Source organism: Stegodyphus dumicola, chromosome 3 (genome assembly GCF_044657685.1).
Source record: "Stegodyphus dumicola isolate Sdum_Otavi_A_Nest chromosome 3, ASM4465768v1".
Classification (NCBI taxonomy): Eukaryota; Metazoa; Arthropoda; class Arachnida; order Araneae; family Eresidae; genus Stegodyphus; species Stegodyphus dumicola.
Genome location: NC_140770.1, coordinates 170,523,592 through 170,595,680, shown reverse-complemented (window position 1 = coordinate 170,595,680; position 72,089 = coordinate 170,523,592). Strand labels below are relative to the sequence as shown.

Below are 72,089 nucleotides of genomic sequence, written 5' to 3'. Positions count from 1 at the left end.
AAGACAATATCACAATACCGGAGAGAACAGAAATTTTACTTCCTGAATCCATAGCCGAAAACAGAAATTTCCGCTACGACATCAATATCCGCTGATCGAGACCCATGGAGTGACAAAGAAGTCAGGAAAGACCAGCTGGAAGATGGCAACGTTAAACCTATAAATGAATTGAGGGAGTCTTCAAACAGAAAACTTACCTGGCAGGACATTTCGATCTATAGTCCGACGACAAAACAATACTGGGCTCTTTGGGATTCGTTTCACATTCGAAACGGCGTCTTATACAGGAAACTTCAATCGGATGATGGAAAGACTTTCCGATGGCAACTGATACTTCCAAGATCCCGGATTCCTGATGTTCTTAAAGAACTACATAGCAGTCCTACAGGAGATCCCTTTGGAATAATGAAGACCTTGCAGAGAGTTCGTGAGCGCTTTTACTGGAATAATGCAAAAGATGACGTGCATCTTGCGATGCCTGTGCAAGTCGGAGAGGACCGAGGAAACACAGTTGAGGCAAGTTGCAACGTTACAACGAAGGTGCGCCTTTTTAACGTATCACCTTTGACATCTTAAGACCTCCGCCACGAACAGCTTATACATATTCATTAATACATATTCATTGTCATTGATTACTTCACCAAGTGGCTTGAAGCGTATCCTCTTCCTGATCAAGAGGCTGTCGCAGTAGCTGAGATGATGATACAGCGCTGGATTTCCAGGTTCGGAGTGCCTCTTCAGTTACATTCCGATCAGAGAAAGAATTTTACTCTGCAAACTACTCGGCATTGACAAAACCCAAACAACACCCTTACATGCCCAGTTGGACGGCATGGTAGAGAGGTATTTTCGAACCATCCTTAATAACCTCTCATTAGTGGTTTTCAGAAACCAACAGGATTGGGACAAGAAATTACCACTGTTTTTACTGGCTTACCGAAATTCTGTCCGGCTATTCTCCATCACAGATACTCTTCGGTCATGAACTTCGTCTGCCTTGTGATCTTTTGTTTGGTCGCCCTCCGGATGCGCCTTCATCGCCTGAGGAATACATTCAAGATCTCCAGGCCCCGTTTGAAGTGATGCAGAACTTTGCATGAGAGCGTGTCAACTTGTCGACGGAGAAGATGAAGACCGGATACGATATAAAAGCTACTGGACATCGATTTCACGAAGGAGACAAGGTATGGTTGTGGAGTTCGACTCGACGGAAGGGACTCGGTACTAAATTACAGTCACCTTGGGATGGTTCATACACAGTCCTGAACAGGCTGAATGATGTCGTGATTCGGATCCGTAAGTCATTGAACTCTAAATATAAAGTCGTTCATCACGACAGGTTAGGTCATTACTATGGCCATAGAACGTAACGTAAATAATTGTAAATAGTATAAGACCATGGTCCTTTTTGTTTTTTGATTTTACTTTTATTTAGTAGTTGATTTGTTTGTGTTTATTATTGCATTTATGCCATAGTTGTAAGTTTGGCTTCCAGGGATTGTACTGCCTGGGACGTGCAGTCCTTGGGAAGGGGGCAGTGTTAAGGATTTGGTATTTAAATAGCTAATGTTAGTAGAATTACAAATTAAATTGTTTTATTCCCCGTGCAGTGCAGTGCGTAACGAATATTAAAGGAAAGCTAAGGATATACAAGAGCAAGTGCATTTAACATTTAATAAATAAATATCTCTTTTCGATTTCGAGAAAATGCCAGAAAATTCTCGGGTATTTACGAAGCTTATATAAGCGGCATGAAAACCTCTCAATTCGTTATTCAGCTAGTTGTTGTTTTAAGAGTTTGTTTAGAAAACTGCTCTTGTTGACTGTAGCGAATTCGCGGATTAGCTTTCTCTAGCTGTTTTGAATTCAGTTCTGTTGAACGTTTGAGTAGTTAAAAGATAACTACTGTGAGGTATTGTAATTCTGTATGAATATCTGAGGAAATTTAGACATTTTGTTTTATTTGTTGTGATAATAATAAATTTTGTTCATTCTTCATCGGACTTATGCATTCAATTCATAACGAACCCGTACGCACGCAACAATATAAACTATAATAAAGACCGGCTACGTGTAGTTAAAACTTCGTGACGGAAAGCATGGAAAAGTTAAATGTAGGAAAATGTAGACATTCAGACTAAGCAATACTAACAGAAAGGTTTCTTTATTAATTTTCTGATATTGATATTAAATAGGATATATTTTCTAAATTTGTTTGCTAAAATAAAATATCTTCAGTTTTCAGTTTGTTTTATATGCGTTGACTGAATTAAAATTCTTAGGGTGATGAAATTACACTCTGATACTCTGATACGTGATAAGCAATTCAGAAATAAAAATACAAATGCACACAATTTTAGCATTTTTGAATGCTAAAATTGCTTGATTAATTGTTCTTAATAAATTTAGTACCTGTATGAAACAAACGTGTAAAGAAATAACTTTCATAATGGGTATGTTAGCATTTGTATATTTAAAATTAGCAAAGTAAAAACCTTGTCTTTGGACTAGATTTTAGTCAACACTCTATCGATATGGAGAGCGAACAGGTACAGGTCCCTCTTCATCAGCACCAAAAGAAATTTGCAACGAAAGAAGAGAAATGGTGTAACACCAGGGTGCCTGGGTTAACGAGAACCCTACTCCTTGTAGAACGGCTAGGTAGTTGCGAATTATACCAAAAAATAACTAGAGCATAAATCGAACAAGTGAAAAACAGTATTTCAAAATTCTCACATTCATTTGAACAGGTGATTGCAACTTGCAATAATGAAGAGTCGTGTTTATGATCGTAACAATGAGATGGCCTGCTAGGATGCACAGAATTAATACACAGAGTCCTAACTAAGTTGACTGTTGATTCATCAGGGCCAGTCACGTTGGTGGTCACCTACCCAAGTAATGACCCCGAGAGGAACCGCTTGAAAATGGGGTTGCACTGAAACTAAAGTCCATATCCCAACACTGGCATTACAGCAGGTGGTGCAATTTTAATCCTCTTCTACTAGTTTCAGCATCGCTAGAGCTGCCTGGAATCCAGCTATCATCTCCTCGGCTGTATTTTTGGCTGCCCTAATCTTCTCAATATGTGTGAAGACTGTGCTAAGGAAGCTCCTAATTTTCGGATCCTGCAACCAGTTGATTGCAGCGGTCATCTCTTCAGGTGGCGGCTGTATATTCCTTTTGGCTCTAGAGCTATAAGTCTGTCTTGCTTCAGTCACTTTAACATCAGGCTTTGCAAGTTGCGGGAACTCTTCAGGGGTGAGTAGTTTCATCTGCTGCTTCTGCGGGTTGTGTTTCAGTGTGGGCTGTTTTTTCTCAAATCTCTTCCTGTACTCAGGACAACCACGATACGAACTCACATGTGATTTTCCACAAAACAGGCAGGTAGGTTTATCTTCTTCTTTTAGCGTACACTGATTTTTAGCGTACACTGATTACTGCTATGTACTAATCCAGATAAGTGCTGTAAATGTGACTTCCACCACATTTACAGCACTTCTCTGGATTAGTACATAGATGTTGGGAATGCCCAAACAGTTGACATCGAAAACGTTGAAGCGGGTTGCTTCCTGGGAGAGAACTTTTCCACTTTGATGTTCACACTGAACATATTATCCAGTTGATGAATGGCGTATCCTGTAACATTTTTCTTCAGGTCTACTTGCAACGAAAGGAAAGCTACGGTTGATTTTATACCCAAAGTAAGTAAAGCGAAGGAGAAGGTAGTGCCATCTGTCGGCAGAATTAGTAACAAAAATTGAAAATTTAAATTAGTCGAATTTTGAAAGCGTTAAGAATTATTAGAGAGAAATTAAAGTCATTAACTAATAAGGTAAATATTTTTGAATGTGAAAAATTTCAAGGAAATATTATTCATTAACTGAAGAAGCTTTTTGGATAGTTCTTGCATGCCCAATATTAAATCTGTGATTAAATTTAGAACTATGCTTGGCTACGTAAGATTTACTTATTTCTATTTTTCAAATATAAGATTCGTGTTCCTTGATTCGATATTTTAACGATGTTTTAATTTGGTGGACATATCTCAAACTATACTGACACGATATGCTGTAAAGAATTAAAGTCAGAAATGGAATCTTTAAGAATCGAAACATGTATTTAATTGACAGGGGAGAAAATGATTTGAAAATTCAATTTCTGGAGAATCCGTGAAATTTTCTAACTGGTAGAAGGATGAAATGAAAGCAGGATAAAGTTAATGCTATTTCTATTAGCGGAATGTCTTCTTTCATGGCAAGGTGAAAAACCTTTTTAAGATTTAATCAACGACCACAGGAGAAAATACCTGATGGATTCAATGCACTTTTCTATCTTGATTTGGGTATTGTAATTACAATCTATAATTTAATTATAAAGAAACCTTTAAACATCAGGTTGTATAAAGAAGCAATGATGAATTTATTATTGATTTTATTATAAATTCTGAATTTTTTATGCTACTTAATTTTTTATGCTTATCAATATGTTTTGATTCTTCTAAAGGAAGTCTTACAGCTTTTGCATGCTGACAACTAAACACGCCTCTACAATGTCTACCATGCTGTAGATCTTCAAAAAATAAAAAAATATAAAATCAGACTTAGCACGAATAAAATATCAATGATCATGAAGAAATTACTTTTGGAAATATTGTATATATTTTAATATTAATATTTCTTGTATATATATAATCTTGTATATATTATCCTGTATATATCTTTTATCAGCAGGCTGATAATGGAGATCCTAAAACATACGTATATTTCTTGATAATCAGGTTGATTATGATGATTTTAAAACGTATGTATTTCTTAATCAACAGGCTGATTACGAAGATTTCTTGATCAATGAATTGATTACGCAGATCTTAAAAAAGAGCATATTTCTTGGTAAGTAAATTGATCACAGAGATATTAAGAACTATTGTGTATATTTCTTGGTTGAAGAGTTGATTATGGAGATCTTAAAACATGTGTGTATTTCTTAGGCATCAGTTTAATTATGGAGATCATAAAACACCCCGTGTATTTCTTCGTTAGCAGGTTGATTACAGAGATCATAAGAGGTGTAATATTTCTTTATCAGTAGCTTGATTATAGAGATCTTATAACATTTATATTCCTTAGTTAGTAGAATGATTAAAGAGCTCTTAAGATCAAGCATGCAATTCTACATTAGCTGGTTTATACCGGAGATCTTAACACGTCTAAGTTTCTTGATCACAGAATTGATAATGTAGATCTTGAAAAAGAGCATAATTCTTGATCAGTAAGTTGATCATAGAGATCTTAAGAAACCTCATGTTCATTTCTTGGTCGACCTGTTCATTTTATAGATCATATGACATTTCTTGGTCAGCAGCTTAATTATGGAGATCATAAAACACGTATGTACTTTTGATAAGAAGGTTGATTATGGAGACTTTAAGACGTGAACTATTCTTGATTAGCAGTTTGATAATAGAGTTCTTATAACATGTATATTTCTTACTTAGCAGATTGAAGAGCTATTAAGATCAAGCGTATATTTCTTACTTAGCAGATTGAAGAGCTATTAAGATCAAGCGTATATTTCTTGATTAGCAGGTTAATAGCCGGAGTTCATAAAACGTGTATATATTTCTTGATCAGAAACTTGATTATGGAGATTTTATAACATGCATATTTCTTAGTCAGCAAATTGATTAAAGATCTCATAAGATCATGAGTATGTTTTTTGCGTTTCTAGGATGACCAGCAGGATGATAAGAGAGACTTTAAAACTTGTGTATTTTTCGTGATCAGCAAGTTGATTATAAAGATCTTAAAACGTGGATATTTGTTAATCGGCAAATTGATTAAGGAGCTTTAAAGATCATGCGTATGTATCTTGATCAGTAGAATGGTAAGAGAGACCTTGAAACCTGTGAATATTTCTCGATAAGCAAGTTGATTGTGGAGAGCCTAAAACGTGGGTATTTGTTATTCTGCAAATTGATTAAGGGGCTTTTAAAACCATGCGTATGTTTCTTGATCAGCAGGATGAGAAGAGAAACTTTAAAACATGTATATATTCCTTGATCAGCAAGTTGATTATGGATATCTTAAAACGTGTATGTTTCCTAGTCGGCAGATTGATTAAGGATCATGCGTATATTTTTTGATCGGCAGAATGATAGAAGAGACCTTAAAACCCGTATACGTTTCTTGATCAACAATTTGATTATGGAGATCTTAATTTATTATTGGTAGATTAATTAAGGATCTCTTAAGACCATACGTATGTTTCTTGACCAGCAAGATGATAAGAGAGATTTTTAATACATGCATATTTCTTGATCAGTAAGTTAATTGTTGAAGTCTTTTCAGCAAGTTGATTACAGATGATTAAAATACATGAATTATATCAGATGTATAAGAGATACGTCTATTTCTTATTACCAAGTTAATTTTGTACAATTCAAGCATATATTCTTGATTAGCAGGTTAATTATATTATATTCTCATATTTCATAAGGGAATAGAGTAGGAGAAGAAAGCATTAAATGTGGGAGCAAAATATAAGTAGGCAGCAAAAAATATTTAACTGAGTGCTCGAGTGCAAAGAGCAAAATCTTTTGTAACATAAAACTATGTCTTATTAAATAGTTTTATAGATTTTTTGTAGTGTCGCAACTGCTTCATCTATCTCAGTGAAAAGAAAAATTGCAGTCTTGTCTATCCCTTTTAATTGCAGAATATTAAATAATTAAAATAAATTTAAATTTAGAATATCTATTTATACTTGAGTTTACAGTTATTTAACTAACAAATTTATCTCCGGCTTCTTGCGTGAGAGACAAACAACAGCGCTCCAAAAGGTTTACAAACCAAATTTAAAATTTAGCTCCTAGCAACTGGGCTGTGCTACATTGAAACTACTTAATTAAAACTTAATAAAAGGCAAACTGAACTCGTAGCAGAATATATAGGCATTCGCGCAAACCTCAAATAGCGTCTTTGCTTTTCCAACAGACCATTATGGAGGAACGTACATCTACATTAAAAAGAACGTGTTGATTAAAATAAATATTTCAGTGCTGTTATTATATATTACTAATGTTAAGGTATTGTAATAGTGTAGTCATAGCTGTAAATATTGCTATAAAATTTCCAACCATTCAATGAGTACAAAACTTCTCTTCATAATTCACACTGAGGTTTTTCTTAAAAATATGGAAGAAGGATAGCTACAATAATTTATACTTCCATATACGAAGTAAAGGAAGTATTGTCACCGCGAAAATTTTTGGGTATCATATTTAAAAAAAAATATTTATTTTGACCGCTATGCAATTTAACCATGTTTTTGAGTGATATATATATAATAGAAGAGGACAGAATAAATGACTCTTTTTCCCAAATCCGGCTACAGAAAAAAAAAAAAAAAAAAAAAAAAAAAAAAAAAAAATTAAAATGGATTCAGACATCTACACGTACGTATGTACGTATATATCTCGCATAAGTCTAAAACGAGTAGCCTCAGAATGTTGAAATTTTGTATATGTGGTTGTTATAATATGTAGATGTGTACCTCCCTTTTCGGTTGTAATCGGCTGCACCAAAAGTATATATATATATGTAGCCACTCTATTACTCGACTCCGTGAGGTAAGTGTCTTTTATTTCTTCTTATATGCTGGTAAATTGTGCATTTTTTCCTTTAAAAATGATTGACTTATGTTGTTCTTATCTTCCGGTTAAGTTTTTTATGATTTTAGTTAATGTGCATGCAATAGAATTATCAACAATTTAAAAGTTGTTTAAGTGCATCTAAGCCTAAATTTTTTACCACTAGCAGCCATATTTGTTTGCATTGGAAACTTAGAAGAATAGTGAATTAAGTCAGTTTCTGCACCTTTAGTGTCTTTTGGGGACCAAAAGTAAATTTTCAGTTTTGTGCACCGAAAAATCTGCCTTCTTACCCGCTGGCCAAATTGAATGTTTTTGCGTAGAAGCTCTAATTGTAAATTTTTTCATTGTTTTAACTGTATTTAGTGTTTTATATTTTTCAATATTCAAAAACGTTATTTTGAGGTTTTATGTATTTTTGCTTTGCCGCGAAGTGAGAACGGAATTAATTGAATAAAAATATATCTCTAATGAAATTCGTAGAAATAAGTTTAAATGAAATGCAGCAAAAAATGTGTATAATTTAATATTCCATACGAGGAAGTCACGTGGTGTACACATTAGCTTTTTATTAGTGAATTTAAGGCTTTTAAATTTAAGATATTTAAAATATGAAGGGGGAAAACAATGCGCTATTGAGATTAAAATATTTTTCTTTCCTTGAAATGTAATGCACGGAGAAAGAAACAAAATTCAAGAGCTAATCCACACTGCTTTACGTTAGGGAAACATTAGAAGATTATATTTTATTTTAGTTGTCATTCTCGTGATAAAAAACAAATTTAATAGTGAGATAAATTCTGCAAGAGAAGAGGAAGAATAACCTTCTTTCTTTACATTAGCTACATTTCTTTACATAAGTCCCGTGATTTGAAATATCATACACCTTGTTTGCTTACAAGAGGTATACATAAGTCCCGTGATCTCGGGGTTCATCGGAATGTATCTCATTCCGGCAAATTTTCGCAGAGTTTGGGCATTATCAAGCAACTTGTAAATCTTGTAAAGCATCCTTGTATTTTTAAGTTTTGGAGTCCATGACGCTTGTACGCTTTTGTTAACAAGATTAACAAGTTAATAAACTTCTGCGGTTAAAAAGAATTATCTCAAGAAATGAAATATGTATTTTGAGATCTTAATTTCCAGAAATATGTCATTAATCACCATCAAGCTTAGTATCCCATCGCTTCCCCCCGGGGAGGGTCGATGTAGAGAACTGTGCGAAGTTACTGGCAGTGATATGATCATAGGCAGTCTCGGCCACGAGGATATACAAATTACGAACTTAGTGGTTCTAATGGCCTCGGAAAGATGACTCATTGGTCGGCCCGGGGGTCTGGCACTTCCTAGAGCTCAGGGCTCTAGTAGCCCGTGGTGGCGTTCCGGGTACTGCCTGAGCTACTTTAGGTGGTGGAGCCCCGGGTAGGTACGCTGGATAATGGTCCTTGGGCAAAGGACAGCCCGTGTGACTGGCAGGTAGCAAATCATTGACAGCGTTCAATGTCGTATAAGCAATGCGGCTGTCTTTCCAAGATAAGATGGCAGGGTTTGAACTCCTGTGCTTGGTTCGGCGGGGCGAAGGAACTCATAGTGTCATTCAGTTGATTGAATGAGGAATGCCCAGAGTTATCCCACTGCGTTGCTGGCAAATCACTCTGGTTTCAGCAAAAGGTATAGGTGAGAGGACATAGTCCGATTCTATGTGTAATATTTTAGTAAACTGATAGCAATTATGACTAAGTCGGAAAGTTTTGATGAGTTAGGAAGGATGCTGAACTCCGGTCGCAGAACCGCTGTAGAGATCAGCTGTGGAGGGGTAGTAGTGACGTCAAGAGTGGGAAGTTTCTAATAGGCTGAAAGTAAAGAGTTAACAAATAATACCTCTGGATTTTAAGAAGAGGGATAAATGAACTTATTCCGGAGTCATACTTACTTTAGAACAAAATATAAATAGTGAAACTAAATAATAACGAAGAATAAGGTAAAAGAGCAAAATAGCAATGAGCACAAAATAAACGAGTTGAAATTGTCAGCGACTTATATAAGCAATTGATTAAATTAGGTGGCAAAAAATTAAATGTATACAAAAATATTTTTCTAAGTGAAGGAGCACTGATCTAAGGGTGGTTTAAAAGATATGCACTAAAGTAGCTAATGCGTTAGCGGTATAAGTTTTGGTTTATTTTCAAACCGTCCATTGCATTTCCTATGTAGTAATATATTTTCTTTAATCTAAATACATCACAAGAAAAAAAATTCCAATCAATGCTATTTAAATATAGTTAATTCTGTTACAATGTCCAGAAAAGGGGAAGGTTCGAATACCAAGGAAGGTACACTTTTTTTTAACATTCGACTAAAATGTGATATATGATAATTCGTCACCGTTGGATCTCGTCGACTGTGTCTCATGCCTCTCCCTAACTGTCTTTTAAATGGAGAGGAATGTAAGGAATCATTGCACCCTCCCATACCTTGTTTCATGATGTTATGATTGTGACATCCAATTTGGAAAAGGAAAGACTGGAGGTTAAAATCCTGTCAAAAGTATAATTAAGTGTTCATACTTCTTGGCTCAGTTATCAATAAAATTTATTACGTATTTTCAACAAAATCCTACATATTTCTCTCTTCTCAGGTAGAATGTGCTTAGCACAGCTCAGGGTCGAGAAAATAATACATAGTTCGATGTACAAAGTATTCAGTTACAGGATTTTCTTCAGAAGTAGTTTTACAGATAATGTATGTGATGAAAGGTAAACCAGCAGTCATTCTTAGTACAGTTAGTGCAGGTATGGAAATGACTTGTTTGAGATAAAATTCTGCAGACCAGCTGAAGATTTCCAGGCAGGGAGTGAAAACGTTGAGAAAACAATTTTTATCTTCTCCACCAGTCTCCGCCTCCTCCTCCTCCTCCAGTCCTAAAAGGAATAAAATAAGAATGTAATTGTGGTTTATTGTAATTAGCAAATTGTCAGTATGGTGACGGATAGAATATTCATATTCTCGTATCCTTTCGGAGTCTTAAAAACGATTAGACATTCTAAAACCCGAAACTTCACTTTTCATAGCTATTCAAAATTTTTGAACCATAACCTAAAAAACTACTAATTATTTTAACACAAAACTTGGAACATTAACACACAGTAGAAGCGTTTATTGAAAAATAATGCAACTGTTTTAATTTAAAGGGAACTGAATCATTAATATCACTTCCTGGCGTCCTTCAATTACACACATGGTTACCATTTCTTAGTGGGTGTCGTCCTAGAGATTTTATAACTTCATATAACTATTATAACTTCAGAGATATTGAAACTAATTACAAGTATGCCCTACTTCCTTGCACGAAGGAGGTATTGTAATCACGAAAAATTCCGGGTATCATATTTCAACGAAAACATCCGTTTTGACTGCTCACAAATGCAATTTAACTATATTTTGGCGTACGTACGTATATATCTCGCATAACTCAAAAACGAGTAACCTCAGAGCTTTGAAATTTTGTATATAGGACTGCTATAATATGCGGTTGTGCATCCCCCTTTTCAGTTAAAATCGGCCACACCAAGAGTATATATATATATATATATATATATATATAATGTTGTATGAACTTAAATCCATTTAGTGCGAATACAAGTTATTATTACTTGCGCAATTGCTGCAAAGTTAGTTAATAATAATTTATTTCCTAAACCGTATTGATTAATTGATTATATTATCTCCTAAGTTTAATTAAAGTAGAATTATTTTAAAAGTGTGCATCCATACTGGTAAGTTATATTTTGAAAGATGTTTTGAAGTAATTTGAAAGCAAAATGTTAATAATGTTTTAACGGGGACTGGAGTTAAATCATCACGAAGAATAATATTACAATTGTAAAAGTAAAAATTAAAACATGTAATTATTGTCATTGATCGGAAATTAGTTGACTTTTCAAGGGGAACAAACCAACTCCCGTTCAATGATCAATAATTGATAGAAATACGTAAATATGAAAGTGTTTCGTCTTTACTCGAGTTATAAATTAAAGCCAAACCGGCAATTCTAGTCAGGCCAAATATTTCCGCGAATAGTTGTTACTCAAAGAACTGATTCTCATGAAGCATTTTAGTCAATTCAATTTGGAGTAAAAATCAATTACTGTAGAGAAATCTTGTACTCGAGTTTTACAAGATTTCTCTACAGTAATTGATTTTTACTCCAAATTGAATTGACTAAAATGCTTCATGAGAATCAGTTCTTTGAGTAACAACTATTCGCGGAAATATTTGGCCTGACTAGAATTGCCGGTTTGGCTTTAATTTATAACTCGAGTAAAGACGAAACACTTTCATATTTACGTATTTCTATCAATTATTGATCATTGAACGGGAGTTGGTTTGTTCCCCTTGAAAAGTCAACTAATTTCCGATCAATGACAATAATTACATGTTTTAATTTTTACTTTTACAATTGTAATATTATTCTTCGTGATGATTTAACTCCAGTCCCCGTTAAAACATTATTAACATTTTGCTTTCAAATTACTTCAAAACATCATTCAAAATAAAACTTACCAGTATGGATGCACACTTTTAAAATAATTCTACTTTAATTAAACTTAGGAGATAATATAATCAATTAATCAATACGGTTTAGGAAATAAATTATTATATATATATATATATATATATATATATATATGTATGTATGTATGTATGTATATATACTCGGCTCAGTGAGCTCATTTTTTAAAATTCTTATATGTTGATAAATTGCGCATTTTTTTTTTTACTTGAAAATAATTGAATTATGTTATTCTTATCTTTCGGTTAGGGCTTTTATGCCTTTAGTTAATCTGCATGCAGTAGTTGCAGAATTATCAACAATTCAAAAGTTGTTTAAGTGCGGCTAAGACTAATTTTTTATTATCATAGCATCCATATTTGTTTACATTTGAAACTTACCAGAATAGTGAATTCAGTTTCTGCACATCAGCGTCTTTTTGCCGAGTGGGACCAAAATTAGACTTTCATTTTTGTGCAACGAAAAAGCTGCCATGTTGTCTGCTGGCTGAATTGCTTATTTTTAAGTAGAAATTCCAGTTTTAATTGTCAAAATTGTTTTTTTTTTCATTGTTTTAACTGCATTTGGTACTTTATTTTGTAGGGTTTATATTTCTTTTAACTAACTTTTATTTTAAGTTTAAACTATCTTTCCTGTCAAGTCTTACTTTCCCCTGGAATTGCCAATGCCAGAGTATGTAAATTTTAGTAGAACGCGCAAGGATTCAAATTGTCAGCGGAAGTAATCTGAGTTAAATAGAAGGGAAACGAGTTCGAAAGTGTGCTTTCTTGCTTCACGAGCGTGGAGGTGCCTAGTTAGAAATTGAAGAACCACGCGTTTCGGCCTGTGTGCTTACCTCGGCAGATTGTTAATCTTTCAACGTAACATTCAGAAGTTTGCTGAATTATCAGGGGTATTTTAGAACGCGGTGAGGTTAGTTACGTTCAGAGAGCTCGTAGTTAGTCACTTGTTACTATTCTTTTTTTTTGTAGTTTCTTATTTTTATTTTACCGCCGGGTCGGCGTAGTTTGTGAGCGTCAAGAGCACGCATTTGTAATTTCTAAAGTTGAATAAAAAGGGATTTAAACTCTTCTCAAGACTTTGTCTACTTTACAGTTCTTAGCAGTCACCACTATTGTTGCGTGCAGGTTGGAAGCGCGCAACATTAGAATTTTTTTCTCTATATTTTTCAAATTTCAATGAAGATATTTTGAGGTTTTATGTATTCTTCCCTTGCCTGGAACTGAGAACAGAATTAATTGAATGAGAAGTATATCTCTAATGAAATTCGAGAAAATAAGTTTATATGAAATGCAGCAAAAAGTGCGTATAATTTAATATTCTGTGTAACGAAGTCATGTGGTGTACATGTCAGATTTTTTTTAACGTTTCGTGCGTTACCTTTATTTATTAAATATCATGTTCTTCGCACTTAAACGACATAAAATTAAATTCAAACGCAATATCACAAAATATTTAAAATAGCATATCTTAAGAATTTCCGATACACAGTCCTGCGCGCTGAAGATAAAAATGTTTTTTTCGTACACTGTTGCCATAGCTCGCCTTGAAATTATTGAGTTTGCTAATTAAAAATTAGTTAAAGTTTTACAAAATCAGAAACAGATAATAAAACGGATTCGAAATTCAAAATTCGGTCTTCCAGGTTCCCATGTTCGGTTGGAGGACTAGGTGATTAAACATTTGATGGCTCTAGGTAGCGCCGTTTTTTCATAATGCAAGAAACATTCTTGCATTCATGCAGATTCTTCATTATTTAGTTTCTTTAAATATATTACATGGCGATAATATTTGGTGGCAACAGTTTGGAAAGTGAATCAAAGCAGAAAGTGAAACGAAGCAGAATGCCGTTTTCAGACCAATAGCCCTTTCAGTCTAACTCCTCTTTGGACTAATAATAATGCCACATTTTATATATTTCACAGAATTCAATATTTTTAAACTAAAATTATTAATTATTACATTAAATTATTAATAAATATAATAGTAATTAATATTATACTCCTTCTGTCCCATAGTAATAGTAGTAGCAAGTGAATATTTAAACAGGAATTATTTTAGAATCAGCTACGTTGTAGCGTAAATTGTGGAGACTTCAATCGAAATTAATGTTTCGTGACATCTGTCATTTGTTTTGACACATCTTTCACTTTTTAGGCTCACATAATTATCACAAATTATAACTAGTTTTCTAATTTCTTTCGTTGATCGAAATCAGTTGTTTTATTTCAGCTGAATGCCAAATCATTGTAAAAGTAAGACCCCCCCCCCAAAAAAAAAAAAGAGAGAGAGAGAGTTTTCAAGCAAAATTCGTTTTGCAATTGTCCAGTTCTTGATGCACCAAAATAAAACGAAAAGTTGCAGAGAGGTGCATTAGCTGCAAAACAATTTAAGTGTAACGGAATGACCATATAAAGAATTTAGAAACATGCTTCCAAAAATAATTGTCGAGGTGAATCTGATGCTGACGTTGATTCTTTGAAAAAACGAAACTGTGGACGTATATGCAGAGATAATGAAGAAAAACTAAAAAAAACTTAGTCATACTCTTCTTGCAGAAGAGGCATCACAAAGAAGCAGTAAGTATCGTCTTTGATAATATTTCTCCCGAAATACTGGATAATACGTTTCTGAAACTTCAACATGCACATGAACATGTTATTCTGAAAGCAATGAAGAACGATGGCCTCAATAATTTTAACCTCACCCATACAGGGAAAGCAAGCTTCACAGCCAATGCAATAACGAAATTGTTGAAAAATTCAAAAACTATCTGAGCACTCAAAATAAAATTTAGGAGTAGTATTGTTAATTTATTGATTAATTTGCTTTTTATAATAAATGTTGCCTTCTATATTCATTTCCTTTTGTTACTTTTTATGGACTAAATTTAATTCATTAATTGCTACTATTCCTGTGCGACAAAAGAAATATATTTTTAATTCATACTATTAGCTACTATGGCAAGCAACCTCTTCTTTGTCACAATTTTCTCTCGGAAGACATTTCTTCAGTTATAATTCATAAATTATGTTGTTTCGTTTCCGTTAAAACTGGATTCTGTGAAAAGCGATAGATCACCAATAGTTTAAGATAACTCTGGTGTTAACGTTTAGATTGAATGTCAGTTTAAATGATTTTCGCATCGTACAGTACTTTGCACTGGAAATATAATGCCCTATTTTTCATTTATATATACTGCATGTACATGGTACTGTGCATTATACTACACTGCACATGATACTGTACATTATACTACACTGCACATGATAATGTACATTATACATTATACTACACTACACATGATACTGTACATTATACTACACTGCACATGATAATGTACATAATTGTTTTTCTGCTGTCCAGATCAAAAGCATTTTTCAACATGTTCTAACGGTTTATCTTTATTTGGTAATTTATTCCCACCGTTTGCAGTGCTAAACGATTCAATAGCCTCTTTGTCTTGCACAATCGTAAACACCGCCTTTGTCGCCATACAATATGTAATAACCAGGATGACTCTGCTATCTTCATACTTTTCAAAAATTTGTTTTTTTCATCTCCATGGAAATCCTAATAATTTTCATCGCTGTTTGGCGCTTTTCAATAACTTCTCTAAAACTCATTATTAATGAGTTTACGTAATACGCGAAAGCACATAATATCATTCGGAATTTCAGAGTTATAGAGCGGTTTATTTGCTGTATAGAAGCAACAGGTGACCTGAAACTCATGGGCAGCCGTACCATTGTCTCGAAAGAAATAAACAACTGCAGTACGCAAAATCGTGGCTCATCGAACTCAAGTTGTATTAAAAACAAATATATTGTATACCAAGCAATGCGTCCAAACAGGGTTTGTATCAAGTTGGACATATTTCAAAGCAAGCTTATACCGAGGTACCACTATATTTTAAATGGATAAGTTAAAAAGCAGTTTAAAATTTTTAAAATAACTCAAGTATTTATTTTGCTTGGCGATGATTACAATATATCTTTACGAGAGTTAAACTGTTAGTTTATAGAGTAATGTGTTCTTTGGTAGCATGCGATTAAACTTGCATTAAACTCCTAAACAGACTTGGAGCGAATTATCGCTTGGTCTGAACTAACCACAGAATTTTGAAAAGGTTTAAACAACACCTTTTTTCAAACAGAACTGGAATATAAATGTAGATCTCGTGCTTACAAACCAACCACAACTCGTTGCAGTGAACAGTCAAAAACAGCACTTAAAGTGACAGTCATATTCAAATTAAAACTTAGCAGTCAAAGAGAATATGATTGATTTAACTCGAAGTTGGCTCATAACTTCTCACTGGCGTAACAATTTAAATGTCGGCAGCAATAACGTAGCCTAATAAAGAGACCCTGAGAAACAGAAACACACTCTGTCTTATAATAGAAAAACTTCAGTTTAAATACCCTCAAACCTGATTCGCATTCCGGCAAGTAAACGGAAAGAAGAAGTGATAGTGAAGCTCAAATTATAAATAATTGGTTACATTATAAGGTATTTCTCCCACCTTCTTAGCGTCCCTTCATGGTGTAGCGGTTCTGCACGCTGGGCAGGTATTCCAGAGGTCCGTGGTTCGATTCCCTGCGAAGGCATTTGCTCATTTCCATCTTGCCTGCTTCCAAAAATACCTAATGTCTCTACACTGGCGCCCGAACTAAAAAGGCTGTTGGCTGATGGTTCTCCACACCCAAGATTTGGCAACTGGGTTCCCTAAAAATCCCAGTCCCCCTTTAAAAGGGGAGTACATAAGGTATTTATCCCACCTTCCTAGCGTTCCTTCGTGGTGTGGTGATCTGCACGCTGGGCCGGTATTCCAGAAGTTCGTGGTTCGGTGTTTGCTCATTTTTCCTCTTGCCTGCTTCAAAAAATACTTAATGTCTCTATAAAATAATAACCTTACAAGTCGTTTGAGAAGACATAAATATGTTTTCTTACCATATTCCAGAATTATCTAATCTTTAGAAATTAAGTGAAAATTTTATACTTACGGCATTTCCCAGCCTCCACCGCCTCCACCCTTCATAGCTCCTTTTCCTCCACTATCACCGTCTCCATCGTTGCCAGACTGTTCCTTCTTCTTGAAAATTGGAATGGGCAATGGAAATGGAATAATGGCAGTCATGCCTTTTGATTTGATGCCGAAAGTAATGCCCTTGCTTTCCCAACCACCTCCATCGTCCCAACCCATCATTTGAGCCATCTTCTTGTATATGTTGGCTTGTCCCGCCATGACAAGAACAGACAGGATTAGAATTATACTTGTTGAGACGGATTGCGAATTTCTTCTGACAGACATGTTGAGTGGGACTGTTCACGTCCCTGCAATAGATAAAAATACGTACATTAAAAACAGCTGATATTTTTTACGTTATATGAATTATATTAAGGATTCAGAGACAAACTGATAATTTGTTTATTATTACAATTATCCGAGATGACAATTATCCGAGATGACAATTATCCGAGATGGCCAAGTGGCATACTAGCGTAACAGCGATATAGCAACGGAATGTGCGCTGGTTAGCGAAAACACGCTCTGAATAAACTCAGAGATTCATCCGTTTAAATACTCACTTCACTTAAATTAAAAATTACATCCTGGCGAGGAAATGCGAGGGGAAGTTGAGGAGTTCAGGAAAGGTATCAAACTTAAGCTAATTTGTTATGCAAAGTAAGCGAAACTCTACAATCTTTGCCTTTTATTTTAAATCTACATAGGTAAGCCGAAAAGTGCCAGCTCCCAGTAAATAGCTATTTCGATCACACATCAATATCGTTTCTGATTCGTCTTTTCATTTTCAATTTGAATGGCTCGAGGAATCCTTTTTTTCTAATTGAATCTTTCCAATACTATTTAATAAATTAAAATAAAAATTTTGTGTTTTTGAACAAGCAGTTCTTCTAGAAGGCTAACACATCAAGCTCCTTCTGGGCATTAACGAATGCAGCCTCTTTGATCCCACATTTTCAGAAAATCCACTATGGGCTTAAACACCATTTAAACACAATTCCATGCCAATAGCATAGATCTTAGTATAACAATTGAATACTTATAATTAAAGAAGTCTTACAATCATAAGTAGGAAGAGAGTGAAGGTAGTCTATTATATGGGGTTTGACCACATTTATACTGGCCGTGTGCACGATCAGAAAACAGCTGACAGATTAGAATTTTTTAAATAAAATAAAAATAGAACTTCACTTACTAAATATTTATAAAAATGTCCACAAACAATAATAAAAATAATACGTCAAAGGAAAAAATTTCGAACTTGTATTTATTTTCTATCTTAAATATAAAGTTTAGTACCTATCAGATATTTTGATTGGTTACGCTTTGTAGTTCAAATATGTCGACAGCTATGCATTAAATTCCTAGACTGAGATTTCTTTCAAATAATTCTAACATATTTATTAAATTAATTTATTTTAACGAAAAAAAAAAGAGCAATTATGGAAACTTGCAACAGCCTAGGCTGTTGTAAATGAACAAAAATAACAACCTAGGCTCTTTTTTTATTTATTAAATTTTTCTTCGACGCATAAATAAAAATGCATATATTTGTATGTAAATAATTATAAACTTCCTGATTTCTAACTGTAGCTTGATGGCGTTCCGATTCTGATAAAGATTCTATCCTTGCAAAGGAATTCCTAAAAATAGTCTTCATCACGATCAGTCAGTTTGTTTTCTTAATCATTTTTAATAATGAAAAAAATTGTTCGCGTATTCACAAACAAAGCGATTAAAATTACTACACAACCTAAATTCAAAATATGTAATAACTGAAATGCTTCAAAATTTAGTATTTAATAATTTAAAATACTTCAATTTCTAATAATTAGAAATAATTATTTATTCAAAATATTTCAGAACTTAATAATACGAAGCCTTCCACAACCCTAAAATAATTTATTTTTACAACTTTTAGGCGTTAATAATTTTCATTGTTATTTACAAAACTCCAGTTGTCTATCAAATAAAAGATAAGATTTTTAAACTTTTGAAGACACGTTTTTAACTCGTAACTTAACTAAACGTCAGAGGGGAATGATTATTAATTAAAAATCAAAAACTAAAAATAATTGCAACGAAATATACTTTCGATATAATTTAATAAAACTGATAATTTATTAACCAAAGTAAATTTTATAGTTTTAATAATGATTCATTTCCAGAAATACCTAAATGAAATTTCAAAAGGAAAATATATCAGGTAATAAGAACAAAATGCAAATATTTAAGCTAAGGAGAACAACATTTTTAAAGAATATTAACTTATCTTCTGATTAAGATTAAAATAACAATCTAATACGCCGTAAAATCATAAACATTACTTATTTTAAAGCAAAATTCCAACCGGTTAGTGATAGTGGTAACGGTGATTGCCGCCTAGTCGGTATATTGGTTAGTGAGACTGACTGCCGTGCCGTAGGGCCTGGTTCGAATCCCGGAGAAGGCATGAATGTTTGTAAATGCATAGTGTCTGTGCGACATGACGGCACTCTAAATATTCGGCCAGCAGGACGTCCTCTCGAGAGGTTGTTGGTAGAAGAAGAGGGATGGGAGACCCTCAGACACGTATCCTCTGGGGTGCTTTCTCTCAAATTTGGGGAAGGGGGGCGGAACGGATCTAAAATCGGGCTGTAACCTATGTGGTGCTCAAGGCTCTTGCTAACGACTGGCTTCTTTGACTCCCTGCCACGATGAATGTCGTGAGCTTGTGATGACCATTGTCAGACAGGTGAGAGGGGTAACAACAACAACAAAATAAAAATGTCTATTACATTTAAGAAAACGCTTTAGAAATGCAGACATAAAAATATTACCTATAATTCACAAAAGTGTATTAAAATGTTAGGAGTATAATCTCAGCATGTACGGTATTTTTCCCCTTCTTTCTGCATGCCTTCGTGGTGTAATGGTAGCACTCTTGCGCGTGTTCGAGAGATCCAAGTTCGAGTCACGGCGAGGGCATTGATCATTTTTTTATATCTTCTGCTTCAAAGGAACATAATGACTATACAACATTTTATTCTATAGATTATGGAGCAATAATTAAAAAAGAAAAGAAAACCGCTGCTTCTGAGAGAAACCAATTTTTAATTTGGATGCATTCCTCAACAAAATTGAGATACTTATACAAATAGCTGTGGATACTTGCAAAATACTTCTATTCTGGATTTCTTTTTGCTGCTGAGAATTACTTCTTCAAATGTTTCTGTTTTAATAAATATTTTCAATGAAATAGTAAATTATAGATGACACCAGTAAATAAATGAAACATTTGGATATAAAACGTTTTAACTTTATATAAATTCTTGATCTAATAAACACAATATTTCAAACCGAAATTCAAATTGCTAAGCGAACTATAAAGGGTCTCCAATACAATCTTGATAAAATTTTAAATAAATCTGTCACTAAAAAATTCAATACGAAATAATTTACCTTTCCTTGTTGGTATTTAAAAGTCGTAAAAAATACAGTTTTCTTAGATATTTCTGCAAATAAACGTTTTGCTCAAACTGACGGCTGACACTGGATCTCAGCAAAGACCAATGAGATGTAACGAATCGTGGACTCATATATATATACCTCTCAATTTATGACAGTAGAACCTCTAAAATCGAACTATTTCTCCCTTAATGTATGGTCACACGCCAGTAGACTTGGCACTGTGGTCGTGTACCCAATCACTCATCTTCCTTGTAAACAAGAAATGTAAACATTTTCCTTCCTAGAGAATGCTACAAGTTGTAGTTTGAGAGACACATTTGGCCGATGACTTGAAGATAATTTCATTAAAGGCAATTTACATCGAGCACGAAATCTTCACAACATAATTTTCCTTTCGTTTGGAGGAAGGGTTTTTTAACCTTGCTTCTTGAAATCTGAGGAAATGTTGATGTTTCTATTTTCAACTCATGATAGATTTCAGAAAAATTTGCAATCGGAGTACAGCTATATACCAAGGGGGGGGGGGCTGAATATCATTTCAGTAGGATACGCATGCTAAAACTTTTAAATATTAAACAGTCGCTATCAGATTTATTAACAACCGCAACTAACATTTCTTGTACCTGATTAAAAGTAGCAAAACAGCTTTTTAATGGGAAGAAAATGTTTCAAAAAATTTTACTAGGATATAGAATTTTATAATTAATGTGGTTATTTGTACAAATATAAATAAATAATTCTCGTTATTCTTGTGCTGTATTCAGGATAGTATATTTCTTCGATATACGAATTTTAAACGTATAGGAATACTGAACATTCTTTCTTCATACAGAAAAGCGAGAATGTTCTTCTTGTTTCCATTTTTTCCTCAATTATAATTATAATTTTAAACTTATTTTAATAGGAGTAAGCTGAAGAAAAGTTATAGGGCTGTTAGGAATTAATTCGAGTAGAAAACAGGAAAAATCAACGATGTCTACACCACATCGGTATTCCAGCTCTGTATCTTCCGATTAATAGCCGGACATGCTTACAATTATACCTTGAAGATGTGCGACGAAGAAGGAAAAAATTCCTTATATTCTCATCCACTTGAAGAACGACTGAGGAGGAAGGGGAGCAAGTGGCCAAATATAGATGGAGACAAGTTGTGTTCACCACATTTTAGTTAGACACCCCTATAGAGCTATTTAGAATTTTCTAAAGCTACAAAACACGGAAAAACAGCCATATTTTCAGCGTAATTCAAGAGTCGGACCTTTCAGTTACCAGCCGGGCATGCTACCACTTACACCGTGAATGCACGCAATGAAGAAGTAGATAATTCCTTATAAGAGAAATTGCAGAGGTTTCTAAAATAATGTAAAAGTCGTTTCGTTTGTATGAAGAAGAATGCAGTGACTTGGAAGATGGAGTTGGGACTGACGGGAAGAAGAAGGTTGGGGACATTTGAGAGTAGGATTTTGCTTTGCATACTTGGTAGGGACAATGCGAATGGATTGTGGAGAAGAAGATCTAATTTAGAGCTGTATAAGATCTATAGATGATATGATGTATTAAAATTCTTCAAACTACACAGCCTCAAATGGGCTAGTCATATGGAATCAGAATGGATGAAGATCGGTATTGTAAGAAAATTTAATCTTCCTGGCAAAGCCCATGGGTACCAGACCTCGGGGTAGACCCCAATGAGATGCATCGATTATGTTGAAAATGACCTAAGCATTCTAAAGGAAAAAAACTGGAAAACAGTTGCCAAAAGCAGTGATGCCTGGAGAAGACCTCTGAAGAAGGTCAAGGCTCACCCTGAGCTGTCTAGCCAATGAAGACGAAGAAAATATCGTAGAAGAGAAATCATTTTGATTTCGCTTTCCCACCGGCTGTCCGATAGCTGCTTCAATGTTTATTTCATAAAAGAATTACCCAACACTTTGATGAAGAAGCAGAAAAATCACATATTTTTCGGACAGTTGCAAGATATATTCATAACGTCTACTATGCTTTTTGTGAAGTCACTAATTAACTTAATATACGAGAAGCATGCATTAAGCATAAAATGTTCTAGGATTTGTTCTTAAAGGTAAACATTGAAGTCCATTCCTTTTCTGTCTGTTGAACTAGGTCTGACTTTTAATATTCGGTATGGCAATATTACATTTTCCTAAATTTTGAGTCACTGTTTCATATAGACAACAATCTGACGTCATTTGTTTAAAAAAATACTAAAAAACGTTCTCCAGTTTTAATTGCACTATTTCTGAAAACAAAGAGGTGTATATTATTTGTCATTTGTTCTATCTTACTTCCATCTGGTGTGTATTCTAAGATAATTGAAGAATGTTTAGCTTTTCAAATAGATGTCACAGATTTTCTCTTTATTGCACAGATGACGTATTTCATTTTGACTGCCTTTTCTAAAATAATATACTCAATCTTTCTCCTGTAGAGCTCTTTTTATATGTGTGTTCGAAACTGAATCAAACTTAGCAAGCAGTTCTACTAATTCACAAAAGTTTCCATCATTTTTTTTGACACAGCCTATCCGATGATCCTCCAAGGACTGAATGTTCATCCCCTTTCGAGGAATTTACTACTTCAGTTAATATAAAAAAACAATGGGGCAATATTTCTTTTCCCTTTTATATAATGCTGTGTGCGAGACTCATTAGAATTCTGGTTTTTAGGATTTTTCTTTAATTCATTCAATATTAAGAAAATTTTTAAATGTATTAATCTTACCTCGTGCCTTTCTGAAGTTTTTCGAGTCATTAAATCTTATTACTTTTGTTGTTACTTTTTTCTTTTGAAGAGGATTCATTTCTAATATTTCTAACAATGCTTGTGATTTATTGTCAATATTTTGCCATTTTGCTGAGTCTTCTAAATTTGCAATCTCTAGTTGCTCGGATCATCTAACGGTCCCCCAGGATCTGAATAATTTATTAATTCTGAATGAATTTTATCAGTAGTAACACTGCCATTAAATTCCGTTGATGAGCGTAACTCAGACCTGTCATCTTTAATAATCTTCTCTATACTCTTTAATAATCCATCAAATTTTGTAATTTAATTGCTACTCAAATCGCGTACAATCCTCTTGAGAAACTCATAAAGTGCGCATGATTATCACTTCCTTGTTATTAAGTAAAGGTAGTATTATAATCGCAAAAAATTTCTGTGTTCAGATCTCAACGGAAATATCCATTCTGAGTCTTCCCGAATTTATTTTGACAATTTTTTTTCATAATGTCCGTACCTACGGACAGAACAAAGAACTTCATGTTCTTAAAAGGATTGTAAAATGGATTTTTTCCGTGACGTCTGTACGTACGTATGTACCTATGTACGCATGTATCTACGTATGTGCGTATGTACGCATAACCCAAAAACGTATAGCATAGAACGCTGAAATTTTGTATATGGGACTGCTTTAACATCTATTTTTCTATTTCTCTTTTATATTGCAATCGACGGTACCAAAAGTATATATATGTATATTATATATATATATTTTGGTATATGTGTGTCTGTGTGCACTTTTCGTACAGATATATTGGCTTGGTTTTTTTTTAGTTTATTATGGCAAAGCACACTAGGGCTATCTGCCGACTAGCAGTAACGCCTTCGTGAAGGACTTTCTAAGGGAAACTGGCTCGTGTACACTTTACACATGGAGAAAACAACAAAAACGCTCCTGCAGCCAGCCCGTCCACAGCCCTTACAGCTCGACCACTGGTGCGCCACATATATATTGGTACTTATGTGCTTTGGCACTTATATTTAACTATATATATATATATATATATCCGGGTAAAAATTCCTTACCCGGCCTTTATTTTAGCAAAGTTTACTTACTATACTTACAATTTCTTACTTATTTATATACTTACAGAAGTGTTTTAAATAACGAAAATATTCATGTTTAAATTTTAAAAAATAATAAAAAAATTCATAAATTGTAACTTTTACAGTGCGATCTCGCGTTTATACCCACGTTTTATACTCGCTATTTAAAAATTAAATTATAAAAAGTTTGACACCTGTACGACAAAAATTGACCAAAGTATTCAATTGCGAAATTTGCAGTTTTTGATGTCATTTTCTACTTGCCTTGAAGAGTCGGTTAATTAAGCTAGAATAATTCAAGTAAATACGTTTAAATGAAGTACATCAAAAAAAGTGTAACTTAATATTGTGTAACTTAATTAGGCGTGAAAAGGAAATCGTGTTGTGTCTACATGACATTTTTAGTAGCAAATTCGTGTGCAGATTTGTGTGTCAGATTTTGAGAATAGGCCACACTCTTTTTTATTTTATTAATTTATTTTATACTATGATTTAAAAATAAAAGTATGTTAATATGAATAAGTATTTTTGTAACTATCTAATATGCAAATAATATTACGCTTTTGACCACATTCATTAACTTTAGCAAAATCTCACAGTATTAAGATTAAACAATTAAAAATTTTTAAAAGTAAGATTTCAGAAATCTTGAATTAGAAAACCTAGCGGCTGAATATTTGATTAAAGATATGAATAAAAATTCTTTAAGCTGAAAACATCAAAGCGAAATAAAATGCCAGTTTTGAGAAACTTATGGAGGGCATAAAAACCGGTATAGATGAAATATAGTTGAAATTCTAAGTTTCCTTTTTAAAGACTTGGAAGAATGTCAGTTGATTGAACATGGTTTTAATTTTAGCGAGTTCAAAACCTGAATAATTTTTTAGGGTAAGTTTTCATTTAAGAATCTTGACACAAGTTCCATAGCGGTTTTAATTATAAGGATTTAACTTCCATCAAACTTGTTACTAAAATAAAATATAGCACGACTTATTCCATCCCTTCGTAATCAACACCAACTCTTCACCTTTGTGAACCCATTAAAAAGAATTTCAGTCTAGTGAGCCTTTTTAACATTTGAATTACATACATTTAATCACAGATTACTAGATTAATACATATATAACACATTTAATTACAAGTTACATTTAAATTTAACATAACAGACAAAGACATATCACACGGATAAGAATTCAGTTATGTCTTCCTCTGTCACATTGTTACTTCTTCTTGCTGTCCACTTGTAAGGTATTTTATTTTAATTAACCAATTTTTTACGATTTTAATCTGTACTATATATAACATCTCATTTCAGTTGGCCCTCAATAGAATGCAAATGAGCTTGTAATGCAATGAGCTTGTAAATGAGCTTTTCTGCCGCACACCTCTGTTTGCTAATATTCCGGCCTTAGTTATTTTGCTAGCTGACGTTAAATTACGCAAGTAAACTTTAGAGCCAGCTTAGTTAGGCCAAATTTTAATAGTTTCCGGCTACGATATTTACAATTTGAAAATTTAACTTTGTTACTAGCTGAGTTTTGCTTGTACACACAAAATGGTGCCTTCTGTTTAAATTCAAGTCAAGTAAAAATTTTATTTAAAATATTCTTAAAACTTTATTGTACTATTTTAGATGAAGCGATGAATTTGCTTATCAGTTTACTAGGGTCTGAAGGGCATATTAGTTAATATTATGCTATTAGGATCCTATATATTTACAATTTATTGTTCCATACATGAAAAAAGATAAAGTATGACAATAAAGTTCAGGAAATGTGACCATAAAAAAAATCTTACTTAAATCAAGAAAAAGATTTATTATCCTTCGAAGTAATGTCTGTCGTTTGTAATATTTTTGACAACGACTGTATATTTCCTAAAATCTACAGACCAAGCCCTCTTCTGGAATCGCTTATTACATGGCTTTAAACAGTTGGACTATCCAAAACTCATTCTCCTTTTAAGCCCTTTTAGGCGAGAAAAAAAGTCTTCTGGAACAAGATCAGTTTGAATGCAGTTGATGACCGCGGGGGAGCTACAGCTCTTCTGTATATCATAAACTGTTTGAAGATGGAAACCGAATGAGTCAGGGCATTATCACAGATAAAGAACCATTAACCATCTTGGCTCCAAATGCCCGCCTATCACCAAGACCTCACGTCGGTGTATTCTGGAAGCACACGATGTATTTTATGCAATAAATTTGCCAGAAAATCCCTGTATTGATTAGGGCAGTGGTTTTTAACCGGGGGGTGCGGGAATGTATTTTTGGGGGTGCGGGAGAAGCCCCTACCTAACCATAAAAATTATTAAATATCATTTATTAAATTTCTTATAATAAAATATTTGAAATCTGCAATAGTGTCCCCAATATTGAAGCTCATGAAAATTGGTAGCACCTAGCTCACTTATCGGCAAAAGACACAGGAAAGAGCCGGTGCCGATGGGCGTATACACTACGCTACGAAAAGGCATGAAACGCTACAAACGAACGCGAACAGGCAGCTAGGTGACGAAGAAAAGAAAAAAACTGCGAAGAAATCAGTACTGATCATACCGTGTTCCTGTATCACACCGAAATACGATGGTTATCTAAGGGTCGCGTGCTTAACAGAGTTTTTGAATTGCGTGAGGAAATTATTCAATTACTGACTAGTCAAAATTGTTATTTAGTAAAAGATTTTGAGAGTAATGATGGAATGCTGAGGCTGGCCTACTTAGCAGACATATTTAGCCATTTAAATGAATTGAATCTATCGATGCAAGGATTTGGTATAAATATAATAATATCTAATGAAAAATTATCTTCATTTATCGTAAAATTAGAAATTTGAATACTTCAAGTAGAAAAGGCAAATTTTACAAACTTTCCCTTTTTTGATTCTGTTATTGCGAAAAATGAAAAGAATACAATTATACCCGACATTGTAATATATTTGAGACGATTGAGCGAATCATTCAATGGATATTTTTCTACCGGAAATATTCTCAAAACTCAGAGATGGATACTGGATCCATTTCTATTTGACTTAAATTTGATGGATCATAGTGATCTGAAAAAAGATCAACTTATTGAAATGCGAGCAAGTGGACATGTTCAAATGGAATTCGAACAATTAGAATTGCGGCAATTCTGGTGTTCACAGTTACAACGTTATCCAGAGTTGGCGAACGGAGCACTGCAGTTACTCTTTCCCTTTGCTACCACCTACTTGTGCGAAATTGGATTTTCATCGGTGTTGTGATGGTAGTGTGGTGTATTTAATTGTGGCAAAACACACTAGGGCTATCTACCTAAGGGGAGGGATGCCTTCGTGGAGGACTTTCTAAGGGAAACTGGCTCGTATACACGTTACACATGGGTAAAACCACGAAAACAGCCATGCAGCCAGCCCGTTCGCGGGATTCGAACCTCGGACCGAACTACCAGTGTTTAGCGACTTTACCGCTCGGCCGCTGGTGGGCTCCGGAATTTTCATCGCTTTTGCATATAAAAACTAAAGCGATAAATCGCTTAAATGCAAGTGATGTCTTACGCGTATGTCTCTCAAAAAAGGAACCTCGCTTCGCCAGTATAATAATGAACAAACAACAACAGACTAGTCATTAATAAAAATAATATTGTTTTGTATTTATATAAAATGTACAATGTTTTTCAATAAACAATAAGTTTCGCAAAAAATGCATTTTTCTAGACTAAAAAAATTAAAACACATTTTTCATTGGGGTGCGGAGATATATTTTCAGATTCAAATGGGGTGCGACTCGCTAGAAAGGTTAAGAAACATTGGATTAGGGTGTTCTTTCCGGCGAACATCTTCACTTTTTCAGTGTTTTCGGTACTACAGGAAGTTGAAAGCACTTCAAGTAGCGTCTTCAGTGGAATCCCATTCCTTTCGAAAATATTCAAATTGTTTATAAATGTTCTTGAAAGGTACGGCTTCATCTCCGTAAACTTGTTTCAACACATTATAACTTTCGTTTTCGTTGCGCTTTACCAAACTTGAAAGAGAACTTGAAATTCATTCTCTACTTTAGCAGTGCCCATCTTTCCAGACGATAGTGCACTGCATGCGCTAGATTGTTGATAACAGTGACGAACGTAACATCGCAAGAGGGAATCTCCATATCTTCATGTTTTATGGCGCCTCCCAGACGGTATAGTGTTTAACGGAGTCTACTGCGGTACCGAACGGCTCCGGTTCAAATCCCAGAAACGGCATGACTCTAACAGTCCATCCCTTCATAGGGGGCAACGGCGGCCGCCTAGAAGTTGTCTCCACAATAAAATGGTCATCTCTTCTGGCTTAGGAATAGCCAATGCCTGAATACGCAAGTGCCCGTTATTGGATTAAAAATATGTTTTATGATATCTTTCGATTCTGAAAAATCTTATGGATTTGATGTGCACCCCTTTTTCTGATAGCACCAGAACAAGAAATCAGTCAGATTAAGCTCGAGGGATCACGGTTGTCACGAAAGTGCAAAGTTGCAGGAGATCAGTTTATCGCGAAACATTATACACGTTGAAAAGTTGATTCCAATAAAAAATTCTCCTCGTCCTTTCCTGTGTTGCCATTAGTCCTTCACCGCAAAAATTTACGCCGTCAATTTTTGTCATACGTGAATCGTTTTTTAGTACTCTGATCAATTTGCGCAGGAGAAATGTGGCTGTCGTTGTGGCTACAATGAAAAATTTTCGAAATTTTTTTCTCTGAAGCCATAATCGTAAGAGCTCTGTTGTTTTAAATCATAACAATCTCGAGCGCATACTTTCAAATAACAATATTTGAAATTTTATTTCGATTGCTTGAGCGGATATGGCCTCAAGAGGTTCATATATCGGGAAACTCTTTTTATGACCACCACAAACCCCAGAAAATGTATACTTGCCTTCTTTGATTTCCAAGATTCGAATCAGATCCCAGTCACCAGCGTTCAATTGTCTTATCCACGAAAACTTCAGTGAGACTTCCACCTGCAAAGTTATTGTTATTCCTGCTGTACATTTTCCTTTAAACCCAAGGACGTATTCTAACATCTTTTCCAAAGCAGCATCATTTGTATATCTCGAGTGAGTACATTTAAACTGAATTTTGCATATGTGCAGCATAGTTTTTTCTGAAATTTTAAATATCGAGCATTACTCTTAGAATAAAAATATTAATAACCCTAATATTAAATATATTATTAACCCTTATATTAAATATATTAATAACCTCTACATTTTAGGTTAAAAATGACAGGCCGAACAACGATTATTTTAGAAGTCAAGTAACAAAAATTGTACAAACATTAGGATTTTTGGAAGCAGGCAAGATGAGAAATGAGCAACGCCTTCCCCGGGTATCGAACCGCGGAACTCTGGAATACGCTCCAGGCGTGCAGACCACTACATCACGAAGGCACGCTAAGAAGGTGGAAGAAATACCTTATATTACTGCTTTTAAAGAGCGATTGGAGTTTTAGGGGACACAATTGCCAAATCCTGGATGTGGAAAATCATCATCCACCACCCTTTTAGTTCGGGAGCCACTGTAGAGACATCAGGTATTATTTTGGAAGCAAGAGGCGGGAAAAATGAGCAACGCCTTCGCCGGGAATCGAACCACGAACCTCTGAAGTACGCTCACGAAAATAACCCTTACATTAAATATCATCTCCGTTGAAATGACTGGAGTACACAGGAACTTCTTTGCGGCATTGCTAAATTGTTTAAATTGCTTGCTCTATATTGCAAATATAAATACAGAGATTTTTTTCCTCCCGAAGAAGAACTTATACTAGATCGCTCTCGAAATCAATAGAGCTTTATTCAAAATTTAAGCAAAGTAAAGGTTGCTTTATAGATTTAATTAGAAAAATTCCTATGATATCACTTAGATATTTACTTGTGAGGCATTTTACGCTTAAACGCATGTACATTTTAACGTTATTTTCTCTTTATTAAATATAAGAGCTTTTAATTCCGTTTATTTATAATTTCGTTCATAGTTTATCATTTCAATACTGAACCACAATATTAGATTTATTTTAACTAACATAGAATTTTTATATGAATTCTTTCCGGTGACTTCTGTTTGCTTCATTAGACATGACTAGAATAGGAATTCTGTTGAGTTTAAATAGGAGAAAATTTCCAGTTGAGAGAAAGAGAGCTGAGGTAACTCGCCAGAAAGCTATTTATGTCGTGTATCGTCAACTTATGTCCTGATTTAAGTTTGGTTACTGATTTTGAATTTGTTAGTGTATACGGCTGAGTAACCTCGATAGCTGAAGTTGGACTGACTTGGTATTGAAAATATTTATTGTGTAGTATATATCTGAATATTTGTATTCCTACGAGTAAAATTCTGCAATAAGCGGCAGATAAGTTTCGTTAAATTTTAGTCGTATGTATAAGACAATGTTTTTGTAAAAGTGTTAGTTAAGTTTTACCTCTTATCTGTGTCCTTGGAATTTAAGATTTCTTGTTAAGCACGAAGATTAGACGTCATGAGAAACACAAGATGATTTGACAGAAATTATTTAGTAGTTAAACCTGTTTACCTTTACAACGTTATAAGACAGATTTTTATAGTAACACATATATAGTATACACAACAGCACGTCTACAATACCAAATGCCCTATACTAACTTTTATATTGCTTTTTGCAGTGTATAAACTGCAACATGATGAATGTGGATGTAACAAAGTGGCCATCATTTCGTTCAATGTCAGTTTTGTTACTACTAGAGTGGAAATCAGCTGCTATTAAAGTGAGAATCAGAACGTATGTCCTAAGTTTATTTTTAGACGCTCTCGTTTCTCTCAGGCCCAAGCAGCGAAAAATTGTTCTTTTTATACTTTCTTGTATGGTGGCATATGTCACGCTAATCTTTTCACGCGAAACGAGTTGTGTGCATTTATACCTCGATTCCAATTTTATGCGTGGGAATACAGATAGCATATTGGAAATATAAGATGCTATCTTCTACATCCTTGCAAGTAACGCGATCCAATGCACGCTATACTTACACTTACTAGCACGAATATTTGAAAATATTCTTCGTTTCTCTAACAAAATGGAACTGTTCAGAAAATGGCATAAAAAGGAAAAGAATTTTTTTCTCTCTTTTTAGTAGCATTTTAGGTAACGATATTAATTGACGAAAAATAGTTAGTAAAAGTAATAGTTAGTAAACTAAGCTTACACAATTTTATAACGATTTCGATAAACAATTTTAAACAAAAACCAAATATTTTACAATAAAACTTCTGCGCAACAGCTTGTAGAGAAATTAGGTATTTTTGGGAGCAGACAAGATGAAAAATGAGCAATACCTTCGCCGGGAATCGAACCACGGACCTCTGGTATATGCGCCCAGCGTGCAGACCACTACACCACGAAGGCACGCTAAAAAGGCGGGAGAAATACCTTATATACTCCCCCTTTTAAAGGCGATTGGGGTCTTAAGGGACCCAGTCGCCCAAATCCTGCTTGTGGAGAATCATCATCCACCATCTTTAAGTTCGGGCGCCACTATATAAACATTAGTTATTTTTGGAAGCAGCAGTCATGAAAAATGAGCAACGCCTTGCCGGGAATCGAGCCACGGACCTCTGGAATACGCGCCCATCGTGCAGACCACCACATCACGAAGGCGGGAGAAATACCTTATAAGCTTATTATTTGAAATGAGAAATACCGTCTACTACTTTTGAATTTACTCTTCTTTTCAAATGCTGCATGTAAACAAGCTGTGGATTGAAGATACGTTTTTGTGGGTTTTCGAAGAGAATTATGCTTATTCTATAATTGAAAAATGTTTCGAAATGCATGGTATTAACATTTTTAATTCAAAAAAAAAAAAAAAAAAAAAAAAAAAAAAAAAAAAAAAAAACATTATTAATTGGAAAGGGAAAAACTGTCAGTCCTTACTTTTACATCGAAAGAAAACTCCAAACCAATACTCGAAAAAGCTATGTGTTGGTTCTAATATTTCTTAAGTTAAATCTTTGATAAGAGCAGAAAAATCCACCGACGCTGAAAATCCGTTCAAAGTCTTGTACCAACAATAAATAAAATAATAAACAAGATTTACAACTTAAAAAAACAAACTTTACAAAACTTTTCTTCTTTATGAAGAACTTGAAATGCACACGTACGATGGTATTATCATTTGAAGCCATTCATTCGAAGATTTTTCACGGGCTTTCGAACAGTTGCATACTGAAATGACATGCGATGGGGTACAATATCTATGTAAAGGGAAATTCTTGAAGGATTAAATAATTTTGTAAACAAGGTAGAATATATGTAATGCAGGTGCATACAAGAATGTTAGTATAGATTTCCGATAAAGGATGATCCAATTTGGGTAAGTACGCAGCTCCGAGCCAAATGAATTCACGGAATTAGGTATCAAATGTTTTCTCTTTCTCCAGTCATTTAAAGCTAGGATTTTGAAGGGAGCAGAGAAGATCTTATTTTTTTTTTATTTGCTTTAGTTGAAATACAGTTTATCTAATGTTTCTTTTAGTAGTAAATATATATGGCTTCTGCTAAACGAAACAAACACGTTGCGGCATTCAAATGCACATTTAGTTTTTGAAAGAAAATAGAAATCGTGTTGCAGCAGGGACGTTTGGTGTTCATGAAAGCTTCATACCTAAATGAAAGAAAAATAAAATCACAATAATTAATATGCCAAAGAATAAATGCGCTTTGCATAAAGAAGTAACAAAAGGGCCTATCCTAGAAGAAAGTTTCGAGAACTGGATCCAAGAAAATTACCAATGTGGATTAATTGTAACAAGAAACAGCCTACATTCATTTGCCTTAAAATCAAGTTTATTATACCAATGTTCAGCTTTCTTAGTAAGATGACTCATAAAACTTTTTTTTCTTTTTATTATCAATGATTTTATGTTTAAATTTATTTATTAAATATAACAATTTTCGCGCTTACACCACATGTAATTGACCACATTCTAGACACTTTTTTCAAGAAGCAAGCGCTTTTCGACGTTTGATTTAAAGAGTGGATTTTGGCCGATAAAGATGCACCCTGACGACCCAGAAAAGGGCAAAGTCTTCTACCAGGCAAAGTCTTTGGCAGTACAACTTGATGACGTTTAGATTATGTAATGCGCCGAAAATGTTCGAACTTCTAACGGAGATCATGTTGAGAATTCTTTCCTACGAAGACTGTCTGATATATTTAGGTCCTGCCAAACGTAAGTTCTTCAGAGAGGAATTGACTTACCTTGGACATTTCATCTCTGCCGAAGGTGTGTGTACAGATCCCGAAAATGTGTCAACAGTTAAAGACTGGACACTCCCCAAAAACGAGCATCAGTTGGGAAGTTTTCTGGGACGTTTCACCTACTAGAAGAGATTTGTGAGCTACTTTTCTTCCATCGCAAGATCTCTTGTCCATGTTGACAGAGAGCAAGCAGAAGTTCTTGTGGACAAAAGAATGTGAGGATGCATTTAACAACCTGAAGGAAACTTCTACATGCGCTTCCAATCCTGAAGTATCCTCAATTCGGCTAACCATTTATTTTTTATACGTATGCGAGTTTGGATGCTATTTTGTCCCAATAAATAAAAGGTCGAGAACGTGTTGTAACATCCTCGAGCAAGTGTCTATCTAAACTGAAAAGGAATTACTATATGATCAATACAGTTGAACATTTCCACCATTACCTTTTCTGCAGACGATTCCTGCTCCTTCAAATGATGCATCGTTGACTTGGTTATTAAATTTTAAGAATCCCTAAGACCAAATAGCCAGCTCGATACAGAGACTCCAGGAATATGACATAACTGTTCATCATTGAAAAGGATTGTCATGTGGAAACAACGATGCCCTGTCCAGAAGACCCTGCCAAGAAAGCTGCCGATATTCTTCTAAAGTCGAAGCAAAGTACGACCTGGTTATTCCGATCGCACGACAAATTACAACTACAGTATCGTCTGACATAGACTCAGAGAGTGATAAACACGTCAGGAATGACCAGTGGTAAGGCGGCGACATTGGAACCATAATTGGCTTATTGGAATCTTCAAATAGGAGTAATACTTGGCAATATATTCCGATCTATAGTCCTAAGAAAAAACAATATTGGGCTCTCTGGTACTCTCTGGGAAACGACTTTTTGTACTAGAAGTTGGAATCGAATGATCCTGAATCCCGGGCGTGCTTAAAGAACCACATAGTAGTCTAAATGGAGGCCACTTCGAAATAATGAAGATTTTACACAGAGTTTGAGAGCGCTTGTACTGGAGTATTGCAACGGCTGACATGCAATATTAGGGCGAAATTTTGTGATAACTGTGCGGGTCGGGAAGGACTGAAGAAACGCTGCCGAGGGAATCTGCAACGTTAGAATGCAGGAATGCCTTTTGAACACCACGCGTTCAACATCTTGGGACCTCGGCCTCGATATGTTAATGGCAACAAATACATCCTCATTGTCATTGATTACTTTAAAAAGTGGCTTGAGGGTTATGCTATCTCTGATTAAGAGATTGTCACAGTAGATAACGATACAGTATTGAATTTCCGGGTTCGGAGTGCCTCTTCAGTTGCATTCCGATCAAGGAAGAAAGTATACCTCGGTTGTAATTAAAGATCTCTACAATCTACTTGGCATAGACAAAATGACATAGACACCTTTAAATCTACTATTAGACGGCATGGTAGTGAGGTTTAATCGAACCACCTTAATAGCCTCTCGTTGACGGTTTATAGCAGTGCACCGCAACCTTTTCTCACCTGCGACGCACATAAAATCTTTCTGGAATTTCGTGGCACACCAAAGAGTTCCGAGTTATCAAGAAAGTGCCGAAAAAATTCAAATGCTGACACACTTACAATCACACACACAACCACACAACAGTGAAATATATAAAAACATTTAAAATAGACATTATTAAGGAAAAAAATTGTCATTGTGTATTAAATACATGATAAAAAATTTCAAAATGTCAAATACATGTATTTGATTGCGGCACACCTATATCCTACTCATGGCACACCGGTTGCGGAGCACTGGTTTATAGAAACCAACAGGATTGGGACTAGAAGTTTTCTGTTTTTATTGTATTAGTGTAGTGCTGTTAACAAGATTACCGGCTGTTTCCCATCGCAATTGGTCTTCGGTGCTAACCTTCTACTTTGTGATCTGTTATTTGGTCGCCCTCCGGACTAACTTTCATCGCCTGAGCAGTACATTCAAGATCTCAATTCACGGTTTGAAATGATTCACCGCGTTTCTCGAGAGCTGGTTGATTTGGCGACGGAGAAGATGAAGACTCGATACCACACGAGAGCTATAGAGCATCTATTTTACGAGGTGACAAGTTCGGATCCGTACGTCATCATAAGCCTAAAGTCGTCCATTACGACAGGCTAGACCCTTACTATAATCATAGTAAGTAGTCATAGTAAGTAGTCCGCATAATGAATATAATGCACATAAGACCATATTCTTATTTGTATATAAATTTATAAATTCATGCAATGAATTACTCATTTAGTTTCTGATTTATTCTATGTTATTTTTTGAAATTATTATTTTAGTATTGTATTCATTTTTCTTAGCTGTACGTATGGCTTTCTGTTAAGGGATTTTACTACCCGGGACATGCAGCCCTTGGAAAGGGAGCAATGTCACGAATTTGGTATAAATGTTCGTAATTTTAGTAAAACTGTAGTAGCTTTTGTATAAGGTAACATGAAAAATCCGAAGAGAACAAAGCTCTGCCGAAAAACTAAGGTTACAGGGCAAGCTATTTAACACTCTGAGGTAAATGATTATCTCGCCAGCTTTGCAAGATATTACTAAGCTAGCGATGGTGATGGTTTTTGTCTCCACATTTGGCGAGAAATCGACAAAAGTCGCTAAACTTGCTGATCATCTGGCGACATTTCGGTTTTTTTTCTGTATAACTAATTGATACTGTAACGAATGGCTGTAATTGATCCCTGTAACCGCGGCCAGTAATTTCGAGAAATAGAAAATACTAGAGGTTTCTACACTGGCAGGGTCTAACTATGTAAGCCAGGCGAAAACATCAGCTCTCAATGATTTTGTTCAGCTTTGAGTTTTTAGTTCAGAATTAGGTCTCCGTGGGAAGCTTCGCTGTTTAGATGCGCTTTGCATTACGTTCTGTTTAACATTCTTTGTAGTTTAAAGTGGTAACTACTGATCGTATTCTATCATACAGAGAAGAGTTTAACGAGTACTATTGTTGAAGGCTGTACAACTTTTGTGAAAAATAAAGTTTATCAAGCTATCATTGGTTTCGTGTGCATTCAATCTATAACGAACGCTTACGTATGCAATAATATCAATAGTGATTTGTTCAATAATACATAAGCAGCTGCGTTGAGGCAAAATAATTTATTGTACATAAAACAAAGCATAATTCACAAACACAGTGTTACTGCACATGAGTGTAGAACATAACACCTGTTTAAATTTCACCCTTTGAAACTGTAAAAGTAATTATTACAAATATAGAGAAGTTACGTTTTTTTACATTAACTGCTTGTGAAACTGAAAGCTTCAAGGACAATTATTTCTTTAATGATTTCCATATATATATGTTATTAGATGTCAAAATATTAATGAAATACATAAATAATTATGGCATAGTTTAAAATACGTGCGGAAGTTAGAAAGCTTGGATGTCCTGTAAGGTAAAGATCTTAACGTTGTTTACATTAACAATCCTGAAATTTCTTTTCTGTCGGAATTTGTAATTTTCCAGCACTTGTTACTCTGAGATTGAAGTCTAATTCTGTCAATAATAGTAGCCATTGAATGCAAAACTTGTAACTTGGTTAAAAGGTATTCGTAATGTATGAGAGAAGCTATCCTTATTGTGAGCTGAACTTACTAAGATCAGACTGCAATCTAAAACTCTTGTAAAAAGAAAGCATCCATTATTTTGAGAGAAGAATAAATCTTGAGATTTGTTGTTCTGTTATTACCTGGTTGTAATACCTTGGTTGTAAGCTGATCTTTCATTGTCACATTTTGCTAACAGCATACTACATTCTAAATTCTTGGAAAAATAAAGCTTCCATTATTTTAGAAAAAGAACAGGTTTGGAATTTTTTTTCTATTTTTATCCGAATTTACTTTTAAGCAAATGCTATTTAACTGAAATTTGTTAAAGATTTGTGATTATTTCTAAAATACATCTGTTTATTCTGAAAAGCAGAGTCACAAATTGCTTTTAATTATTCATTTTTATTCTAGAGATAGAAATTATCGAAAGTAGGTAATTGAAGAGTAAAAGACAAAAAGATCTTTCGTATGATACATCCAGAAGACACTAAATGCCTCTTTTAGAGTCAGTTTTCCTCGGAAAACCAATTAAAAAGTAAATATTCTGCTACATTTGAGCAGTTTCATAACGTATCTAGAATCGTAACATCATTCATTTCCACCTGAGAATTATACGTCGTTTAGTTCTACCTCAGAATCATAGAGTTATCGTGACTTATTGTTTTTCAGTCACTAATTCCAATTATTCTAATCATTTTATGCTATAGAAATTTAACCACATCATGTTCCAATTCCGATCTACTATGAGATTCATATTACTTTTAATAAAACATTCCACTAATACAGTCATTATTACAAGTCTTTTTTGCCATGGCAATATAATCAGTTATATTTTTATCTCACTATGGCCATATATTGTTTCTACAGCATCTGATTCAATAATCAGTGATGTATAGTTCAAATATTACCAGAGTTCGAACTCATATTCAATACTACGTATATGTGAATGATGAAGGTGGTGGTTGCCATGAACCTTGAGATCAGATGGCTTGTTGCTCTTTTTAATTCGATAGTTCTTAAAGCGGCTGTCACTGTGATGTAGATCGTCATAATCATCGCCCCTTTTATGTCTTGTAGCATCGGGGAGTCTGTAGCTTGGCATATGCTTAGTGTCCCAACCTGCTTCTTCATCTTCATATTCGTATTCTTCTTCTTCTTCGTCAGGCCATCCACCTGGAGGGCAGCCCATCATCATTGCAGGAGGAGAAGGCCATGCTTTCATCATCATTGCAGGAGCGGGCCATCCTCCATTCATCATACAACCTGTGTCAAAATATATAATTAAACTAACTGCCATATATTCATCTAGTCATACTTAAAAATTTGGATAATGTAGAAAAAAATAGAGTATTTTCGGAGTACGAGTTCGAAATAATAATTCAATCTAAAAGAGTTCGAACAAATAATTCAATCTAAAAACAATACTATAGATTAAATAAATAAAATATCTTAGTTTAATTTAATTAAATCCTAATGTGTGCTAATAAAATTTCTAAGTATCAGTGCCTGATTAGGAAATTTTTAGCCATTCTAGAATGTTTGTCTTGCTAAGGAGAACGTTCTCCATCCCCGTTGAACTTTCTCCATTCCATCACTGACAAACATGTCACAAATATCATCATCGTCAGTTCCGATGACAGTATTAATCAGTAAAATTGATAGATTTTAATTAAAATTAACTATTAATTTAATTATTTAAAGTATTAATTTTAATTAAAGGTGATAAATTTTAATTAGAATCACACTTCCTTTTTATCCGAGTGTCTTAACAATAGAAATGTACAATTGTAATTCTTACAGTAAAGACCAGAGAGCAATATAAGAGGCAAATACCTTGTGATTGATCATAAAAACTATTAATTCCTAAAATGCGCTTTTATTCTACATTGCTCTCAGTCCCTTTTTTTTAAAGGAGACTGATGGTGAATTCATCATTAGGTCATTTAATACGTCTAGCTAAGTTAGATGAACAATTAATCGCCCATTTGTAACATATTTTGCTGGGATTTATGCAATGACTTTAAATTTGGCTTATAATTGTATTTTTAGTTATGGTGGAAGTTTTGCAACAAAATCTTATCTTATTGATTCCTTACAATCGGTAAAACATGGTAACTGAAATCACAGAAAAAATGCGATTATTGGGCAAGGGTGCTTTCTTTTGACTAGTATCTAGCTTCAGTTGAGCTTTAAATGCTAAAATCACCTTGCATATTCTCTTCTATTTATAAAAAAGGATTAAGTTGATTAATTAATTAAATAAATACATAAAGCATCATTTTCTTCGTATTTACGCCATATACACTTCAACAGTAAATTGCCAAAATTTTTAAAAGCACCATAACAGTTATGTTTAGAATTGACGATGCAGTGCTAAGTGTTGACATACATTTTCTGTTTTTTTTTCTGTCTTTTATCAGTTTATCATATCAATGTTCAGTTTTCATTCTAAGATGGCTTTAAATAAATTTTTTGTCTTTTTATTATTAACGTTCTGTCTGTTTACTTTATTTATTAAACATGACGTTTTAAGCTGTTATGCTTCATTATATTTGATTCACCAACAAAATCACAAAATGTTTAAAAACAACATATCTTTAAAAACATACTTCATTGTATTTTGAAGTAAATTAGAGAGCTTGATGTTGGTAGATTTTATCGTCCTTCTCTGATTAATACAGAAATTTGTCCTTAGCTGAAAATTTCTGTAATTTTACTGCTGTATAGATTACTGTGTATTTGCTGGTGTAAATCGAAAATTTTTTGTAAATCCTATAATATTGAAGTCTGAGGGTCTATTTATAAACGGCTTCAAAATGACTGACAATTCGATTTCAAAAATGGTATAGATTAAATCAGTGGTCTTGAAACTTTGTCAACTCATGGAACCCTTATAACTATAAGTTTTCTTAGGGGAACCCCTTCTGCCCTTAGAAAAATATATCTTAAAATAATATTTAAAGTAGATCAGTATGTTATAGGTTACTTCACCTAAAGAGAATTAAAGAACAGTGTTATATTTTTGTTAAAAATTTTAATATTAAGTAAATGTAAGTTTTATATTAATAGCATTAACTCATGCCCCAGGTGTTACCCACTCTTGCATTTTATTTAGTGACTGGGGTGTGCTTGCATTTTTTACATAAGCTCTCGAAGTCTTGCTATGTTGATCTTGTCTGCAGCTGCATTTCATGTTCTGCATTTTATTTGTTTCTTTATGTTTTTGTTTCCACATTTGTTGAGAAAAATTTTTGAATTAAATACGTTGCTCCGAATGGCTTATATCTGCGTGAGAAGCTTCTAGGTATTCTGCATGCATCTGCAACCAAAAATTTAGGAGCTGTCAGTCCTTAAATTTAGATTTAATTTATAATTAATTAAATTAATTTTAGATTTTGGCCTTGAATCTCTTCAAAGGTCGATAATTGTTACTCATGAATCTTTGGCAAACCTTCTCATTTCAGTTAGTACTCAAACGGATTTTTTGCACATCACTCTGTTTGACATATGTCGTGCGTCGAATTGTTATTTTGAGTCACGGAGCCGCGGGATTAAGTTAAATCCTTCATGGATTTTATTACTCAGTGTAGGAAAATATCTATTGCATCCTACACATTGAGAAATGTTTCCCTTCAGCTGTACTGAAGGAACATAAATAGTTACTTCTCATTCAAAACTAACATTCCCAAAGAAAAGCTGTTGAATCTTGTTAAAGTTAATTATAACAAATTCAAAAGTTTCATATATGTTAGCAAACCTCATAAAATTTTACGTACCACTCATGGCAGCTTTAGCTGGCCATCCTCCATTCATTTGCATCATCATTTGCGGACAGCACATCATTTGGGGTGCTTTCATTTTAGGTGCTTTCATTTGGGGCATCATCATTTGAGGACAACACATCATTGCTGGCGCCGCTTTCTTTTTAGCACCTTTCATCATCTGCATCATCATCATTGCCCAAGGCATTCCTTTAGATTCAGCAGGCCATCTGATAGAGGAGAAAACGTAAAATATAGAATGGCAGAGGAAACATTTCTGCGACTGGAATAAAATGTTTTGCACATTTGATTGGATAAATGCAATAACAATAAAGCTTCCGAGACTTTCTCTGCCAATTTTTTCCCACCTGATGCATATATTCTCCAGTTTATAACTATAAATAATAACTTATTCTTCAGTTTATAATTATAAATAATAACAAAATTATTATTTATAATTATATACTGACTACACAATAAGTATTTGGACGCCTGTGATAGAAAAGAAAAACTAACTTTATTCAAAATCAATAGTTGGTAGAGCCTTTACGAGAGGTAATTACTGCTTGGACCCTCCGGGGTATACTTTCCACAAGTCTTTGTATGGTATTTTCTTCCACTCGGCTTGAAGAAGACATAGAAGTTCCTTCGCCGATTTTGCCGAGGGTTCAGGTCTGGACTCTGGGCAGGCTAGTCCATTCGATGAGTTCCATTGGCACCATACCAAGCCTTGGTTAACGTCGAAACATGACAACTGGCATTGTCGTCCTGAAAGTAACAGGGCTCCAACCCTTAAAACTGCCACAACGTAGGAAGCCCATTGTCATCCAAAATAGTGCAGTAGGCATCGGAGTTGAGTTTACCATGAATAGGGACCAAGGGTCCCAGCCCATACCAGGATAAACACCCCCAGACCATAATTCCACCTCCTCCGAACTTGACTATTGGCACAATGCATTCTGGCAGGAGACGTTCTCCAGGTAGACGCCAGATCCAGACCTTGCCATCCGAACGGTAAAGGGTGAACCTTGATTCGTCACTCCAAAGAACCCGTTTCCACTGATCTACGGTCCAATTTCGATGTTCTTTGCACCACATTAACCGAGCAGCGCGGTTGGACTTTGTGACCAAAGGCTTATGGTCAGCAGCACGACCATGAAAACCAAGCAGAAGTGCTTCCTTACGGATAGTGTTCATTGAAACAATACTCCCGGATGCCTGTTGAAACTCCTCGCGGATGAGGGCCATCGGTTGGGTGCGGTTCTTCCAAATTTCTCTGGACCGACGGTCTCTATCTCCCAGTTTCGTTCGTCTGCCGACTCGAGGCACATTACGACAATCACCGCTCACCTTCCACTTCTTAATCACATAGGCCACTGTCGATTTTGGGTACTTCAGATCGCTAGATATGTCCCTTAAGGATCGGACACATTTGTGATACCCGATAATTATACCTTTCTCGAAATCAGAGAGCTCCGAACTGCGAGGCATCTTGCATGCGACTAAAGCCGATGCTGTTTCCTACACGATATATACCGGCGGAGTCCGTGACGTATGTTAGGACCGCAGAGATCGTCATTTGCATAGGTGTCCAAATACTTATTGGTAGTAAGTGTAAACTGAAGAAAAAGTTATGCCTTATGAATTTTGTGTGGCAAGGTTTATTTTAAGAACATGTTATTTGTGTTAAATCTTTCCCAATTTCTACAATTCGGTTTGCTCCACCAGATTATGTAAATGATGGGAATTTTAAATAGGAAGCAAGATTCTAAGTTTAGGGAATAGAAGTGCCTTCTGTAGAGAGTGTCCTCTGTTACTGTCTGCCTTGAACTTTTTAATCATTTATTTATTTATTTTTCCAATGATGGATCGTAGTCGTTTATAGGCTTTGACCATTACTAAGGCCGGAAGCGGTGATATTTTTAATAAGGGAGACACCTACTAAGTGAGCCACTGTTTCCTCCTATGAAGGGAAGGGAAACTGCATCTATACTGTCTCCGGTATGGATGCAATTTTTCTCCTACCGTGCGTTTCGAACCCGGACCCTTCGGTACGGCAATCAGAGTCACTAACCATCTTCCCGTCTGGGCGGCACCTTTATTTTTACGAGTTGTCTTTGACTGAAAGCTAAATTAATAATCGTGTAGTAGCGACCAACCTTAAGAAATGATGGAGATAATTTGCTAATTGATAACTGTAGCTTCAGGATGAGATTAAAATAAATGCCATTAATCGTTTATATTGTTGTATTTACTTAGTTTTTTGGTATTGAAAGTTGAAGACGAGTCTAGACGTCGTCCGCGAGAGTTTAAGAAGTTTAGAGTTTAGTTTAAAACCACACTGGATTTAATTTCATAATATAAATTCTTACTGCATTTCGTACACAAAGAATTATAAATTTTATGCGAACAGATCAATCATGTAGTAACTTTCGTCCGAAGATATGAAAATATACGAAGTGTGTCATTTCAAAGAAATTGAAATAAACTTTTTGAGGAAATCAAAATTCTTATAAATTCAATTATGAAGATGAAAATATATAATTTTAAATCAGGATTTCACTTCATATATATCACATACGACCAAGTGAATTTATGGAAATCATTTCTATTTGATAAAAAGAAAAAAAAATCTTTTGAATTCATAGCTTAGCTCCATGCATAGCTCCATGCAAAAGTAACGCACAATCAACTGTAGCTCCGTAATGGAGAAATAGAACTACAAAAAGTGAAATTTTGCAAATAGAAAGAATGGTTCTTTTGTCCAGTAATCTCAAGCTCAAATTGCCTGCGAGCCGAATGTACAGTCTGAAAACAGATGACTGACCAATTTTTACTTCCTTGTATGAATTTATAAGGTATATCTCCCACTTTCTAGCGTACCTTCCTGGTGTAGTGGTTCTGCATGCTGGGCCGGTATTCCAGAGGTCCGTGGTTCGATTCCCGGCGAAGGCGGTTGCTAATTTTTCATCTTGCCTGCTTCCAAAAAATTCCTAATGTCTCTACAGTGGCGCCCGAACTAAAAGGGTTGTGGATAATGACTCTCCACTCCCAGGATTTGGCGATTGGGTCCCCTAAAACCCCAGTGGCCCTTTAAAAAGGGAAAAGTATATTAGGTATTTCTCTCACTTTCCTAGCGTGCCTTCGTGGTGTAGTGGTTCTGCACGCTGGGCCGGTATTCCAGAGGTCCGGGGTTCGATTGCCGGCAAAGGCGGTTGCTAATTTTTCAACTTGCCTGCTTAAAAAAAAAAAAAAAAAAAAAAAAATCCTAATGTCTCTACAAAATAACCTAAAAAAAAAAAAAACGATTAGAACGAGCATTTTTTGTTTTAAAAGTGGTTGGATTATGTTGTTTTTATGTTCCGATCAAGGTTTTATGTCCTTTTGTTAATCTGCATGTAATAATTGTAGACAATTATCGACAATTTAAAAGCGGTGCTAAGCGTAACCGAAACAGCCATTTGTTTGCAACTTTTAGTAGAATAGTGAACTACGCTAATTGGTGCACTAACATCAGTGTTATTCTGCCCATTAAGGCGGAAAATTAACTTTCAACTTTGTGCACCAAATATTTGGTCTTCCTGCTCGTTGACCGAATTGCTTGGTTTGGCGTACAAACTCTAAATTAAAGTTTGAAAATTGTTTTTTTTTTTAAACCACTTTTAACTGTATTCGGTGTTTTACGTTTTCCTGAATTTTACAATTTTTTATGAAGATGTTTTGAGTTCATGTATTTTGCCGCGAAGTGAGAAATGATTTGTTTAAATGAGAAATATATCTCTATTGAAATTCGTGGAGATAAGTTTAAATGAAGTGCAGTAACAAATGTATATAATTTAAAAGGCCCTACAAGGAAATCATATGGTGTCTACATTAGATTTTTTAACAAGATGAAATAGTCTGTTGATGAAATAAAAATAGTTTAAATGAATTTCAAATTTCGCTTACTAAATATTTTTACAAAACAAATGTGAACGATAATAGTAATATCTTAAAGAAAAAAATTCAAATTTATGCTGTTTACACTTTGTAACTCAAATATATTGATAGTTAAATTTTAAATTATCAGACTGGCATTTATTTCATATGACTATAATACACTGAATTAACAGCTACTTACTACATCCTAATTAAGCAAATTACAATTTTTAAGTGAGACAAATCTTGATAACAATTAATGACAACCTATTCTTTCTCTTTGATTTATTAAATTTTTCTTCGACACATACATAAAGTAATTGTATGTAAATAAACTTCCTTTTTTCACATTGCAACTTTCAGCTATAACATCCGAAAGGTTTCGCTTTGATAAGATTTGTAACTCCTAAGAAAAATTATTAGGAACAAACTTTATCACGAACTGTAGATAGTAATCGGTCAATCTAGATCTTTTCTTAGACTTATTAATTTTCAACTGCGAAACAAAATTATTCACATATAAATGCACTCCCAAACAAATCAATGATTCTTATTCCAAAATTTTATAACTGAGATTATTAATCTTTTGAAAGGTACGGATAAATGTTAATGAAATCTAAATCTTCGAAGCTTTGAATATATTTAATTAATTAGCTCCACTTGTAGATATTCTGGCGCACTTTTTGTGTTCATTTTCAATGGTGTTTAAAATATGTAAACTCTGACATCAGATATTCAAAATCCTGAAATCTTTGCAAGAAATACATAATTTAAATGTATTCACAGGCAGCATGAAATCGCTCTACATGCCGCTATTTTGAGACCACCGCTTTAGTCAATAAAGTTTGGTATTTTTTGGCAGCGTAAACTTAGTGCAAACTCCATGCAGACGTACAGCGAATTATCGCTGTGCCTGAAAAGAACTGCAGAGTCTTAAGAAAATTTAACAACATTTTAATTAAATCAGAACCTGACCATGAATATACATTTGTGCTTGACAAAATCAACCAACCACTTATGATGATGTAATTTAAAATAACAGTTTCACATTTAAAACTAACTCCTAAGTAACTAAATGCTACACAAGTGATTTAACGGGAAGTTGTTACAAATTTCCCACTGGCGTAACAATTTAAATTTCGGAAACTACAGTGTAAAGGCGAAGACCACAGTCTTATCTCAGCTAGCAGAAATCTAGTAACGTGGTCTCGAAAGACGGAAATACGATCTGTCTTACAATCCAAAAGCCTAAACTTAAATGCTCTTAATCTAATTTGCATTCCGGTAATTAAACGGGAAAGAGAAGTAACAGTAAAGATCTAAATTATAATAAATGGTTAAATTAACATAATGGACCTCACAGGATCTTTCGAAAGACCTTTGTCCTGTAGACTTTAGAAGACCTTAATTGTTCTTTGGACCTTTAGAAGCCCTTTGGACCTTCGAAGTCCTTTGTCTGACCTTGGAAGTCCTCTGGAAATTCTGGAAATACCTCTCAATGTATGATCCATTTGTTTTGCTGCTTTACTTGCACTTTGCAGCCTCCTTTATTTCCACGAGATGAAAGCAGGTCCATTCCATTGACAGTCCTTTACTTTCGGAAGCGAAATTAAAGAGCCAGGTTTCATATTTTGGGAAAACATTCTGGGAAATCTCATGATAAAATTTTGCAGAAGATCATCATACACGATTTTCTTGACTTGCACCTTCCTTCTTCAAAAAGCCGTGGAACCCAAAATTTTCTGTATCCGAATCGTTAGATTAACATTAGCGCAGATACTTTTTGCATACTTGTGAGCTCCGTGTTCTGTCTCGTGATGATGCATCTGTTATTTTGGATGAGTTCTCTAATGATTGATGCATTTTCGTCGGTTGCGACTGTTTTTGGTCTACCTGACAGTGGCTGATCCTTGGCATTGCATCACCCTTCCCAAGTCTCTGCAGCCAATTCTTCGACTCATTGCGTTATCCCTGTAGACTGACAACAGTTAAATGTGAATCAATGTTTCTGAGTTATGGCCGGATGTGTAGAGGTGTTCGATTACTGAATGTTAGCTTAGTAGGGTGCTACGCTGACGATCCATGATACTGCCTAGCCGGTATAATGGTTAGGGGCTCTAACTGCCCTACCGATGGACCCAGGTTCGAATTCTGCGGAAGACAATTATGTTGGTAAGTGTATAGTATCTATGAGGGAAGGAGGCACTAAAAATACACGGCAAGCAGAATGTTCTCTGAAGATGTTGGGGGTAGGGCAGGAAGAGTATACTATCATCCGAGGTTTCAGAACTAGGTAGGAACTGCACAGATAATGCTCGGGACTATACTGGTAAACCATTTGTGAAATTCTGGTGTCGCACACACGTCTACATTTACGTGATCATATTTGTTGGCTTGCTATTCTCTTTAATTTCCCTAAACTCAGTTTTATCTGTAGACAATAAATATTTAAGGCATGTTGCATCCCATCATTACTTATACTTGTCCTACTTGAGGTTACGCATGTGAAACGAATATGGATAAAACTTCAAGTACTGAAAAATACTGCAGTTATGCAAATTACAGGCAGTAGATACTTCACTATGAGTTACGCCATTTTTTATGAATAGATTACTAAAACCATAGCCCGATTTATGGCTAAAAACGCGAAATAATCCTTTAATTATCAATCCTTTAAGTCAATAATGAATAATTACCTCAACTTGACTATGATTATCGTGAAAGTATTAATAGAAGAAGATCGATAGCGGAGTATCTTGACCTAGATTACGTTAATATCTTAGTCACTTTGTCTATGAGAATACTAGCTTAAATTTTAAAAGAGTACTTTTGGATGGTCGTTAAAATATATATCATTTTAGATTTTTCTTAATTTTATTTTGGTACGTAATATTATATTCTTTAATGGGACTGTAACATCTAAAATTATGTTCTTTATAAAAGCTTGAGATTTTCAACTGTTATAAAAGGAACGTTTGACCTTTTATTGAAACAAGAGTGATTTTAAAAAAAATATTAAGTAATAGAATAGAGGTTCTAGAAATTTTTTTAACTTATGAAGTAAAATTTTAGTGGTTTCTTACTTTTCAGCTTTTTCTTCCTTCTTAAAATAAGGAAGTGTTAACGGCACTGTCAGTGGAATTGGAATTACCATGGGTTTAATTCCAACTGAGATAGTTTTTTCTTTTTCTTTCTCATGATGTTTATCCATCATCCACTTCATCATCTTCATCTTTTTCTCCATCAGGCCTCCACCTCCACCTTGTAAATAGGTAAGGCACAGTACGAAAGCGAAGATTATAAAATCTTTAATCTGCATCTTGTTCATATCTTAGTAACTATGCTACACTGATGAGAAGACCGGTGGTTGTGATTAGCAATATAACACTTTCTGAAATTAGAAAAAAGTATAAATTTTAAAGACTAGAAACATGGAAATGAAGTAAGATATGAATTTTTAATTTGCTATTCAAAATCTGCAAAGCAAATTTTATTTAAAATCATACCAATGATTATTCACTTTATTCTCCAGATTGGTAAAATTTTATTTATTTATCATACATCTGATTCATTTTTAAATAGTTCTACTTATGAAAATTAAGTATTTTATACTTAATATTTTTTAATTGACTAATTGTTTTAATCATTGGCATTTTATAACCTACTTTGTTAATTTAAATTGCAAATAATAATACGCAAAAAATTGTTTTTGTTTTAAAATATTTAAGCATTCAGTATTTTTACTTCATTGTGCAAAGTAAAGTATTCTAATCTCGAAACTAATTTTAATCTCTAAAATGCATAAATTGTATAAACACACATAATAGTTAAATATCTATACATAAACAACTAATGATAATACAATAACATAGTTACAGGTCAGCCACATTTTAGCTACCGAATTCTATGTACGACAATTCCACAGCGTTTTGCTTACAAGATGTAAATTAATTATGAGAGACGTGAAAGTAAAGAAATCTAAAAATTCCTTTAGGAAGAATTTCATTATTTCAGAGAGGAAATACAATCAGCCTTATATTTAATTAATAACTATTTTAGTTTATGAATATAAAAATACTTGGGAGGGAATTTCATATTTTCAGGGAGGGAAAGTGGTCAGCCTTATATTTACCTGCTAAGTATTTAGTTTTAGTTTATGAACATAAAAACTACTTAGGGAGGAATTTATAGTTTCAGGGGGTTTATTGAGATCAGCCTTTTATTTAGCTGTTAAGTATTTAGTTTTAATTTATGAATATAAAAAACTACTTAGGAGGGAATTTCATAGTTTCATAGAACTTTTGCAAAAAATCGAAGAACCATGAACGAAGTGGTTGTACTTGAAGTAGCCGAAATCGACATGGGCAAGTGCCCGCCATTGGAAAAAAAAATCTTTTAAAATTGTGACATCAATTAAAATTATAAAATTAGTTATTGTTCACTATAACATTTTATTTCTTTAAATTAATGCTTTTAATTTTCGTATATATACCCCGATAAGAGAAAAGTTTTCTTTTAATTAAACTTAAATATTATTTAAGATGTATTTATTTTTAATAATACATTTCTTTTAAGAAAAACGATGCTGATAGTTTTTATTAAAAAAAGGCTCAATTGTGCAGAAAGTTTTTATCCCCCTCTCTCTGTCATATACCATTCCCAACTTAAGGATAAGAAATTTCATTCAGAAATTAAAATTTAATTCATTCCTTTTAATCCTAAAAGAAAATTTTGTTGATTTTATAATGGTTTCAAATATTCAAAACTTTCTACAGGGTATTTTACAGAAAATAATGGATAGAAACTTATCTAGAAGTCTTTAAAATTATAGCCGAGATTTCTGTATACCGGATATGATACTTTTATTGTAATTCCTCAGTTGATTCTGTACACATTATATAAGATTCTCTAGATAAAACCTTTAGAAACTCACAGCAGGTTTTTATAAAATTTTGCAAAAATCTCTATAGCGACTAAAAGAGGAAAGTGAATTAAACATATCTGTAGAATACTTGTACATAATTCTATAAGAAGATACACATAAAATTTTATAGAAATTTCTATAGAAACCTTTGCTGCAGTTTATATAAAATATAGTTAAAATTCTAAAGGGTTCTATAGAAGTTTAATACTGAATTTTTATTACACTTCTATGAAATTTTCGTAAGGGAAGTTTCATACAAATAAATAAATTAATCTTTAAGTGTATGTATAAAAACGGAGATGATGTAAACGTAAAACGGATCTCATGTTTAAGCATAGATAAACGTGCCTCTTTTATGTAAAAATATTACTGCTGTAAGAATTTTCACGTTGTCTTATTCTGCTTTAGCATGATGTTCTCGTTCCTCACAAGATGTCAGCACTAAACAATAATTAAGAATGAAAATGCGAAGCCTAAAAGAAAATTTCTTTTGGTCCTAACGTAATTTTTCTGTATTATGGATGTTAGCTGAATTATGATTTTTCTCCTTTATTTATACAAAGGGTGCTTTTACATATTTTAGAACGACTTTGAGGCCGTTTAATTAACGTTTAAAATGTAAAGAATATTTTTATAAATATTGAATTTGATAGCCTTTTTTTGGGCTATCAGATTCTGCATCGTGATTTCCAAGATAAAAGAGCTTTTCGTAAAATTTATAGGGATACTGGTCTCTTGTCCTTTTCCACTACTTTTCACAGTCCATCAATTGTGGTTGGTTTGCGCTTAGAAATAGCTGATATAAGGAGACGAAAGGCACAATAACCCATAGATGCAATGTCAGAGGACAACACAGGAATTAAAAGCTGTATATGCAATGCCTGTGTCAGTCTTCACTTTTTAAAATAATGCAGTAATACTTTTCGAAGAATTACTTCGAAATTCTTCCAGCCTTCGTTTTACTGAATAATGCAGTAATACCTTTTTGCTCTGCCATGATGAAGTTTCACTTGAAAGACATTAGGATAATGAAACAGAGTTTCTTTTGTAAATATCAAACGTAAAGCTTTCTCTTGATAGCGTATTGAATTGATTTTAACATTTTTCCCACTTCTCTTATTTTTATTTTCCCATTTTTAGATAATCCTGTGACAATCATAAACCTGTGAAAATCAATTTTCATCTTTTACTGAAAATTTCTTCACATTGACGGAAAATGTGATAAAGATCCTCTCTATAAATATTGCATTATTTTTAATTGCCGTTTTAAAAGTATATTTTTGATTGCTCCTAGCTGCTTGTAAGCTTTTTTATTTTTAGCCCAAACCGAACAATTTGATAGTTAATCCGTATCAGGACTCTAAAAGCCGGTTTTCGCGGGGAAAAACCAGCCTGATGTCAATAATGTATACAAAATTTGTTATAAAAAATAAAAAGGAAAAAACATACAATAAAATTTAAATGGACTGTTTCGATTTAATTTTGATTTAAAATGATTTGATTTGAAAATTCCCCACCTGCCTTAGTTTTTAACTATCTATTATGATGTGTTAATGTTAAACTGCAAATCATTTTTCAGCATTACTAATTAAACATCTCGAAAGGAGCTTCTTCGAAGTATTGATCGTTTCAATGCACAACAAAAATTAAAAACCATGACAAAATTGAAAGTATTCCAACTTGAGGAAAATATTTCTTGCAAACCTCATAAATTAGCAATCCTGTCAAATAAAGACAGGTGTGTCTTAAATAATTGAGTCTTTCCTGCATTAAATAAGTGAACATGTACCCATATAGCTATCGTAACAATTTTTTCCTACCATTTGATTTTGTCGCTTTTGAACTGCTAATTTTAAATATAAGTTCTAATCTAAACCAATGGTCTTAAAACTGCATTCCATGGAACACCGGTGCTCCATAGTGCCCCGGCATTCAAAATGAAAATTAGTAAAAAAAATAATAAAGCTTTCACACTGGTTAACTAGTGCTTGATAACTAAAAAATACAAAGATGCATTTAGATATATTTGAAAATTAATCAGAAGATTCGCATGTTGGCTGCCGATGTGCGTAAAGGGATGTCAGCAGTTACGTACGTGCGAGAGGACCTCTGGCTGACTGTCCTTCATTTGTGGACAAATGAAATTAATCAATCACCGAGGTAAACCCCGAATATATTTGCTTGTTCATGGAAGAAAAATGGTCATGTTGAATCCCACATCAAACATTCACTTTTCGGCTGTTCCACTTTAATTCCTTTGTGACATAACATTGACTGATCCGCAAGTCTTCACATTATGCATGCATGAAACCAAACTTAATTGTTGGGGAAAGTCTGATATATTTATAATAATACCACAAAACTTATTCTCACATGGGAAGAATATTTCTCACAGGGAGCCCAATGTTAATAGAATGAAGCTGCTCAAGAACTTTGTGGACACCCTATATATGTAGAACGGGAGCTTGATCACGGTTTGGTCGCACAACATGTGACAGGAGGTTAAAACATCGAAAATTATGAAGCTTTGCGTAAGACTTGCATATATAAATGCCCAAAGTAATTAAAAAGCATGCGGCAAAGATGTAGTTAGGTAGACAAACTGAAATAAGCAGATATTGTAATAGAACGCGATGCGGAAATAGAGCGCTGAGGTGGAATAGCGCACAGCTAAATGGTAGATGAAAATGTTCTGCTGACGCCAAACGTCATTCCCCATGCAGATATTTAGTGGCATACCGACACATATTTATGATTGGGGCTGTGGCTAAAACGCATTAACTATTGAAACGAGATTATGAAAAGCGAATTCTAAGTAACCCCTTTGAGCAGCTGCTCCGTTGCTCTTTTGAAGCCCCATAGATGAAATACATCTTCGAACGCTCTGCGATCATGTAATATTGTATACCGCTGGAAATTCACCCGAAGAATGATGATTTATGCCAGCGGAACCCTTTCATATAGAGCTTAACAGCATCCTGTACCATCCTAAGGCACCATTTTCGCACATAAGTTTCATTACATAATCTGCTTGCTTCTGTCCCTTCTGCCTTCCTTTATATTTTTATCGCCCTGTATACATACACACTATAGCACACTTTAACTTACAAAAATGTAAAAGCGAGTATATATTTATAACGAGAGGACTCGTGTTTATAGATTTTGGGAAATTACACAGAAGTAAAATTATAAATTAAAATATACGTAAATAATTTAGAGATGTACTACCTTCACCATTACTGCATCCTTCTTTGCTGTTTTAATAACATTAATTTACGCACTATTATATTCTTTCAACAGAGAAATTATTCATTGTAACCCCTATATTTCTCTGAAAATTTATTTGAAAAATGTTTTATATTACATTTTATAATTGATAATTCTGGACTTTTTTAATTTCTTTGCTTTGTCTGTGCAAAACTATGTACATTAAGAAACTAAAATTACATATATATGAAATTTCGCTTGCAGTATTATTAGTAAAGATTTAAAAAATGTTGTAATTTAATAATATTATAATACACTAAATTTTTCAGCAACAACAACAATAAACAACAGAATTTTTCAATTTTATTTATATCACAACGCTTATTAAATAAGGTATGTACATTTATATACAAGGATTACCAAAATTTTGCATTGTACATTTCGTCTCACAATTTATCACGTATACTGTTTGGTCTTTTCAGCCAAAAATCACAGCTTCATAAGCCATCTTTCACTAATACCTAGAGAATTATAATTATCGTTAAGTTACTTACCATTCTGGGTCAAATAGTTATCGACTACAAAGATCAAGCATTTCAAATATTACATATAACTACAAATAAAAAGGAAAATAGTAAAACGCGAATCATATTAACAAAATTTTAATTTTACACAAACACATATGTATAATGACTTTGTCTGAATTATGTAATTTAACCACACGCATTTTAACAGATAATATCTGTGAGCTTTTATAAATGTTGGATCGAATAATGGTAACTGCATGGATATGGATATCCATATAGTTAAGTGTGGTGGACATCCATTTGTTAACCAAAGCAAATGCCCAGCCGCACTAATTATTCGAATGACTACCCGTCGCAAGGCACACAAGGGACCTCGCCAGGCTTTGCTGGGTTGCCCGGCGTTGCCGTGTTTTTTGTTGTGTGTGCCTTTTGTGGACCAGAATGTTCATTATGTTCACTGATTGCCTTTCTGTGATGTTTGTACTTGATAGTATATCTTATAAAAAGATTTATTTCACTTTCGATGGTAACTAGATGTAGTATGATTTCCTTTCAACAAATGTCGTTACCTAGATCTCTGTAATATGAACCAATAATGTTGAAGCAGTGAATTAATATGACTACCAGTCTGTTGGCAGGTTGGTACGAGAGCGACTGCGAGGACTCTGGGCCACAGTTCAAATTTTGAAAAAGGTATAATGTTTGTAAGTGTATAGTATATTTGCACCTTGAGTGGTACTTAAAATGCGTTTTCTCGATAGGTTTCATACATAGGTCAGCTGCTATTCCTGTGGCGCTAATGTTACCTGCAGGATGTCCAAGGTCAAAGCTAATGAAAAAAGCCAACTCGTGTCTCTTGGCCATGATAACATTCCAGAATCTGATTTAACTGATGGTTAAGATCTAGCTGTTAAAGAACTTAACGTTTTAACTTGGTACTTCAAATTTTAGAGTGTTTCTGAAATACAGTGTAGACAGAGATGTGAATATTTAGTGCGACTCCATCGTAAATGACAGTTATACAGCTAGAGACATGTGGTACCATTTGTGATGTGTACGTGGGAAGAGCAGGCAGATCTGGCTTAGCAATGAGTCTTGCTCCATCGTTGGAAAGTGTGCACCCTTACCTTAGAAATCTGCCATACCACGTGCTCTTGAGATGGGGATCAGAAGTACTAGGGCAGCCCACATGGATACAAATTCGCAAAGACACTGGGTAGACGCATTTGAATTCCCACCACTTTCACCCGACTTAGCACTTTTAGACTTCTATGAGTGAGTGAGTGAAAAGGATAAATAATGCTCTGTAGTTACAGAAACTACATTGGCAGTCCTTATTGACAAAACTGAAACGACATTTGCAACGCATGGGCAATGTTGCTACTATTGTACAAGTAACAACTCTCTGTTGTAGTCTGGCCGCTAATAGGGATACATTACCCCTATAACTGCACAAGTTAATCGTAACTTGCATTCATCTCTTAACGTATGAATAAATTTAGTAACACTCTGTACATACCCCCAAAAAAACGGGAAGGCAGTTCTGCATCTCCCGTTCTACTGGGCAGATTGACAAAATTTAATTTGTGTGTTTCATGTCTCGAAAGCGCGATTCAGACTATATATTAGATTTATATATTAGATTTATATATTATTGTTCTAACATAGTTATTTTGACACAAATCACACGTTTCTGAAATGACATACCGATTTTTTTTTCAATCGATTATTTACCTATTTCGAAATTTTGACTCAAATTATACCGCTGTAAAATATGGTGAGAAATTTTACAGCGAAAAATTAAAAAATTTGTCTCGGCGCACTTTTTCCAGTTTGTACCAAGAATAATTTACTTGGCGAAGTTCTTAACTTGTGGTAGCTTGTCTTCCTCTCCCTTTCATTGTGCACGAGCGGTAAAGAAGATTCATCGTTCATGCTTTCAAATAATTCTAACAAGTTGCGTAAGCCACGTTTGGTGTTATTATAGCTTATATCAAATATGCCAAAATTCAAAACGCGCCAATATATAAATTCACATAGATCTTGAGAAATTTCGAATAAGGAACTCCAATATTTTGCGGGTATGTCTAGAAATGCGTCTACTTTAAGTGAAGTCAAAAATTTTACAGTTGCCATTCAAAACGTTTTCCAAAAATTTAGAAAAATTACTAAAACCAATTTTAAGAACACATCAGAAAGTATGTTCGAAATTATTTGGACTGAACCTAAACTTCTAATTATGAATGAAGGCATTAAATAAGTTTAATAAAAAAGGGATATTAAAAATATATACAAAATGGAATTAATATTGAAGAGCTAAAATTTTGAGAGCTAATTCTTTAAAAACTACTCGTGCAATTTTTACTAAATTTAGCATTTTAGCATAATTTGAGTCGTAGAATCGAAGTATGGAAAAACATTATATGCCATTTTAGAAAAAGTTCGATTTCCTAGGTTAGAACAGTGCTATATATAAATCTAATATACATCCTTGCAGAATATACATCAAAAAGGTTTCTCAAAGCGCATTTGCATATTTATGCATTTGTTCAGAACTCTGCTTGCATATATAGATTTCAAGGCCTAAAATACTAATCGGTAATTAATTTATGCAGATGTTTTTCGCATTTTTGTATGCATTCTCAGATTTTTTCAGGATACGCTTAAACTCTCACATGGCAGAAATTTAAATATAAGACAAGGAAAAAGAAAATGATATACGTTTTTTAGTATAATCCGTCTTTATATGTATTTGCATAAATGTTTCTAAATAAAATTTCTAATTCATTGAAAGAATTAAAATTATTAATTTATTTTCCATTGCAAAAATTTATACCAGGCATCATAACTTCTGGATATGCTAGAAATAAGTTACATGATTTCGATGCCTGTAAAAAATACTACTGTTGCCCAAAACATCATAAAATTCCAAAGATAGCAACATTGAATATCAAAATCGTAAAAAACAACCTTATATTTAGCGTAGGTATAATGAAACACTCAATCGATTTCGAGGGCAGCTAAAGGTCCCTCCTCATCAGGAGAAAGAAATACATAGAAAGAAGAAAATAGGAATCACAGAAACACGTGGTGCTTATCAGCACTGCACGTGGTTATAACTAGATTTTTAATCAGAGTTGCACTGGCCGCCTACTTTTACTGAGCCAGGCTGTCTGATCAAGCATAAAGAAATATTAGCGAAGTTAAAATAGGGAGCGAGGGCAAATGCACATTACGCTCAAAATCTGAACTTCAAATAATGGAAAGCAACCACTGAACGGATTTTTATACCCTCTGGTAGTACCAAGTGCGAGGAGGTAACGCCATCTATCGGCAAAAATAATTGAATTAAGACAGTAGAATTTTAAAGGCATTAGGAAGGACTGGATTGGACTTCAAATCATTAACTAAACTTTTTAAATCTTTGTGAATGTGAAAAGCCTCAAGAAAATCCAATTCGCCTATGGAAGAAGCCTTTTGGATGATTTTTGCAGACCCAAAATCAAAATTATGGTTAAAAGTCCAGCTATGATACGCTATTGAAGACTTGTTAATTTCCCCTTTTTTGACATAAGATTCATGTTCCTTGATACGAAACTTCAACGCTCTTTTTGTTTGGCCAATATATCTTAAACCACACTGACATGATATACTATAAATTCCCCAAGAATTCAAGACAGAAACGCAATCTTTTAGAATCGAAGGGTGAATTTTATTAATAGGGGAGAAACCGACTTGAAAATTGAATTTCTGGAGAATCCGTGCAATTTTATAGCTAACAGAAGGATAAAATGGAAGCACGACAAGGTCATTGATATTATTTCTAACAGTGGAATGTCTTCTTTGATGGGAATCTGAAAATTTTTTGACGGCTTTATCAATAATCACGGGAGAAAATCCACGGTCAATCGCCCACGGTGGATTTTCTCCCGTGATTACGGTAATTGCCATTTTTATTTCATTTACATTTCTAACACCATAACATTCTCAAAGAAAACCTTTAAAGTAATCAATGTTTTATAATTTTATTTTAACTATAAGGTATTTATCCCGTCTTCCTAGAGTGCCTTCGTGGTGTAGTGGTTCTGCACGCTGGGCCGGTATTCTAGAGGTCCGTGGTTCGATTCCCGGCGAAGGCGTTACTCGTTTTTTATCTCTCCGGCTTTTCCAATTAACATAATGTCTCTACATAACCAACATCTTATTTCTTAATTAAAATCTGGCCTGCACTTCTCTTAGTTCGTCTACTTCATCATAATTTGTAAATGGAAGGTGTTTCAAAGAGAAGCAGAAACTATTCGTTTAAGAGAGAGGTGTTTGGCAGTTTTAATCTGCTGCGGTAAAACTGTGACTGTCTTTCGTTAATGCTATTGCTATAGTTCGACCGCCTCAGTAGCGACCATGAGCGCAAACACGCATGCACGATTCGGACTGATTTATTCTCAAAATAGCATTACATGAATCATATCTTGGGGATTTTGTTCGTTCATATTTTTTCTTTGTTTATTTTCACTGCGTTTAAACACAGAAAGTTACTTTTAATTAATCTAAGCTAATATGCTGATCATCCTTTAATATTAGCTGTTTTATTATATTGTGTTCAATTTTGTGCATTCATTTAGTTATATATTCGTAAAAATACAAGTGTTTTCCAATTAGTTTTGCTATATAAGTATTATTTTAAAATAAAAAGCAATAAGTAAATTTTATTGTACTGTAATTTCAATTATAATTTCCAATAAAATAAAAATTCCAACATTTCTGGTTTCCGGGCTACAAATCTTACCGTTTATCTCTGAGAATATTTAAAAAAAAAAAAAAAAAAAAAAAAAAAAAAAAAAAAAAAGGCGACAAAAGGCAATTGACAACAGCATCATTGAATAATATGGGGATTTTTTCTCCCTCAGTCGTATAAATTCCCTCTTTCCGGCGAAGAGAGGACTTTCAAGTGACCTCATACCTCCTGACACGTAATTAATGCTTCTTTTGGACGATTCCATGTATTTTCATAGAATGCCACCCAAGGCTGCATTTGAGATGGTCGAACTATAGCGGTTATTGAGTTTTCTTCAATAAATATATAAATTGCACTGTTGTTTTATACAAATGTACTTATATATCGTTCTGGTACTGACAGGTAAACACGGGTCAAGAATTTGTCTAGCAGTTTGCAAGGTAAGACTAGTGTTTAGTTTCAAATTAAATTGAATTTAGCCTTATCACTTCAGCATTATATAATCTCACTTATGTACATTTGTTCTCACATGTCATAATCAGCTTCATCATAATCATAGTCATCATACTCATAGTCGTCATCATATCTTTTGTCGTCATATTTTTTATCTTTCTCGTAGTCGTGATCATCATAATACGAAGTATCATATTCTTTTTCATGCTCTTGAGGCACAGGATAAGGAACAGGGTAAGGAACTGGTACAGGCTCCTTGTGCTTGTTTTTCATAGCAAGTTTGAGCTTCATTTTCTCGAGATTATAGGCTTTCATCTTGTACATATGGTCTTTAAGTGAGTCCATCTTTTTGGAAAACCAATTTTTGGTTTCGTTTTTCTTGTGATGATGATCCTCTCTATTGTGTTTTTTGTAAGAGTTTCTATATTGTCGTTTGGAGCGGGCTGGTGTTGTATCATAATAATCGTCATCTTCAGTTGGTCCTCGTCTTCCTGGTGGTGGTGGTGGAGGTGGTGGCCGAGGAGGTGGAAAGAGAGGAGGGAATTGGGGAAAACCAGGAAAAATTGGTTGGGGAAAAATTGGTTGAGGAAAAATTGATTGAGGTGGAGCAGTAGGTGGAGGAGTAGGATACGTAGGCGGTGCAGTTGGAAACATTGGTGCCTGTGTGGGATTATATATGTAGACTTGTGGATATACTGATGGTGGGGTGGGATAAGGATATCTTATTTTAGGTACTACGATTTTCTTCGGTCTTCTGTGCTTCTTCATATCAGCTTTTATCTTCGCTTTGTGCTTTTTGTACATCATTTTCATTTTGTATCTTCGCGTCTTTAGTCTCATGTCCGTTAATTTAGTTTTCATCTTCATGAACTTCCCTAATGTATCTTCCATGGGAATTTCATGATGTTTCCTATAAAAAACAAAAATGCAGGAATAAAATTACAGATTGAAATTCCACGACTTCTATTATAAATCTTTTAGCACCTATTCATGAAGTCACTTAATGATGTCCACCAAATAAATTAAGTTAATATTAACTCGCTTAAAATTATTTAAATATCATCTATGTTCTTCTTCAGTGGGGAAAATAAGAAAAAGTGAAATGGAAACTTAAAACATGAATTTAAAATACCAAAGGCTATTTGTTGTAAAATCACTAAAAGTGAAATAAGGATAGCATTAAATAAAACTTTTTAAAAAAAAATCTGAAAGGTTTCAGATTTTAAAAGTTGACCAAAAGAGTTTGTTAAGGTTCTTTATACTCTCTCTGAGCTCGTCATTCTGCTACTACACTCACTCCTCCTAACCTAATTTATTTTTGTCTTTTTAGCTTTATTATTAAGCATCGTTTTCTTCTCATTTACATCAAACACCATTTACGTCACAACATCAAAGTCACAAAATTTGTAAAAGCTTCTTAGCAGCATATGTTTACAATTTCCGATGCAGTGTTAAGTGTTAGCATATATTTTTCTACTTTTTCACTCTTTTTTTTCCCTCGGTTCATCATATCACGTTCAGTTTTCTTTGTAAGATGGCTAACAAAATTATTATTATCTTTATCTATTTCTATTTTTTATTATTAACTTTTTTGCTTCTTAAATTTTCTTATTTAATAAATAAAGATACGTTGTTACTTCCTTATTATAGAAACCCTCAAAATTTAACCCCTAATCAACCGAGATGTAATATGTACCAGAGTATAAGGAAACATGCCAAGATTTCGGAAAGATAGCTCCTTTGATTAGAGATTCAATTGTAGGATTTCATTTATTTTTAGTAATAATTATTTTAATTTGTTAGCCTATGCTTTCTCTTATTTCCCTTCGCGTTTCCTCGCCCGGATGTAAATGAAGAAGAATGAACCAGGACTTAGAAGAGTTCATAGAGCTTTTCCCCCTGAAACAGAAAGTTCGGTGTGATGACGTAATTATTTTGATACTAACTGCAACTACGCGATTCACAGTAGTTTTTAAGGCTGCTTTACTGATTAGTTATTTTAATTTGTTAACCTTTTCTGTTTTCTCTGATTCCCATCGGGTTTCCTCGCACGGATGTATATGAGTTAGGATGAGAAAAGCTAGTTCATAGTGCTTTCCCCTCTGAAACAGGAAGTGAGGAGTGATGACGTAGTCATGTTAACACTGACTATAAAGACGCAATTTACAGCAAAGAAATAAACGTTTAAAATTTTAAGAAACAGCCTAAAAACTGCGTGAAAAAATAGCTTTAATTTAGATTTGATTTGGTTAGAAGAGAAGATGCTATTACTCTAAGGATTTATAACGTCTAAGAAGTTAATAATATTTATTTATTAATGTTAAAGTAAATAGAATACACAACAGTTTCATTTTCTTAAAAGTTGCAGGTCCCGCCCCCTCTGTGTATTATTAAATTATGAAGGAAAAAAAATTATAGCATTCATTATCTTTTCTTTATCTGCATGCTAAGTGGGAGAATTCTATTACTCTAAGCGACCTATAATAACAGCTTTTGAAAGTTAAGCAAAAACAAATTTAAAAAAATTCAATCTTGTAGTTTTGAACATATATGTCAATAATTTTCCCTTGCACCTAAGGAAGAAATTATGCTCCTTAAAATTGATAGTTTTATTAAATTTTATTAAAAATTTCATAAAATAATTTATAAATTTTATATTGTTTCTGTTTCGATTTGATATAATTACAGATATTTCAAAATAATTAACTTATATATATACACTTACATTACTTTCAAATAAATGCAAAATCATTGTCTTAAGTTTGACAAATCAACTTTGCTCTCAGTACCTCAAATTACTTAGTCTTTCAAAAGAGGAGCAAAGTATTTGCAAATTATGAATGCATTCCTGTTTATTTTATAATTAGGGCATTCAGCAATATTTGCATCGTCATTTGTGAGTTCTATTTTAAAATCATTCATATCTGATTCATTATTCCTCTCATCATTTTCGTAATCGGCCTCAAAATGACTTTTCTTCAAAATTAATTCGTGTAGTCTTTCAAAAGCACTCTGCATTATTTTTCGTTTCTTGGCACAGTATTGAATTTTAACAGTTCCTTTTGCAACAATCCAAGCTAGCGTCTATAGAATGAATTTCGCGCATTTCAGTTTTTTCTCTCGGGTTTAGATTTGGTTTCAAAGGCTTATTGTTGAACTTCACATTATAGGCGATAAGATGCCTAATCATTTCTTTCTGTGTTTCTGAAACTTTACTGAATTTGCAAGATATTAAGAGATAAATTAACCAACGATCATTTTGACTACTGTCCCGGTTTTGATTGTAATTTACTTGCATATATTAGAACACAATAGTATCTAAAACAAGAAAATAAATAAATAAAAATTTAACTACTCACTGCACAGGAACGATGACTTTCTTCTGGTGTTGCACTGGAAGTACAACTGTCTCTTTTTTCCCTTCCTTTTCGTCATCGTCATCCCAGCCTCCAAATTTAATATGTAAGGGAGGCAAAAGGCTACCTTTGATGTTAATCGTTTTTTGATCTTGGGGAACGACGTGTTCCATCACCGGCAAAGTAAGAAAAGATTCTATCTTTACAATAAGACAGAAGGCGAGGATTAGCCGCAAATAACTAGAGTAGCTCCAATGTTCGACCAGCCTCATCAGCTTCTGCAGGTATACAAAGAAACAGAGATGTAAATTTCTCAGGCACCATACAAATTCATACAACGATAATTCAACAATTTGAATTCTTTATATCAGACAATAAGGACATCGCCCAACTTGAACAACAGCAATCTTAATAATTTATTCGCCTTGGACAACGTTAAGCTTCAAAGTTAAACAACGTTTGCAATGATTGTTTTGTTCCCACGTCTGAAAAACCTTTATGGAGTGTCATAGTTAAGATTTGTAGGTTGCGGAGACACCGAAAACATTCTTTACGAACTGTGTAACAAATTATTTTTTCGTTGCATAAATATTAAATTAAATTGGGATTATGTTGAAAAACTGCATTGTAATATTGGTGTAGCTGACGGAATAAAAAATTGCGCCTAAATTGCTAGAACTTCGGAAGCATACTAGCTAGTTTCCTAGCCTTTTACACACACTTGCTTTTTGGAGATTAGCTTAATTTGATTTCAAACCGTAGTCAGAATTATTTAAAATTATTTAATGTTGTTTTTATCTAGTTTGGTACTTTAATTAGATTTTATATGAGTTAAACGTTTCTTTTGCATAACCAATGGAGGCATTCGCTGTCTCTGGATACTCAAGCTATGAATTAATTTGCTGTCTGTAACAATAAGCTAATTTAAGCACTGAATTAATTTCGGTTAACACCACATGCATATTTACGTTCACAAACTTTTAGTCCCTGCGATTATAAAAGAGACAGATGTTTAAGCCTCCATTTTCTCACAGAAACAGAATGTTCATAAGCCTGTGGTGAACATTCTGTTTCTATGAGAAAATGTCTCTTTGTTCATAAACCTGTGGTGCTATTATTTGGGCGAAAAGATTAAAAGTATTCATTTAAAAAACCTCGGACTTTAAAGCAGTGTTTCCTTACAGCATCACAAAGCCATTTGAGATCTGTCTGAAAATTATTGAATTCAGCAATAAATTTTATACCATTCAGAAAGATTCAATATAAAATGATGTTGTATTATTACATTAAGCCATATCACCATAAAGCCATACTCTTCTGAAACTGGCTGCATCAAATTATCAACACTGTAATCCTTCTCATTATTTCCTTTCACGAAGTAAAGGAGATATTGTAAACGCGAAAAATTTCGGGTATCAAATTGAAAGAAAATATTTATTTTGACTGTTCCTGAATCCATTTAGACAATTTCTTTTATTGTGTGTGCCATCTGTACGGTCGGACAGAATACATCACACTTTTCTTTCCAAAACGAATTGTAAAATTAGTTTAAAATAGATTCAAAAGGGATTTATTCGTGGTGTCTGTCTGTATGTATGTACGTGCATATGCATGTATCTCGCATAGCTCAAAAACGATCAGCCATGAAACGCTGAAATTTCTTATATAGGGCTATTATAACATCTAGTTGTGCAGTTCTGCACCTCATGTTTTTTACTGTATTCTGTATCATCAAAAGCATATATATATATATATATATATATATATATACGCCCACGCCCCTTAGTCTGCCTTTATTAACAGCCGTTGGTCGTAGCCGTATAATTTTAATTATAGGAAAATATTTATGATTTGGCACGATCAAATTAAGAAATGATAATTACAGTTTTGGCAAAATAACGAATTTAACTTTTAACGCTGTTTTCCGGTTGAAAAAATAAAGTTATAAGAAATTTGACTCTGGACCAAAAAAAAAAAAAAAAAAAAAAAAATTGAGCGAGATATTTAATTTCAAAATTTTCAATTTTTGTTGTTATTTTCAACTGGTCTTGAGAGACCGCTTAATTAAGTTAGACTAATTCGAGGAAATAAGTTTCAAAATCAATCAGCAAAAAATCAGCAAATTCAATAAATATGTATAATTTAATAATCATCAAAAAATAGCACAAAATATGAATAGGAATCAGCAAAAAATATGTTTAATTTAATAGACCTGGCAAGGAAGTCACGTGGTGTCCACATCAGAATTTTTAATAATATAAAAGCCTGGAATAAGCTTTTATCATAATGGGAATAGTTATTTTTTGCTACCTTTTTCAATTGTTTATACACTTGTCTATTCTGCTATTAAAAACAAGGATTCCAGACATTTAAATATCGTCTTTTTGGACTTAATGATTTTAAAATTGATAATACGTAAATTCCATAAGTTAAGATTGATTTTTAATGTGTTCTCTTTATGGTAAAAGCAGAAAGATTTATAATTTTTTCCCTCCGAGCACTTTGAACACCTACAAAACTTTCGGCGAATCAGAGATTGGAAGCTGGTATTCTTTCAGCCTAAGATCTTTATGATATCGGAAATGTTGTTTTGCAATTCTTAAATTAAGGAAATATGTTCTTCTGCACATCTCTACTAAATTTGACACATTGATGAATGAATATTTCCAAGCATATTATAAAGTAGCTTAAAAAGAAGCTGGATATTTAACGGAAACGCGCTTTAAGATTACGGAAACGCGCACTAATTCTATCTGTCTAAGAGGAGGGATACTTTCGTAAAGGATTTTCAAAGGTAAACTAGCTCGTATCCATGCTGCATATGGATAAAAACTACGAAAACATGACTCACTCGTGTTGTGTTTGTGAGAGGCTGAAAGGAATAATCGATGTACCGTGGTAAGTGTTTTACGATTTTTAGACATACTTTAGCTGAATAGGAGCCGTAGTTTGAATATAGAATTTTGTTATAAATAACTTGAATCTTCACCATGTGTAACTTGAATATGCGGCAGTTTCCCTTTGAAAATTCTCCACGAAGGCATCCTCTCTTTAGGCAGATTACCCTCGAGTGCTTCGTCATCTTCAAATAAGCTAATCTAATTTTAAATCTGAAGTCAGAGCAAGTAGTTTTATCTTGAAATTCTGTATAACGAAAAGTCAATCATTCTAGTTATTTTAGATTGTAATTTGCAAAATCACTAGATTGGGCTAAATAAATATTTACCTGACTTGAGTTTGTGTTGACAGTTAAATAATCGTAAGTAATAATTCGCCAACTAATTAAAATGACTCTGTGATTAGCCTTTAGTTCGAACATTTAGTTTAATTTCACACCACATAAGTTATACTTTAATACAGTGGCTTACGCCGTAAAGTTATAAATGTATGCATTTTATTTTAAATTACTTTTAAAAAGCGTATTTGTACATTGTTTTCAGGCCAATAGTAATGTTTACATTAAATTTAGTGGGTAGGAAAGAATTAATTAGTTGTTAAGTTCTAAATTTTATAAGACCTGCAACCAACTTAGTGTTGTTAATTATTAATGAAGGTGCTGCGTTTACTTATTGAAATGAGAGTCGCCACAAATTATTAGTAAATTAAAAAAGTGTTAATTAAGATATAAAAATGTAAAGGTAAACAAAACTACGTTTAGAATGCGAAAAACTGATAACATTGTGTTATCAAGATTATCTAATAACTCTTAATATTAATAGCTCATGATATGAGATGCTAAACTCAAAATTTTTATAATACATCCTATTTAAATAATGCTAAAAATACAAAAAGAAATTTATAAAAAAATTTGTTGATAAAAAAAAATGTCTTACCTGCAGTGTAGTTGAGGTTAAAACATCCAGCTTCACTCCAAGTCATTTAAAATGCAGTTGAGAAAATCCGTAATGAAAAAAAAAATAGTCATGTCTATTGCTTCAGAGGTTTCGGATGTTTTAAAACTTGTTTTTCTTGTGTATCCTTTTTATATAGATTATATATAGAAAGACCTGATTTCCAAAAGGCAAGAGTAATAAATATATAGAAAAGGAGAAAGTGTTCATTCCTTTACACTTTCGAAGCTTACGAATCACTTGTTTTGACCAAAACAAGTGGTATGTAATCGGTAAAGCGCTTAAACACCGTATATCATTTTGACAATTGTTTGACAGCCGTTTGCCACAGACTGAAGCTTAAATTTCCCCAAGTATAAGGATTATAATAGACCATTTTTTTCCCAAGGTGAAAGTTAGAGTATTTTATCCTCAAGTTTAAAAATACTTTAAAAACAAACTACTCTTGAGTAGTTTGATGAGTTGTTTTTAAGCTGAAAATGACGCTATTATTTTAGCACATATTTTGTTTCTGATTTCTCAGTAACTGAAAAGTTAATAGTGTATATAGAAGTATTTTTAAATTACGCGGTTGCAGATAAATGTATTGAAAGCAAAAAATTGTTTTAGTGTAATCATGTAATTGCAAAATAAGTTTGATTTTAAAACAAACTGTCAAAAGGTAATTAAAACAAACTAAGACGAAGTGAGTGGAATTGTCGTTATCTATGTTTTTTCTATGCTAACACTTCTATTGTTTTTAAAAATTCTGTTAATATCTTAACAAAATTTGAATATGAGGAAGAGCGTAACGATTTCATTTTAATCTCATGTAACTGAGAACGTTATGAAAATAAAAATTACTTTTTTTAATTTTGTAAGGCATTTAAATAAAATTATGTTATATAACTTTTTTTACATTTTTACTTTATAATTTTTTAGTCTATAAAATGCAGCAAAATTATAAAGAAAATCAATACATCTAGTTCTGAACATTAGAAAATTATGCACTTAATTTATATTTGTAGTTAACTAATAAATAGAAATATGATCTCATTATTGCTTGGAAAAATATGTAGCTGCTAGCCATGAAGGATTCGATCTTTCGTGACAAAAACACATCATTCTTAGCATTGCAGGATAGTAAAAAATTTTGAACAATTTTCAAACCTACCAGAATTTGGCAAATTGCATTAGAAATTACGAAATACATTTATTTGGACGACTATTTCTGTTCGTAATGTCGTAAAGATCAAAATTGCGATTATTTCTTTGGTCATTTAATTGTATCCGCGACGAATTTCAACTCTAATTATAATAATAGTAATAATATTTATCGAATTTTTGAAATAATTCCTGACGAATATTATATTGTTGTCTGTGACGGGCATGTGTGAAATGTATTTCACAAATACCAGGTCCTTAGAATGTAGTCAAAAATTAATTTTAAAATTTGACCCAAACAGAAAGATAAAGCAAGATAAATAAAACTGTTTAAGAATAAATATTCACATTAATCTGTGTTATCAACTGAGAGATATTTTACGTTTTATAAAGAAAAGTAGTAGTAAGCAGACATCCTCAGTATATATATAAAAAGTTGCGCTTTTGAGACATGATAAACACAAATTAAATTTGGTCAATCTAAAAGGTATTTCTCCCGCCTTTTTTAGCAAGCCTTCGTAGCGTAGTAGTCAGCACACTCGACGCGAATTCGAGAGGTCCGTGGTTCGAGTCCCGGAGAGAGGCACTGCTCTGCTTTCAGTCTTCCTGCTTCGAAATAACCTAACATCTCTACAGTGGCGCTCGAACTAAAAAGTGGTGGAATAATAATTCTCCACCACCAGCGATTGGGTCCCCTAGTTTCCAGTCACCCTTTAAAAAGTGGAGTATATAAGATTAGATAACTTTAAAATAAAAATAAAATATTAAAAAAAATCTGAAATGCTTCAGATTTTAAATTACGTCCAAAGGGGCGTTTTTTTAACGTTTTGTGTGTTACCTTTATTTATTAACTATTATGTTCTTTGCACTTAAACCATAAAACTTAGTTCAATAGCAATGTCGCAAAATAATTAAAAAATAATGCTTATATTTAGAATTTCCGATACACAGTTCGACGCGCTGGAGCTAAAAACGTCTTTTTTTCCCCGTAGAGTGTTGCTACTGCTCCCTTTTAAATCATTGAGTTTGTTGCTCAGAAATTCATTAAAGTTTTACAAAATATGAAATCGATATTAAAACAAATTCCAAATTTCAAATTTGGGATTTCAAATGCCCATATTCGCAGTTGGATTACGTAATTCAAAATTATATGACTCTAGATACCGTTGTTTTATCACAATGCCAGAAATAGACATACATTTATGCAGATTTTTCATTATTTAATTTCTTCAAATAGAATGCAGGACTCTAACATTCGGTGGCAACAGTTTGAAAAGTAAACCGACATTTATAGGTGTCCGACGCAAAATGCCAAAACGAAAGTAATAGTCCTTCGGGACTCAAATCCCTTTGGACTAATAAATATAAAGTTTATGTACAAGTCAACATACAAATATATGTAAAAGTCCACATGTAAAAGTCCGTATCTTGTATAATGTAGAACAATGTTCATATGTAGAATATTCATATGTAGAATGTCTATAAGTAGTAAAATTAATAAAGTAATAAAATAAAAATATAAAGTTTATGTAGAAGTCCATATGATTATATGCAGAAGTCCATGTCTTGAAGAGTGTGAAAGAATGTCCATATGTAGAAGTACATATATGTAGAATAGTCCATAGTTTAACAATATTGTTAATTAGATCAGAATCCCCCTGTTCAATCATTTTTATGAAGTTTTTAATCTTTCACAATCGATGGATAAATAGTTTATGATATTTTGAAGTTTATTGCGAAGGAAGTTGCTTTTTAGTGTTTTTCTGAACCAGAAATGTGCAGATTCTGTGGTAAATGGCTTAAGGCGGAAATCCTTTGTGATTTCGCAGTTAAAGAGGTGGTGATCAAGAGTTCCAATATGTCCGCATATACATAGGTTTGAGTGACGGAGACTGAATTTGTTAAGATATTCTGGAAAAGGACCGTGTGAGGTGAGAAAGCTGGTGATTGCTCTTATTTGGAGGATAATAATTTTCTTGAGGGTGCCGGCAGGAATAAGAAAGTTCTTCTACCTGTATTTTACAATGTCCGTTGCTGTTCCCGCAGAGGTAAAGGGGATCTTCTTCCACTTTGTTGTTTAATTAAGATAAAGGATTTGGAAGGAAATGTTGAGGTAAATACATGTCAAAGTCACAGTCTACAATTTTGTATCTATATCTAAGTACTTTTAATGTTATTTTTCTTTCCCTGAGTTATGGGAAAAGAGTTTCGGAGGCATAGAATATTTTATTTGGATAAATTTAGTAAATTAACATAGTCTAAAATTAAAGCTTCAGGTGAAAAATATTAAAGAAATTATTGTAATGAATACAACATATGGATGAATGTTTGAAAGTATTTATTGCAAGAACTCTATTTTTTTGTCAGATAATTATGAAATTTGAAAAAATAAAAGTTGCGAAGAAAAATGGTGAAACTTTGCTATCATTAAAAAAAAAAAAAAAAAAAAAAAGACATTTCATTGCAAATCTTGCTCATGCAATATATTACATTGTCAGTATGCTAAGAACACCGACACCAATCAAAAGAGTATTCTGAATAATGAATACCATATGGTCTGAAAAAAAAAGTAAAACAGCGGAATCAACAGTTAAAAGCTTTGTAAATTGTTAAAGCTTTACAAAGCTGCAAAAATGACATAGCACTAATTTGCAGTGAATTTTTCTATATCGCCGTTAAAACTTTTCTATGTACAAAGTTTCAAAGTTAACAGTGAATTAAATTGCAGTGAATTTTTCTATTTCGGAAAAAAATAATAAAGAATTTGAGAAGTAGTGATAAGTACTAATAATTAATTATAAAGCATGTTCAATTGAGTTACTAATAACGCACTTTTGTTTCTTGTTAACAATTTCTTTATTTGGATTTTTCAATCATAGATACTTATCCTAATATGTTTTATTCTTCGTTGTGAGTATTTTCTCAAAAATGCCCTGGCGTGAGCAAAAAATGTCCCGGTTTGAGCTAAAATATTATGGTGAGCCTAAGTAAAAGATTACTGCTATATATCACAAGAACAGACTACGGCATATTTAAAATTACAGGATTCACCTGAAAACACTGTACTTGAGTGTCATCAGTAAATGCAGTAGTATTTTCTTATTTTTATTTATTACATACGAAAACTAATCATAAATTATGCTTGCGTACTGGCTCGTAATGGATTGAATGCTCACATAACCGATAATAGTTTATAAAATTTATTTTCCCGAAGGAAGCACTTTACATCTCTGAAACTTTCCACAAAAACATTCGTACAGCTGTTCTCAGTATCACAGAGCACAATCAGTATAATCAACTTAAGACTGCAAAGAACGTTAAAGACAATGCGTTGCAAAGCGCATCTAAAAGGCGTAGCCCACACGGAGATCTCAGTACTCTGAAGTCAGGTCTGAACTAACAACAGAGAACTAATGCTCTCCTCTGCCATACATGGTTTTCTCCCGGTCGCCAAGAAATCTCTAGTACCTTCCATTTCTCGAAATGACTCGAAGGCATATACGATTAAAGTTACATATAAGAGCCAGATACGGTTACAGCTACATATAGGGATCAATTCAGAAGTCAAACAAAAAAAAATCACTGTTATATTTTCAAATTTTTATGAGACATGTTAGAAAAAAGGAAACACAAAAGTCTTCTATAGCCCAACATTGTTGGTCCGAAAATCACATTTTCAATTTTTCTGCTGCCAAAATTATTCAAAAAACATCTTCCATTCGTGAATTGGATTTTCTAGAGGCATTTCACATTAAAAAAATGTGTCTGTTCTAGTTAACGACACTAATTCCAATCCATCTTTACCTCTAGCCTTTAAAGAAATTATGTTTTAGTTGTGGTTTCATCAGCAGATGGCGCCAGTGCTTATTTCCTGTCCAGGTTTTCTTATCTTATCTAATCATTATATCTTATCTCGTTCATTTGCGCTTTTGCAGCTGAGGATGATGGTTCGGTAAAACCATCGAAACTAGTCATCTGAAAATTTGGAAATATAACGCTGATATTTGTTGTTTGACTTCTGAATTGATATTTGTTCGGCGTGTTATTGTATCTTAAATATAGGGATCAGTTATAGTTATTCAATTACAGTACCAATTACAGCTATACAGGTTCAAAGTGCCATCAAATGGTCTCCAAGTTTGACAACTTTTGTCGATTTCTCGCCAAATTAGACAACAAAAATTAGCTGCCAAAACCATCCCTAATTTGGCGATATCTTGCCAATTTAGCGAGATAGCTATTTACCTCAATGTTAGAAAGGAGCAGCCCTTATAATGTTATTTTACAACAGAGCTTGGTCTTTTCAGATTTTCATATTACATTATACAAAAGATACTACAATTTCGCATATAATTTCACTAAAATTATTGACAAAGCAATTACGTAAATCATAATCGCAATCGTCTACTATCTCCTGTCTTTCTTTATTTAAATGACAAAAATTTTATTTTATTGGGATGAAATACGGAATATTACTTTTATTTAAAAAGAAGACATGAAATACTCGTTTGATTCTCTCATAGTTAGTATTTCATAAATAATTAATTCGCAGGAGTGGAAATAGTTACAACTCATTTTTGGTCTGCCTATCATACGTAACCAGGGTAAAAAATGTATCTCGTAATAAAAATTGATCCCGAATTTTTCCTTTATTTCGCATTTGCATTCAAAGGATGTCATTTTATCAAAATACTGAGAACTTTAAAAGGATGTTAAGCCACGACTGAAGGAGATGTTAATTAAAAATACTGTTCTTATCATTGACCAAATTCGATATAAGCATGATTAATGGGAATTTTTAATGTGTTTACGCTACC

The 72,089-nt window shown here is 33.6% G+C and overlaps 3 protein-coding genes across 3 annotated transcripts; all 3 read right to left on the bottom strand.

Moving 5' to 3' along the window:
- Positions 1–10,218: 10,218 nt before the first annotated feature.
- On the bottom strand, positions 10,219–20,828 carry LOC118179437 (uncharacterized). The gene is made up of 3 exons (XM_035348612.2): positions 20,695–20,828; positions 17,231–17,561; positions 10,219–10,572 (listed from the first exon to the last, which is right to left on the bottom strand). Exons 2-3 carry the CDS (start codon positions 17,536–17,538, stop codon positions 10,530–10,532), a joined length of 351 nt encoding a protein of 116 aa, XP_035204503.1. The 5' UTR covers positions 17,539–17,561; positions 20,695–20,828; the 3' UTR covers positions 10,219–10,529.
- A 16,101-nt stretch (positions 20,829–36,929) lies between these two features.
- Positions 36,930–48,461, bottom strand: LOC118179439 (uncharacterized). Its single transcript, XM_085812382.1, has 3 exons — positions 48,160–48,461; positions 41,174–41,388; positions 36,930–38,660 (listed from the first exon to the last, which is right to left on the bottom strand). The coding sequence occupies exons 1-3, from the start codon at positions 48,402–48,404 to the stop codon at positions 38,302–38,304; spliced, it is 819 nt and encodes a 272-aa protein (XP_085668508.1). The 5' UTR covers positions 48,405–48,461; the 3' UTR covers positions 36,930–38,301.
- Positions 48,462–54,191: 5,730 nt separating this feature from the next.
- Positions 54,192–62,556, bottom strand: LOC146998199 (uncharacterized). The gene is made up of 2 exons (XM_085813611.1): positions 62,282–62,556; positions 54,192–59,832 (listed from the first exon to the last, which is right to left on the bottom strand). Exons 1-2 carry the CDS (start codon positions 62,548–62,550, stop codon positions 58,995–58,997), a joined length of 1,107 nt encoding a protein of 368 aa, XP_085669737.1. The 5' UTR covers positions 62,551–62,556; the 3' UTR covers positions 54,192–58,994.
- Positions 62,557–72,089: the final 9,533 nt, after the last annotated feature.

What these genes read in the sequence shown, in the direction of transcription:
- LOC118179439 (XM_085812382.1), bottom strand. Translation starts at nt 48,404, where the DNA reads ATGAACAAGATGCAGATTAAAGATTTTATAATCTTCGCTTTCGTACTG. An exon ending in AAGGAAGAAAAAGCTGAAAA is followed by an intron (nt 41,389 to 48,159) that starts GTAAGAAACCAC and finishes CTCCTCTATCAG; the next exon opens with ATGGCCTGCTGAATCTAAAG. An exon ending in AGCTAAAGCTGCCATGAGTG is followed by an intron (nt 38,661 to 41,173) that starts GTACGTAAAATT and finishes ATTTTGACACAG; the next exon opens with GTTGTATGATGAATGGAGGA.
- LOC146998199 (XM_085813611.1), bottom strand. Translation starts at nt 62,550, where the DNA reads ATGAGGCTGGTCGAACATTGGAGCTACTCTAGTTATTTGCGGCTAATC. An exon ending in AAAGTCATCGTTCCTGTGCA is followed by an intron (nt 59,833 to 62,281) that starts GTGAGTAGTTAA and finishes TGTTTTTTATAG; the next exon opens with GAAACATCATGAAATTCCCA.
- LOC118179437 (XM_035348612.2), bottom strand. Translation starts at nt 17,538, where the DNA reads ATGTCTGTCAGAAGAAATTCGCAATCCGTCTCAACAAGTATAATTCTA. An exon ending in GGTGGAGGCTGGGAAATGCC is followed by an intron (nt 10,573 to 17,230) that starts GTAAGTATAAAA and finishes TATTCCTTTTAG; the next exon opens with GACTGGAGGAGGAGGAGGAG.